The 72,089-nt window shown below is 33.5% G+C and overlaps 4 protein-coding genes across 6 annotated transcripts; 2 read left to right on the forward strand and 2 right to left on the reverse strand.

Annotated features, from left to right (window-relative positions):
- Positions 1-20,842: 20,842 nt before the first annotated feature.
- Positions 20,843-28,181, reverse strand: LOC130628551 (sodium-dependent phosphate transport protein 2B-like). 3 transcript variants are annotated; one of them, XM_057441493.1, is made up of 6 exons: positions 27,469-28,180; positions 27,182-27,221; positions 25,288-25,436; positions 24,830-24,970; positions 23,899-24,030; positions 20,845-23,533 (listed from the first exon to the last, which is right to left on the reverse strand). In XM_057441493.1, the coding sequence occupies exons 2-6, from the start codon at positions 27,208-27,210 to the stop codon at positions 22,203-22,205; spliced, it is 1,782 nt and encodes a 593-aa protein (XP_057297476.1). In that variant the 5' UTR covers positions 27,211-27,221; positions 27,469-28,180; the 3' UTR covers positions 20,845-22,202. The 3 variants fall into 3 exon arrangements, with proteins under 3 accessions (XP_057297478.1, XP_057297476.1, XP_057297477.1); XM_057441495.1 differs by lacking the exon at positions 24,830-24,970 and having other exon boundaries at positions 20,843-23,533; positions 27,469-28,181; XM_057441494.1 differs by lacking the exon at positions 27,182-27,221 and having other exon boundaries at positions 27,469-28,179.
- A 2,136-nt stretch (positions 28,182-30,317) lies between these two features.
- Positions 30,318-32,117, forward strand: LOC130628553 (galactosylceramide sulfotransferase-like). Its single transcript, XM_057441496.1, has 2 exons — positions 30,318-30,950; positions 31,347-32,117. Exons 1-2 carry the CDS (start codon positions 30,554-30,556, stop codon positions 31,961-31,963), a joined length of 1,014 nt encoding a protein of 337 aa, XP_057297479.1. The 5' UTR covers positions 30,318-30,553; the 3' UTR covers positions 31,964-32,117.
- A 562-nt stretch (positions 32,118-32,679) lies between these two features.
- LOC130628554 (retinaldehyde-binding protein 1-like) lies at positions 32,680-36,683 on the reverse strand. The gene is made up of 2 exons (XM_057441497.1): positions 35,696-36,683; positions 32,680-33,887 (listed from the first exon to the last, which is right to left on the reverse strand). The coding sequence occupies exons 1-2, from the start codon at positions 36,308-36,310 to the stop codon at positions 33,558-33,560; spliced, it is 945 nt and encodes a 314-aa protein (XP_057297480.1). The 5' UTR covers positions 36,311-36,683; the 3' UTR covers positions 32,680-33,557.
- A 1,560-nt stretch (positions 36,684-38,243) lies between these two features.
- Positions 38,244-53,779, forward strand: LOC130628887 (E3 ubiquitin-protein ligase TRIM9-like). Its single transcript, XM_057441928.1, has 17 exons — positions 38,244-39,583; positions 39,973-40,289; positions 40,582-40,677; positions 41,126-41,359; positions 43,558-43,580; positions 44,074-44,216; positions 44,521-44,772; positions 45,191-45,448; positions 45,682-45,993; positions 46,930-47,202; positions 47,769-47,948; positions 48,127-48,304; positions 48,793-48,971; positions 49,252-49,551; positions 49,671-49,859; positions 51,430-51,639; positions 53,092-53,779. The coding sequence occupies exons 1-17, from the start codon at positions 39,289-39,291 to the stop codon at positions 53,220-53,222; spliced, it is 3,570 nt and encodes a 1,189-aa protein (XP_057297911.1). The 5' UTR covers positions 38,244-39,288; the 3' UTR covers positions 53,223-53,779.
- Positions 53,780-72,089: the final 18,310 nt, after the last annotated feature.

The following is a 72,089-nucleotide window of genomic DNA, read 5'->3' on the forward strand; positions in this document are numbered from 1 at the left end:
TCAAAGCATCATGACTATTATTAGATTAAAACCACCAAATTCAAATCACCAAAATTAGCTTAAATAGTTAGCTAAGTATAAAATAAGGTGTTTTTAGACGCCCAATTGTTAAGAATAGGTTTAATATTATATAAAAAATTATTCAACTTGTTTAGGAACCGTTAGGCCGTACATCTATGGCTACTATGCCTTCTTGGCAACTTTCCCAGTTGAACTATGGCAAAAGCCTTCCCAGAAGCAACATCTAATGAGTTTAAACAGCTATATAATGTGCTTTAGCATGACAAATTCATTATGAAGGAACACAATCCTAAGGGTTAAGGTATGGTTTAGATTTCCAGACTGTGTTGGTGAAGTAAATTACAGTAAATTACAGGTGGTAAAAAACAGCCACCAAGAAAACTTGTGATTAGAAAAAGGCTTAGCAATCAATGTCCGAACAAAGAGGTTAGAGATTGTTCGAATTGTTTATCACTTAAATGTTTTGTAAATTGTATAGCTGGTTACATAATTCTTTTCTTTAAGTTGTACATTTTCAGGATCTTTTACAAAATAAATCTTGTTGATAATTTCATTTTAACTATAAATCTATTCTGTGGTGTTTTTAGACTCCTTTTTTTCGAATTGTGACATGTTATCCAGCTAGCTTAAATGTGACTCCGTTGGCTAAATGTAATGAATAAGTGCGATGTGTCTGCTAGCTCTACATACAGACCAATAAAATTTTGAGCTTGTTGTTAAGTAGGGATGTCTGACTAAACCTACACTTAAGAGCACTTGTTCCTCTAAGTAGAAATGTGAATAAAAAATAAGATTTATTTTTATTAAGTAATAGCTTATTACGCCTGCCAATATACATATTAACATTATAGCTAGCTAGCTACATATTTTTCCCCACCCACCTAAATTGTCCAAAGTCATGGCATATATGCTTTTATCTTCATTTAAAATGTCAACAATGAAAATCTGCCAAAATAATATCTGTTACAAAAATATTTACTGTTTGGCTCATCATTTTTTTGATCAATTTTTGATTCTTTCATGGTTCAATGTTCTTGTAACAATTTTCTCCATCTTTTTAACAAATCATTGTAGCGATCTCGGATGTAAACCAATCGCATTAGAAAAGTCACCAGACTGTACGAGGGATTCTCTTCGCCGGCGGCCTCAATGTTAAAAAGGCAAGAACCCCTAGGGACAAGGTTGAGAAGCGGATGAAAGAAATCATTTTTTGAAAAGTTTTTTAAAAACTAATGGTATAAGTTTCTTAATTTTTTAAAGCTAAAAAAGTTCAGCACTAAATGTTTCTAAATTATTTGATGCTTCAGCACCAAATAAATATTATATTCCTGTATTAAAAATACGCGGAGTGTACAAATTTTAATTTCATGCAGAAATTATAATACCTTAAAATAAGAAAGTTTCGATCCTGAAATAATGTGAAATAAAAATTCTTATGCCAAATAATTATTTCACGTTAGTTTACTGTCCACGACCTTCGAACTAAAAGTACATATACTTTTAGGGACGGTAAAAATTCTGTCATTCGGAACTCCTTTATGTTATTGTTATTATGTAAATAATGGGATTTCACATAGCTGATTTGAAATTGATGTTAGTCATAACAGAACAAACTGTCTGCAACAACATCAGTGACGCATCAAATTAAAGAAAGATTTGTTAATAATAAACATAAATAATTTCTTTTACTTCTACAGTGATAATTAATTTCTGTTAACATCTGATAATCTCAGTAGATATTCTGATAAAATTAAACAGCAAATTTGCAACAATTTTTTTTTTGAGTGGTCAAAGAATTGGGGCTGACGGTCGGGGGAAGAAGTTTCGATCATTTAACTCTCCAGACTTTAACAAGCAACATGTTTTGCACACATCTCTCCTATATTAACCATAATCGAAACAATCATACCTTGTTTTGTTAAGTCGTATCAACCCTGCCAAAATTAAAAGGTCTTTTTTATGACGTACGACATCATGACATTTTGACGTCGTTATAATGTTATAATACGTTCTTTTTTTAACGTCATATGTAACGTTCAATTGTTTTTTTTTGTTTGTTCTAAATATAAAAGGAATTTGCCAATAGCCATAGCAATATATAGCAAGCTTTATTTTATTGAGGCATTATATATTTTTGGGCCACGAGCATAGTATTTGTCAAGAAGGAATATACTCTAAACAATATGTCAGAATATCTCTAAGCAAATATCTAAGCTTGATTGTTTGTTTTAATATAAAAATGTGTATGATGCACAAAGTTAATTAGAAATTTACTTTTTTATTGCGTATATATCTAACAAACTGAATTTTTTCTGTCCAAAGCAATGGGCTGTTACTTGTAAAAGAATTTGCCATTAGCTAGAACAACTTATAGCACGCTTTGTTTTATTATTATTAGTAATAAATTTATTATTAAAATACTAGTCGATAAAGCCCGTGGAAAAATCCACTTAGACAGGATAACAGTAAAAATGAACCGTTATTTAAATTTTGATGACGTCAGCTAGGATCTGTCAGGAGATAAAATATTTTTTCTTGGAAATTTGTTTACTTGTTGCCTCTATTGTGTGGAGCTTGATTAGCTGATTAAAATAATGTATAAAATCATTTTTTAGGACAAACATCTAAGGATATATACGGGTTTAAAAATGTTGCTGACGACAGCAAAAACGAACAAATATGCAAAAAAAATTATTTAAAGAAATTTGTATAGTCGTTGCCTTCATTGTATAGATCTCAAAACGCTGATCAAGATAATGTATAGGATCATGTGTCCTTGACAAACGGTTGCGGAGATATTGAGGTTTGAAGATTTTCGGATGACGTCATCAACCCGTCCCTTCCGAAACGGATTGGGGGACCCAGGTTTGGGGAACTTACCCAAATTGGTCCTACGTGGTCCCTAGTTTACCCACGCGGTAAGAAATCATTGACGTCACCACCTCGTTTCCAAGTTATTTGGCCTTAAAGTTTTAGGTGCACTGTAATGGCTTCACTAATTTAATATAAGATTTTGACGTTAAAGTAGTGTTATTTTCGTCGCGCCCTAACGTCAAAAAATTTAACATATTAGACATAACTTTTTCGGCAACATCAAAGGAAAATGAAGACATCTACTTTGCCTGTTACAAACAGACACAGTCTCTGTATTATTATAAGAGACTAGTCGATAAGGCCCGTGGAAAAATCCACTTAGGCAGAAGGACAATGGAAAAATAGGTTGTTTTAGATTTTTTGCTGACGTCAGCAGTGCAATTACAAAATTTTTGGCGAAATTTAGTTTATTCGTTGCCTGTACTGTGCAGAGGTTAAAACGCTGACCAAGAAAATGTATAGGATCGCGTGCTTTTGACAAACGGTTGCAGAGATATTAGGGTTTGAAGGTTTTTTGGTGACGTCATCAACCCGTCCATTCCGAAACGGATTCGGGGACCCAGGTTTGGGGAACTTACCCAAATTGGTCCCAGGTGGTTCCTAGTAACCTACGCAGGAGATGACGTTGGTTATTTCTACCCGTTTCCAAGTTATTTAACCTTAAATTTAAAAGTGCAATGCAATGGCTTCACTAATCTCAATATACTTTCCTTTGACGTCAATATTGCTTTAACGTCAAAGTTTGGTAATTTACAGAACAAATTTATAGACGATGTTTTATGGACTTTATAAAAGAAATTTTATCCACTTTGCAAAAGTCACAAACAGACAGACAGACAGACAGAACTGGCGTATTATTATATAGACTAGTCGATAAGGCCCGTGGAAAAATCCACTTAGGCAGGATAACAGAGAAAAACAACCATCATTTAAATTTTGCAGACATCAGCAGAGACCTGTGAAAACCCCCAAAAAAATTTTCAGAAATATGTATACCTGTTGCCTTCATCGTATAGATCTTGAAATGCTGATCAAGAAAATGTATATGATCATGTATCTTTGACAAACGGTTGCAGAGATATCAAGGTTTAAAGGTTTTTTGATGACGTCATCAAACCGTCCATTCCGAAACGGATTTGGGGACCCAGGTTTGAAAAACTTACCCAAATTGGTCCCAGGTTGTTCCTAGTTACCCACGCGGTGAAAAAGCATTGACGTCACCACCTCGTTTCCAAGTTATTTGGCCTCAAAGTTTTAAGTGCATTGTAATGGCTTCACTAATCTTATTAACTTTCCTTTGATGTCAATACTATTTTATCGGTAAAGTTTGGTAAATTACAGAACAATTTTATAGGCGATGTTTTATAGAATTTGTTAAAGAAAATTTTGAAGAATGTAATCCACTTTGCAAAAGTGACAGACAGACACACGGAATTAGCGTATTATTATAGAGACTAGTCGATAAGGCCCGTGGAAAAATCCACTTAGGCAGGATAACAGAGAAAAACAACCGTCATTAAAATTTTGATGACGTCAGCAGAGACATGTCAGAACACAAAAATTTTTTTTCAGAAATGTGTATGCCTGTTGCCTTCATCGTATAGATCTTGAAACGCTGAGCAAGAAAATGTATAGGATCATGTACTTTTGACAAACGGTTGCAGAGATATTAGGGTTTAAAGGTTTTTTAATGACGTCATCAACCCGTCCATTCCGAAACGGATTCGGGGATCCGGGTTTGGGAAAATTACCCAAATTGATCCTAGGTGGTCCCTAGTTACCCACGCGGTGAAAAAACATTGACGTCACCACCTCGTTTCCAAGTTATTTGGCCTCAAAGTTTTAAGTGCATTGTAATGGCTTCACTAATCTTAATTAACTTTCCTTTGACGTCAATACTATTTTATCGGTAAAGTTTGGTAAATTACAGAACAATTTTATAGGCGATGTTTTATAGAATTTGTTAAAGAAAATTTTGAAGAATGTAATCCACTTTGCAAAAGTGACAGACAGACACACTTAGCGTATTATTATAAGAGATATTAGGAACAATAAGAATAGTATTTTTCAAGAAAGTTAAGAACATTAAGGCTGAAACGGAATAACACAATTCTTATAAAATACAAGGTGTATATCCAGATAAGAATTTTAAAAACTATAAAAATAATTTTTTCTTGTTACGGTTTTTAACACTAAGACGTGGGCTATGTCGTTATAATAAACCTTAATGTAAACAAACTTAAATCAATGTTTACATCTGTTACGTTACCATTTAAAATATTATTCGATTCTTAAATTCGAAAACACTGCATTGTTATCATGCACGGCACGTTTGCACATTGGAAGGGTTGATGTATGCAATAGACTAAATAGCTAATTTGGTATGACTGTATGATGCATTAGAAACAGTATTTTGTGGAATATTTGCAATAAACGTTTTTGTGTGACTTAACAATTTTTTCTAATGTCTGGTATACCATTTTCTCTGGTGTACTTCTGGCATGGCAAAGCAAGTATATAGTTTTAGCAGATTTACATTTTTACATGACCGTTGTTAGCCACCTCCAATTTTGTTAGACCTTTTGCATTTTTATTTGTTGTTGCACCTGCCTATATTTTTAAACTGTTTCAGCGGGTATAAATATAACGCAGGTTGTGAGCAACTTCAATCCCAGGGCTTTTTTTCTCTCTTTTTTTTTTAATTACTGCACATGCTTTTTTTGGACGTTTTGTTCAGCGGTTATAAACATAGAATAATGCAAATTGTGACTTTTAAAAATTCAAATTCCTGAGTTCTATGTTTTTATTTGGCACCCTCAAAAGGACTCAATGAGAGATTTAGCGGATTCTTAGTTCGGCTAGTTTTAAATTATTGAAGTCAGTACAGTTAAACATTTAAAACGTCACAAGCGAGTTGTGACGTCAGTCATTTTGTACTAATTGGTAACTAAAAAAAACCTGGGTCCAAACCTGCGTGTCTGAATCCGTTCCGGAATGAATGGGTTTTTGACGTCATCGAAAAAACTTTGAACCTGAAAATTTCTTCAACCGATTGTCAAAAGTACATGATTTTATAAATTTTCGTGATGATCAGCATTTCATGATCTATACGATAAAGGTAACGCGTTAACGAATTTTTAAAAATCATGTTCTTATTTTTTGCTGCATTTTTAAACCTTCATATCTTCTTACATATCCGTGCAAAGCACATGATCATATATATTTTCTTGGTTAGCGTTGAAGCTCTACATAATAAAGGCAACGTTAAAACAAAATTTGGTACACGGAAAGGTCATTGCTGATGTCATCAAAATTTAAAAGACGTTTGTGCTACATTGTTATGCCTGAGTGGTTTTTCTACAAGCTTCATCGACTAGTGTCAAATATCAGCATATCAAAAGTCTATTTTCATGAGGTAACATAGACAAGACAAGGAGCTGTATTTGTTAGGGAACTTTTCCGTCTTTCTTCAGTTATAATTGGAAGCCCAATGAACTTTTTAAGATGATGTTGTTTTTGTCCTTATTGATCATAACCCTTTCCACTGCCATTAGCTCGATTTTCGTGTAGGTCACTAAAATTGAGAACCAAAAGCCATTTTTAGCTCCTTTAATCGTGTAGTTATGAAAATTGTAAAATGGAGAATTGATCAACTAGCTCAGAATAATTGAGAGTCAATATTATAAACCTAACAGCCAACAGTTTAAACTGGGCAAGGTTGACAAAATTAAATTCTCCAGTAATAAAAAATGTTTTAGTTTTTTTATGCTAAGGATGCGATTAGCTAATTTTAAAAGAATCTTATTTCCCTGTCATTCTCTTACAGAACTTCTATACCATGCTAGCTACTGGCACATATGACTATGCTAGCTTAATTCCTGAATCACTTGTGATTATTCCATGAAAAAGGTCTACAATATCTTATGGAAATCGTTTAGCCATAACCAAAACCAATATCCAAAATTTTAAAGCACATAACTGAAAAATTTGGAGACTTGCACAACTATAGCTAGCCAGAAAAAATTAAGAAAGTTTGGAGATTTAAATCTACCCGTGGTATATTAGCTCAAAATAACTTGTTTTTAGCACTAAAGCAACTTTAAAAGGCCGTTCAAAGAAACTAGAAAATTAACGGTCCATAACCAATCCCAAATTCAATTTAAATATGAAACAGGAGGTACTGTTTTGCTGCGAGCGCCTGTTTGTTTACAAATTGTTTAACACATGCTTCGTTTTAAAAAGAACGGCCCCGTTTTAGCTATTTACAGCAAAATGGATATGAAATTAGCTGTATAAAGATAACATAATTTGTTTGTGTTCCGTTAATAATTTTTTTTCTTCGTTTATGAGCTGTTGGATCATTTTTTATTTGCGTAAGATTTAATTAAAAGTAAATGTCAATAAGGTCGTTTGCAGAAACAATAGCTAGAACACTGGGAAATTCCCACACGATATTTTTCGACTGACGTAATGTCACACGCCACAAGCAAATAATTCCAATAGAAGCACATTGTTATATACTTCTTTTGTCATTATTAATTTTTGGACCGTCCAAGTTGTTTAGGCTTAAATGTCTATCACCATGGTAACTGAGAAGGAAATGCTTGTACCACATACTATTAAGTATACCCTTTTACCACAGACAATGATGTTTATGGTTGCCGTCTTTACTACCAAGTATATTGGGTGCCTAGCGGTACCAGTCTGGATTAAGGACAGAAATTCTTGAGTTATGGAGTTTTGTAGAAGGGCGTTATTGTGTTAACTATGGCTTTTTTGTATCCATATCTAAAAGCTACTAAAATAATAAAAATATCTTTATAACATATTATTTAACTTTTTTTGCTTTTTTGTTTAAGTATTTTGTGTGTATTGACCGTGACCATCACAAAAAAGACAAAATATCTTATTGTTTTTTGTGTTTTTTTTTACTAAATTTAGTCACCCTTCTGACACAGGTGTAAAAATACCCATTTATAAAAATTCAGCACTCACAAGGATGTAAACAAGCCTAGTACTTTCAACAGACTGTTTAATATTCTGGGTCTCCAGTGTGTTATAGTTCTGTAAAAGTTTTAGGTTAAAATTTATCGTTTTTTGTGTGTAAAAAACATCACTTTTTTAAAACTTTCAATGTAATTTTTTAATATCGAAGCATTAGACTTTGTTCAGGATTTTCTTTTTCTTGTCATTTCGTAAAATGTAAAGTTGATTTATAGTAAGGACCTTTTTTCGGAACAGACCAGGGCAGTAGATCTAACCTTAAAAATCCAATACGTTACCACGAACTTTATTTAGCAGGCATGCATCACCGCAGTTCGCCTCTCCTTTGATTATCGTTGATTTAGCTTAAATACTGGATTTAAATTTGCATCAGACAAAGGCCGTGTTGTTAGTAGTTTATCTAGTCACATGTTCAATAAAGATGTTGCAGCAAAAATACCTGAAATTTTACAGATGCACACCTGTGTTGGGCTTATAGGACGATTAGATAAGCTATGTTGTGCCGAGCTACACCCTTAAAATTTTCATCGCGGCATGATTCAGTTTGGTTCGGCTGCTGTTTCATAGCAACTGAGTAGGGCCGAACCCTATCAAAATTTTGGAAGATGGTCGTAAATATGCTATTTTGAAACGCGCATGCTTTATCACAGTTCAACTCGATGTTTGCCAGACGCGCCAAACCATGCCAAGGCGTACGGCTGGATTAACACGGATAGATTGTGGTTTTATAAGAAGATTTAAGCCGAATTCAGTTTATAGTTTATGAGTTCGGCTTGGTAGAATGCACTGAATTAAATATTTCTGTAAGCGATTGCCAGAAGAAAACGATCCTATATAGCCTCTTCAGCGTTTCAAGCTCTACACATTAAAACAACAGGTAAATATGTTTCTAAAACAAAGTTATCTATCACGGCTTACTCAAATTCCTTTAAACAACATATATTCCTCTGTTCTTCCTTCCTAAGTGAAATTTTTTATGGGTCGTCTGACTATTTGCATCTCTTTATTAATAGCCTTATTCTGTCTGTTTCTGCGCATAATGGTACCTCGAGTAACGAGACACGCGAAATGCGGTATATAAAGGACGAGCGAACCCGTAGATTTATTTAATGGCCACAGACTAGTTTTATAATAATAGCCGTCGTCTGTCTGTATTTCTGTCTGTTACGAAAACACAAAATGCGATATATAAAGGACCAGCGACCCTAGGGATCTTTCTACAAGTTGACGACTAGTATTAGCGTAACAGTTTGTAAAGGCAGACAGAAACTGGCTCATTCAGACATTAAGACAAAGACACATAAGATAAATTTTGTTAAACGACAACTTGACCTCCTTTTCCTAGTCTTTCTGTGGGAAAAAAGGTCACGAAGAATTTAGAAATGTTATAAATAAGCATTATCTAATGTCAAAAATTATTTCACATCCAAGGCGTCATCTGGAGCACTAACAGCACAGATATACTAACCAACTAAATCTGTGTTTTTCTAAAGTTTGTGAGTGAACGCAGCCATACCATTTGTTGTAGCATTATTTACACACTCGCCTGTTGTATCCTTTATTAGGAACGGTACACAATGTTGATGGTGAATGTATAACAGCAAGCATGGGTTCGTAACTTCATGTTGCAACTCAGCTCAGAATAACCAGATTATGAAATTTTAAATATCTGGCGTTATTATTCCTGTGACGTGATATACAAACACGTCATGACTGCCGACGTATTTCGTCGTATTGCAGTTGGGGATAGAAAACCACGTGTATTAGAATTGAAAGCTGGTTGTCTAGGTAGTGCGTACATTTTTTGCTTTTCTGACATTAATTTGTGATTCACTGTGTCGCAACCTTTACCAAACAATATATCCTGCTGCCCAAATGTAATAATTTGTTCCATGAAATATTTCTCTGCTTAGTCAAAAAAGAACTTTATCGTGTGTTGTTTCGCTGAATGGTGAATCACCAAATTTTCGCTCTTATTGGTCAGCGCCGTAAGGTAGCTGATCTTTCATTTCAGTTTGCCTTTTTGTGTTCGTGTGTTATTCTGTCCGTCCCTAGTCAGCTTCCCGACCACCTTATTACCGCCTACTTAATCCAAAGGCCGTTTCCACTCATCAGCCAATCAGGATGCAGGAATCATGAGTTTCCAGAACCAAACGACATTTTAAAAGAAAGAAACTGATCTGATCAGATCTGAAATACAGCTACAATATAAATAAAACAAAATATATTTCCGGTTTTGGCTGTCCGACTGGTATTTACGTCTCCGTACACTGAAGATCTCACTGGTTTTGTTGTTCGTTGGCCATTTTCAAGGCAAGTTATTGTACTTTTCTATTTATTGTTTTATAGCTAGCTAGCTATTAAATAGCTACCGTTAATGCATTTAAGTATTCCCAAACCTCAACAGGTTTCAAATTTTTGCCAGTCGCACTGCATATAGTAAGCTAGTTAGCTAGCTAGCTATATATTAATCATGATGACGGAAGTACATTCTGACCAAATGTAGTTTGTTTGATGTTACATGGAAGGTCCCTCTCTCTTCCGCTCGTAAACAGACAAGATCCGGGCACTGTAAAATACGATTGTTTTATCAAATATATCTCTCCTGTATCGATTCGACGTTAGGAGGGTGGGGGTTGATCTTTTCGACGTTAATATCCATGGCAAAAAAAAAATATCGCTTTGGGCCCAGAGACAGGAGAGATACATATGATAAAACGATCGTATTTTACAGTTAAAATTGAAGTCGTCTGGCCAATTTCGCACCCTGATATTTGTGTAGCATGTTTTGCATTTGTGATTATTTATTTTATTTATGAAACGGCTTTCAAAGCTCGTAGTAGTGCACACAACTCTCTCCGTCATCTTGAATGAATACATTTTGATTCAGTAGACACTAATTCTCATGCCTTCGTGCCCCTGTTGCCATAGATGTAAAAGTTGCATAATATTGCACAATATATATATATATTTACGCTGAAATAACTGGGCATGTTTCCTGCAATTACCGCAGGAATAAATTGTGGCGGATTTTGCAACTTTAGAATCTAAAAGTGACCGATCCGCAAAAATTAATTTCTGTCAAAAATTTGAAAATTGGCCTTTGGCGAAAGTAATTCCATTTTTAAGATTTTAAATATCATTTGCCAATTTCGAGTTTTTGTCCCAATTTACAAAAAGACTTTCAAAGATGGTGGATATTTCAAAAACACAGTTTTTCATAGCCGATTTAAAATTTTGGTACAAGACTGTAGAATTTATCGGTAAAAATACATTATCAGCCATCAGACTTTTCGTCTGTCATATTCAAAATAATGAAGTTCTTGGTGAAAATCTGCTTCGCTCCCATTGCAATGTATAATGTGTGTAAGTCATATTGAAGAAGAACTACTTTGTTCATCACTAACATACTGCCAAGCAGTGCTGGGAGCCGCTTGGCAGTATGTTAGTGATGAACAAAGTAGTTCTTCTTCAATATGACTATTTTTTCTCTTTAATACGGTCTTGATATATTTAGTAGCATTATCCTCATAATTTACTTTATGGGGCATTAATTTGGATTGTGAAATCGAAAATGGAGCGTTTGATGGTCCCTAATTTTCTCAAATTTTCCTTCTTCAAAAGTTTCTTCCCTATGTTTACAAAATATTGTGTAATTTTTTTTCTTCTTTTCTTATAGGTCAAGCGAAAGAACAACGGTTTACTTGGTTACTTGTTTACACACGTTTACTTAGTTGTTATTTAATCTCTTGTCAGACTTGGACACTACCTTAATCTTACAATATACTTTTACATATATATAACTTGTAGAATAGATTTTTTTTACAATAAAAAATAATATATATAAAAAATATATATAGCTAGCTATATAATTTTACTGTTCTACTTTGTTGCATTTTTATGATCTAGGCATATCGCATTGCTATTGGAACTTTCGGTTTAACCACTCAGTTCAGTTCAGACCTACTGTTTCTGAAGAAATTTTCTCGCTCTTATTAAGGCCAGCTCCATTCTGTTCAATTTTTGTGTAAATATTACTTTGGCTTTTCTAATGGCTAGTGACGTTTAGTGTAACCCCGGGCCTGTCAACCCAGATAAAATAGTAATGGGCTCATTTCATCAAGGTCATTCTAGATTTGGAGAATCAGCGGGTAGCCAATGCGGTGCAATGCTTTGTGGGCCATCTGTTACCCTTCTATTGCGTCTGTGCGTTACTGGACTTGATCGTATTTTGACACTAGGGAATGATCTTTACGTCAGCCTTTAGGTTACACCAGTCAATATCTTGCTTTAGACGAACTGCCCAATTCAATTGCAACTGAAAACGGGAATGTTCAAATTGAAAAGTCAGATACCTATTTATTTGAACTTTCGAGAAATAGTACTTCCTTTCTCCGTGCCCAGTAATATGCCAATGATCTCACGCTATCTCGCAGTGGAAACCAAGCATAAGAAGTGAGACGATATTTGAACTAATATCGTTATTCAGAGGAAAGTGGGTAAATTTTACTATCTTGAAGCGGAAGAAAATTTTCTGTTTTACTTTCGTGGATAAACAATTCTCACTCACACATTTAAAGTTCTCAGTCGCGCTGACCTCAAGGCTTAAGGGCCTCTAGTTTAGATTCAGATTGCTTAGATACTCCACCGCCTTGAGTCGACAAAAACAAAAACGGATTTAATTTTTTTATGATTTAAATTTTTTTCCAATGTTTTCCCTAATTCGTAAACCTGGCATCGATTTCATCATCCGTTGGTGGTCTTTTCTTTGAGATTACACTCTTGTCTCGATGAACCTTCTCAAAGTATGGAATAAAGCCAGTCATTAAAATCATCTGATTCTTGTTTTTCTGGTTTTTCATCCTTTCGACATCAACGCATTGACCATAAGCTATTCTTGATTTGTTTCGTTCATTTGACGTCAAATTCGAAAAATAATAGAAATATTCAAATTTATTGTTCGGCAACTCTATCACTATGGTATTGAACCTAGAATCAGCTTTTGTTTCTGATGTATTATACAGCAAAATTTGATCACCTCTTTTCCAATGAGCCATTGCATTGCTTTTAACGGTTGGCTAAGTTTATTTCGAACCATCAATACCAAAAATGAAATTCCCACAAGCAAAACAACAAGCAACGGAATCAACTTTTTTATAGCCATTTACACAAAGTTCTTCTGTTTATGTTATTAGTTTTTTTTCTCTTTACTACTGAAAAGAGAGGTTAATGTATTTTTATGGTCACTAATAATAATTGCTCACAGGACAAACTTGGCATAGCAATTATCAAGAGACATGTAAGAATTCAGGGAGTTAGGCAACCAAGATTAACAAGCATCCTGCTGAGTTGTTCCTCAATTAAATTGTTTCTGCGGCTTTTTTTACTTAGCATGACTTTTGCTCGGCATGTAATTAGGTGATAAGACTTGTATTGTTTCACAACATCTACTAAGGTTGCTACAAAAAAAATTTTTTGAAAAGCTCTTGTACTTTGCAGAGGAGGGAGTATTGCACTTGTCGGAAGGATGACATGCGTGTGAGGGTGTTGTATTGGTTACACATTTATTTAATACATGTATGTTCGTTACCAGGTGGTTGCTAACGTGTTTTTATGAAGATATATTAGTCATAGGGATAAAATACAGACCAGATTTGAAGAAATTATCGATTCAGCGAAATGATGTCATTTCTGATCCTAATGACATAGTTATATTATTTTCTTTACTTAGAACATGCATATATCATAACAACACGGTCACTCAAAAAATATAATAATAATCATTAAATCGTATTTCATAAAAGTACAATGATTATCATTTAACTTTGAAGCCGCGTAAAATGACGACACAACAAAATAAAAATAATGGTAGCGTAGTTCTTGAACCGAGCAGTAAACTTTAAATGAATTCTCTTGTCTACGGCTTCAGATTCTATTAATGCTCTTGCAAAATTACTTAAACCAAAACCCAAATCAAAGTCAAAATTTGTGGAATATGGTAGGTCCAGCGCTGGTAGCAGGGTTTACAAACCTAGAGTAATACCACAAAGACGTTATAATAAGAAAAGAACATTGGGCTCTGCTAAAGGTGAAGGAAAAACACAACAAGAAGAGGAAGAGTCAGTATGTACATACTCGGAGGAATCAGGTGATATAACTAGCTTAAAACCTTTTGATTTCTGATATTAGTGTAGTACCTATAGTCGCTTTTAAGCTACCCAAAAGCCACATTAAAGCCTCTTTAGACTGACACTCTGAAACTAGGAGTACAATATATAGCTAGCTAGCTAGAGAGATTTTTAGAGAGAACCTACCTTAAAGCTATAGATAAACGATGCATCACAATATTAGCAATACATACCTATTGATTTTTTTGTCTACGAAAATATCACTAGGGTGCAAACCTACTAGTATATATCTTGTTCTAATTCTTTAACTAAAATCAGTCAATGAATTTGTAGGTACTTTGTCGATACAATGTGAGACTGAGAATGTATCTTTAGTAGATGAATTACCAAATCAGACATTATCCTCTGGTTGTAGTAAGTGTAAACTTGTAAATATATTTTGTATGTATTATTTATTACTCCTCAATATTGTTGCTGATGTTGTATTTTTTAATTTAGATTATGATGAAGTTATAAAGTAGTCTGTACAGCTACTATCTTCTTTTGTGAAAACAAGGAAGAAAAAATACAGCCGTAAAGGATGGCACGAAAGGATTGTAGTTAGCCATGAACAATGGACAAGCAATAGAAATATAATTTGGGACACATTAATAAGTGAAGTGACTTAACTTTAATGATTATCATTGTACTTACGGAAAACTAGGTTTAATCATTATCATTTTATTTTTTCGGGTGCATCTGCTGTAAGATAAACACACAGCAATGTGAATTTTACAGTCTGCCTTATTCGATGATTATGGCATAAATATGAGAATTAAGAAATAACAACTCAAAACTGTTCTAAAATTGAGTTTAACAACTGGAGTATATGTGCCAATAAAAAGCTAAATTACTTGTTCTGACAATGTAAAAAGTAAACAAGAAAATAAAGTTCACCAAAACATTTAAAAATTACATCCACCCCAAAAATTTAAATCACTAAAAATGTTATTTTATATGTTCCATTCGGTCTGGCACAAAAAACGTTGCATCACTAATTCCTCCAAAACATACAGTTTGTACCATACTAAACAAAAATCTCTATATATAGCATAATATAAATAACTTGTATATTCACCTTGCCAAAGGTTGACATCAATTTAAAAAAAGTTTACAACATGTAACACATTGCATAGATTCCCTGACAAAAAAATATCCTATTGTCAAGTATATTGCAAACGACCCTCTCCGTTAAACTTTGCAAAAAATGTCAAAACAGAACCGTTTGTGAGAAGTAAATCCTAAACTAAGCATGTTATCATAGAAGGTGTAAAATCTACTTGTGCAAAATACTTTTTTATAGTATAACATATGATGACACATTTTATTTTTGCCACTTTTGTACAAAATAATTATCGTAAAACCATTGTAAAATGAATCAACTAAATTCCCCTATTATAGTCTATTACAAAAACTTTGTTTGCCAAAAATGTGTAAAGAAAAAACAGTTAATAAAAAAATTAAAATTTGCAAAAAAATTCAATTTTTTTCACATAATGCAGATAGTTCTCTAGTAAAAAAAATATTCCAAAATGTTACGAGAAATATTTCTAAAATAACAATGCCAGGTATTTCGATATTATTACATACTGTCAAACAAAAGTCTGTTATTTCACCAATCTGCATCGTACACAAACACTCAATCTCTGTCTCTGAGCTCCACAGGTACAAAGTTTAAACAATGACCAATCTATCTGCAATTCAATTCATGTCACGTTCCACAAAACGTTTCCTATAAATATTTTATTGTTTTGGTAACATTGTGGTATTAATGCTATATCAACTAAAGTACAACCAACAATGAGCATTCTTATTTTGGCAAACATATTTCGATTGTAAATTCTAGTTTTATTTGTATTTTAGACCTGAAAATGATCAAAATATATTCTTGATATGAGAGATGACGTCGAAAAATACCCTGGTATAGTTGACCAGATATTGAAATATTATTGGCTTTTATATTTTCGCATAATTAGTACGACTTTTTCCTTAGTCAGCACTTTTTCAGGTCAAGATTAAAATTCGAACAGCCCGTTTGCAACACACACACACACACATATTAGAAATGGACAAATGTTAAATAAAAATAATTTTGTCATATTGCATGTTCTGATTATCCTTAAAATACCAGTAAATATCAGTAAATTATTATAGCTACTGGCTGTGACGCTTCCTTTATAAAACATGTCATGGCTTGTAAAATTGCAATTTATGCTTAAAAGTGTAATTCAAATAATTTAGAGCCATATTTCTAGCAAAGACTACTAAGGCTAGTTAGATACAAACTGAAGGAATAAAAATATAACTCACAGGTTAGCTGGGTGCTGGGAGATAAAGTGGAAATTTATCTTTCCACGAAATGCCTATGGCTAGCTATATCAATTTAGAAAAAAGGTTCTACTATTGGCTAGCTACTATTGGCTGGTTTTATGCTAGCTAGAAAATATACCTAGGTTCATCGAAACTGGGAAGCATCAAAGAGCTTTATACACACTAAGCTGCTCTTCTCCAAATGTTCTTGTAAAAATTTATTTGGAAGGAATGAAGTAAGGAAAAATGCATTTGCCGTTTTTTTACTTTGCCAAAATGAATTTCCTTTTTTCCTTCTTCTCTTGCTTTAAAGAGGCTACGACACGGCTGTTGGTCTTCGTCTTTAGTGAGTTGCACGGAAGTCGAGCAAATGGCGGTCGAAAGATCACTGAGGACAAAAACAACAACTTAAATCATCTTAAATATAATATTGGGCATCCAAATATCACTGAAAATGGCAGAAAAGCTCCCTATATTTATTGGATATCCAAATAATTTATTCGATATAAGTGCTTGCCTTGCTTCAAACCTTTTGAACTAGCTAGCTAGCTATATCCTTCGAAACTTCACATAGAAACATATTAGTTTAGCTATTGTACATAAAGTCAGTCTGACAACAACAACAATGACTTTAAAATCTTTTTAGACGCATTATTTACCTTCTTCGAGCTAGTAACATTGTATTAAATATATTTTAAAGACGTTAGCTTTTTTCACGGCCAAAAAGAATACGAAATAAAATTTCTTCTTTTTTCAGAAAATTAGCGAATTTCTTAGTGACGTAAAAGGATTCGCTTGCTAATCGAATGTTGTGAACTAATGAACGCGTTTAAAAAAAGATTTTTCCACGATTTTGAAGAAGTGAGCGTCAAAACTGGATTAAAAGACCCTTAATTGTTATTCCTTGGCTTTACTGGGCGCACACACACACTCAATTTAAATTAATGTATAGATTTGTGACATAAATATCATTATTCCTGGCATTCTTAAGAATTTAAATTTATTTTAAAATTAGGAAAATGACTTATTTTACCATGTGAACTCATCCAAAAATTTTGCCTCCAAAACCTGTCCTTAGTCAGGACACTTTGACACTGAAAATGATTAGGGTTAAAAGAAGGGATATTTATCTACGAACTGTTTTGTACATAATAACATAAAAGTAAAAAAAAAGAGTGCATGCTAAAGTCTTTTACATTTTAAAAACACGGCGAGTAAATGATAAACAAATATGAGGCTTAAATCAAAATTTTGACCTTGGAAACTTAAGCACAATAAAAAATGGAGAATGTGCCCATGTGGTTTAGATTTTAAATTAATTCTTGCAGTTTTAAATCAATAATTTAGAGAAAGCTTAATCGCAAAAGCTGCTTCCCTTAAAATATATTAACATACAACATTCGACGAAGTTACTTTCGCTGCAAGATATTTGAGGTTCGTCTTAAAAATCGTCTAGTGGAGATTCGCTTTTATGATTTCGTCATTTTTTTTGCCTCGTGAAAGTTTCTTTTTCTAAAGTATCGACTTCACTAAGAGCTGGGAAGTATTAGCTACGGATCAAACAGTTCATAATTTCAATAATTAACGTAAGGCTTTTTTTAAGAACGTTTTAAGAAAAGCAAATTTTTACAATATCATTAAAAAATTAAAGATTATATATGGTTCAATTATAAATCATTTAAAAATTGCAGAAAATGTTTTCAGACGGTTACATGCATACGTATTATTACTAAACTAGTCGTTCAGGTTCGCCCGTCTATTATATTTACTCGTCGCAACAAAGTGGATAAAAATATATCGCATTTGATATTCGTGTTTCCGTAACATCATATCCTAACTCAGCGGGGGTTCGCGCAGAGACAGACAGACGACTGCTATTATTATGCAGATAGTCGTTAGCCCGTGGAAAAATCCACGGGTTCGCCCGTCCTTTATATTCACCTGTCGCAACAACGTGGACAAAAGTATATCGCATTTGGTACTGGTGAGCATTATAAAAATTTCGCGATTCCGCTACGGGACGCAGCTCTCGCGGAGACACAGGCAAAATATGGCTATTATTAAAGAGATTTATTTAGGAGACTAGCTGTTAACCTGTGGAAAAATCTACGGAGTCGTATCTCGCATTTTTGTATCAAAAAAACAAACAGACGCACGAACAGACAGACAGACAAAATACGGCTATTACTAAAGAGAAGGATCCACGGCTTGGTCATGTATGCTGACGTCATAGATCACCGTAACAGCAAAAAATCTCTTTATAGATCTTCCAAGCAATTTTAGAGATTTCACCTTACACCAGTTGAAATCAAAAATATCATAACAGGGAAATTATATGCCATATTGCACTGAGCCTCTGTTGAGATAACTCAGTTATTATAATTGTGAACAATCTCATAAATTATTCCACAACGAAATACGAAACAAACGTACGTATCTTTTCAAAGTCTGCGCAAATTCTGCGCAAAAAAAGTGGTAATTAACCCGTGATGCTTTCCAATACACCTTTCCCGAGACCATGAGTCATACTTTTTTTAAACTCGTAAAAAAATATGAATACCATATTTTAATTCAGCATAGTTTGTTTAATTTATGTGTAAAAGTTTAATCTGATACGCCACCAGAAAGTGCTATTTTGAGGAGATATATATCACAGTTAAAGTTTTCTTAATGCTCAAATTACTATGTCCCGCCTCGTTTTCAAAAAGAAGTTGGACATGCCACAAATCTTTAAATTAGAATAGCAGGTTGTTTACTTGGTGCATTGTTTCGAAATTTTCTTTGTTTATGACATTTTTGATAAGGAATTCAAATCTGTTGTGCGTTTTTCATAAAACTCAACAGAAAAAGTTGCAGCACATCAAAATAATAAGTCTCGGCAAAGGTGTATTCTCTGTCTGTCACAAAAAATGGTATCGCAACTAGCAAGACACACGCAATGTGGTGTACAAAGGGCGGACGAACCTGTAGCTTCTTTCACGGGCCACCGACTAATATTTTGGAACAATTAAATTTTGTAATGACAGGCTTAAGGCTGTGTTTAAACCGTATTCCACAAAATTAAAGTTGCTGCAAGAAGAATTTGCAAAATCTTAGTGATGGTATGCTACAATCGTGGTCGCAATAGTTGAGACAAGACAACGAATTTCGAAGTTCGCCACCACAAGTACTTGCGTAGGCTCATTCTATATTAGATTCACACATCTTGAACTTGTCAATATTCAGAGTGGACTTAACCCTAACGGATCTTAGGTTATTTGGTAAATACTTAATTCTTAAAATGTGCTATTTGTTGCTGACGTCAGCAAGGCCATTAACGAATTTCGGGGCCTTCGTGGCCCCCGACGTGAATTATGTCGGTGTGCGGGCGTGCTAAAGAATGTGACTAGCAATTTTTTAAAACTCTCTCCCTGGTCTACTTGTGTGCAAAAGTAGCGATTTTGCAGCCTCTCGGCTGCAGAGTATTGACTATTTGACTCTTTTGTCCATATTTGGATAATAAGTAAAAAACTGCCTCAATATATCTGCCTCAGTCTCAATATATTTGTCCATGATTGTACTTGAAGTTCTAGCGTCAATAAAATTTCAATATTGCGGTTCAGTATGCAACGTTATTTTCTTTTTAAAGCCGCAGGGAGTAAGAGTAAGCAATCCATCATAGAAAATCCAGAAGAAAAACAGTCACATATACTGGACAGGTTCACACCATTGACAGTGCATTAACTACATTCGACTCCACGCAATTCGGCAAAAATAAAACGTCGGCAAAAATATTAGTCACTTGGACAAAGGTAAGTCATTTCTTGCAGACTAAATTTTTGAATTTAGTCACTAATAAGGAATAATTGCATAAAACTGATATAAACTGCCAAAAAGAAAGAAAAAACGGAGAAAAGGTGGTCGAAAAAAAACTTAGGTCGGAAAAAAAAATGTCGGCAAAAAATTTGGTCGGTAATAAAAAAGTCAGCAAATATTTTAGTCTGCAGAAGAGATTAGTCACCTAGACAAAATTTACTCACTCTTTGTCGACATTTTTTTGTTTACAGATGAAATTGTGTGTACCCATCATCGCCTCGCATAGGCCTCACAAACAAAAACAATTCGTCTTATACTTGGTGCTACAAATATTTTAATACGAGTTGATATGTTTTTCCCATAAAAAAATAAAAAAATAAAATTAAAATCTAAAAGACAAATTACTTGAAATTTACAGCTTTCTGGGATTGTATCTAAACGTAAAATCTAAACATTTATTTCTACATTTCACTAAGCCTATCATAACTGCTTTTAACTGCTTTACCGGAGAATAATTGACCGATGTCCATAACCTACTATCAACAAGCAATTTTCAAACAGATTTTATGGAGTAATTTTAGGGGCTTGATCTAACAAAAATCACTCATCCATTCAATGCTTTATATCCTAGGAAAAAACGAGTTTGTACAAAATCTTGATTAATATATGTAAGTAAGACAGGTGGGATACTCGAATTTTTAAATTTCCATATTCAATAGCTAAAAATGTAAATATATTTCCTTTATGAAAAATTATTTTTTTATAGGAAGTACAAAAAGATAAAGTAACAAATGGGAAATAGCGCCCCCTTTAAATAAGCGCTCGCCTGATAAAAGGGAGCGCTTAATCGAAAACTACCTCTAGAAAATTTTACTTTCTTATATTACAAAGACTAACCTTCATGCTATTATATTTTTTATTCGGGTTTTTTTTTAAAAAAAAAAAAGCGCCCATGCAAAAAGCCAAAAATTAAATAAGCGCCAAGCGCTTGTTCGGATTATTACGGTATATATTGATAATATTAAAGGATTTTTAAATACATGTAAACAAAATTAATAATTTACAATAAACAGATACCGTTGTTGAAAAAAGACGGAACATTTTTTTTTGCTTTGACAGTACTTAGCAGTGTAAAACGGGCTAAAGTGATACTCTCAGCTGTGATGTAAAAAGATTTAAAATCTCAAAAATACTTTTTGCAGATTTAGCGCCCTAATGAGACAGTGGAAACAGATTTGGAAACGTTAAAGATTTAACGCAGCTTAAATGATCATTAACAATACTGACTGAAATGGTTAAATAAAATTATTTAAGCAACATAATTATTTTTAAACTAGTCATTAAATCCTGAATTATCCGCTGTGCTTATGATACGTCCTGTCTCTCATTGTGAGTGCAGTTTACAAAGGAAATACTAGTTTGAGATGGTTGTACAACAGTCACAAAGGTGTAAAGCAACCCCTCAATAAAATTTGGTTGTACATCTTTCAGCACTAAAAATACTTATATTCATGAAAATTTTAGCGAATCGCACTTGACCAAACAATCCCATAAAATTTGCGAGGATTTAAAAAACGGATATTTTGCTGATGCGCTTTCTCGTGGGTAACAAAAAAGGTGTCATTTCTGAATATACAATTCTGAAGTTATACATGAAGCTTCGGGGAAACATATCAACTTTAAAATATGATTTATGGCTAGGAGTGAGGAGTTAATTTTTTTTTTCTTTTCTTTAGCAGAAATAATTTTCCGAACTAATTACTAAGAAAACTCGCGTTAGAAATGAATTTCTTATCAAGCTAAGATCTTTTTGCATGGCAATTTAAATCTGGCATTGAAATATTCAACTTACAAATTCTATCGGAGAAATTAGCTACATAAAATTACAAATAAAACTGCTTAGGCTTCGTGTTGTTAGACATAAACACCAAACCCTCGACTCTGAAGAGAGTGATTACATGGGTGAGCTATATTTCAAGAAATATAATGGAGCATTTTCATTCCAGTCATATATGTTTGTTTTCACCACAATCACAAATCAGACTCGGAAGGTATAGACTTTCTTTTCACTTTGTACGACGCTTTATATACCTTCGAGATCACATTATCGTACGGTTTTAACGAGCGACACATAAGCGGAGCCCATTCCCAAGACCGGAATTTTCTTGGCAACCAATCCGCTTTTTTCTTTTGAAGGATGTTCACCACGCAGATACATACAACGAGAATTACAATTGGTATCATTAGAGCGATAAATATCCTCCAACCAGGCAATGTTAGCGCAAAAATAAGTGTAGGAGCGATAAAGAATACCAGTAATAAGTAAGCCAATGCAAACCATCTGTATTCTGCAGTTGTATTGCCTAGATGCTTTGCTAACCTTATTGGAACTCGTCTCATAACAGGAACCGGATACCAAACAATTATCCCGGTTATATTGAAAAATAAATGGCACAATGCTATCTGTAATGCTAAAGCTAATCGATCACCGGACGACGCGAGAGCTGCTAGTACACCTGTAGCTGTTGTTCCGATATTTGCACCCAGTGTTAATGGATAAACCTTCTTTAATGGAACGATGCCAAGACCAACTAAAGGTGTCAAGGCTGAAGTGAAAATTGAACTTGACTGTACAAGTATAGTCATGCCTGCTCCTACCAGGATAGCAACATATCCTGTTAAGAAACCAAATGGTTTAGGAAATTTTGAGTTAAAGGTTTTTTTAATAACCAGAGCAATTTGACCTCTTAGCAAGGAATGTAATGTTTTTACAATCAGAACCAAGCAAATGCACAGAATCGCCAAAGCAACGAGTAGCATAATGACGCCGACAACTGTGTCCGACAAACCAGTGCCGTGCAACAGAAACTTGCATTGTCGTTCATGAATTGTTGTGTCCATTGTGGCGTTAAATGTTTCATTGATTTGTTTCACAACTGAAACAGTTTTTCCTTTGTCACACCAGTGTTTTATCAAACTTTTGTCGTCCGCTGATTTGTCTCCTTTAGCAATCTGTTCGATAACTTTTTTGTCAAGTTGAATAACAAGATTTGTAAACGGTTTAGTAATTTTTTTAAGCAATTCTTTTTTGTATGATTTGTCACCTGGTTCATCGGGATCGGGTAAGGACATCGCTGATATAATAGCCTTTGTTAAGTGATATAAGTACCCAGTTATTACTTCAATTGGCAACAATACAAGAACACATAATATATTAAACATATCGTGAACCGTAGCTCCAGCAAAAGCACGTCGAAATTGTTCTCTGTCGGCAATTTGTCCAATAGCAACAATCGTATTTGTAACACTTGTTCCGATATTTGCACCCATTACAATCGGGATTGCAGGACGTACATTTAAAACTAAAGCATTAACAGATATACAGTTAAAATCATCTCAGAATTTACAAAGAATACTTCCAGGGGGTAATCCTTTTAGACAGCAAAAACTGTCCACAAAGCACAGCCGCACGAAATAGAAAAGTGCGCGAACAATCACGCGAAGTAAAATTGAGCGTGAACAACTGCGCGATTTAAAATTGAACGGGAACAAATGCGCGATGTAAAATTGAGCGCGAACAATCGCGCGAAGTAAAATTGAGCGCGAACAACTGCCCGAAGTAAAAGTGAATTCTTATAAGAGAATACGCTGGTAGGGTTTCTGTTATGTGAAACTTGTTATTATGTCGCAATAAGGTGAAAATAAAATATATTTTCTAAGAACTTACTTCCCGACGCTACCATAGCAACAACAATGGATGTCGTCGTCGACGAACTTTGCAATAACACTGTTGCTAACACGCCAATCATAAGGCCGGCAACTGGATTGCTCACTAATGAATCCGACGCGAAAACTTGCCCTAAAATATGACGTAATGCAATACACCAACTAGAGAAATAATGTTGAGATATGAGCAAATTATGAGCAAAGTGTAAAATAATCAATATTCTGCAGGTGGTTAAGTAATAAGGTTTTTTTTGCTATTCTCCATGGTGATGATAATTACTGAATTTTCATATATATTTATTAGGCACCTGCATGTCAAATATTTAGGTCCAGTACCACCCAGGGCCTTTGATATTGGCTATTACTTAGCGTTTCTTCAAGCGTATTATGTAAAACCCAGAAATTATGTTAAATATCTTTTATTTGGCTGTCAGGAATTTGCTCAAGAACGCAAGCAATTAAATTAAAGCAGATAGTGGATATATTCACACAAATTTCCAACATCCGATAACGTCACAGAAAAGCGTTGACATAAGCAAAAAAATGCTGCTATTTTGATCCTTTCATGAACTACTATAACTGTCAAGTTTGATTCAATTTGCACAAATCTATTTAAGTTATAGAAGAGCGGGACTAGATTTGACAACGTCTAGAGAAACTCTTTATTGGTACTACAGCCACTGGTAGTTAACAAGTTTAATTTGTTTTCCAAACCTTATCACTAAGAGAGGGTGCCTTAGCAAACACACTTTATCTGAAAAAAAAAATGATAAAAATTAATTAAATTTTGGACCAGTAATTCATTTTCAAATTTTCATCTATCAACCATTACAAGTATTTTTACCAATTATTTTTTAATATCTTTATTTTTTTACCACAAAATGTAATAATAGAAGACAGCCATTTTTTGTTTAATAACAAAATTAATGTACCTGCAGTTTTTCCTCCGAGTAGACGAAACGCGGAACTCAAAAAACTAAGCGAACAAATAAACAAATACAACATGACCAGTAAAGCAATGACTTTAAGCAGGGTAATCAAGACACGCATAAATTTGTCTTTGTTATCCAATTCTAAAAAAAGTAATTTAAAGACAGACGGAAAACAAAAAGAACCTTCTCTTCCTCCAAAAAATAATTATACAATAATAATAATAATAATAATAATAATAATAATAATAATAATAATAATAATAATAATAATAATAATAAAAAATAGAAAAAAATAATTGGATTCTCTAGAAGAGGTGAGGGCTCTGTTAAAGTTGCTGTTCCCCTGTTAAGTGGTTTGAGAAAATTAAAATATGTTTTACTCAAAGATTTCGGCAGAACAGATTACCAGCAACGTTACGACGGTATTAACACAGTTATATGGAAAGACTTATATTTACCATTCCAAGGAGGTCCACTTGGTCTAAAGTCTTGCACAACTTCAAATGGATCGGATTTTTGTTCTTCATCTTCTCTTTGTTTTTCTTCTTCTTCTTCTTCTTTTTCAACTCCTCTCAGCATATGTTCTTCTAGATCTAACCTTTCCATTCTGTAGAAAAACAAAATAATACAGTAAGTTGTATTTTTTGTAACTACTTAGATTTGTGTGTATGTGTGTGTGCGTGTTAATGAGCAAAGTGTATGTGTGTTGATGAAGAAAACGAAACAAGAAAAAATGCTCGTGATTTCATCCATGGAAACGCTATTCTACATTGTGCGTCCATAGCTACATTAGAAACAGGAACATGATACAAAGATTATTTTTATTATCTCTATTGGATTCACTGTGGTGCAGAACTTGTGGAGAAAAGAAAGTTTTTATTTTTTCCGTAAATACAGAAATAACTTACACACTTCATGAGAATCTATTGATAAGAATCGTCAAGGCTTAATTTTTCTCGGGATAAGACATTAATTTTTGTGTGTGTGTGTGTGTGAAATTCGATTAATAATAAAACATGTCATCATATTTTTGAAAAGTTTTGAACTTGTCTATATTTTCAGCAATTAGTAAGAATTTATTTTAAGAAATATTTTATGCGTGTTCTCCTCTTAACCTATCAGATTTAAGAATTATTTGAGCCTCAAAATGTTGTTGAGAATCACGAGGCTTCAATTAAAAAGTATAATTTTGATAAAAAACCCGATACCGATGAATACTTTTAGGATTGGAAGAAATCAAGGATACCAAGGTTAGGGCTTTTATAGTGTAGTGGAGAGAAAAAACAACTTTTTCAAAAAATTATTGTTTTCTGTAGTTTTAAACTCGCATTAATTTCTTCCTGTGATCTACAAAGAAATTCAAGGCTGAGTACGTTTTTAATTTTTGGCAAAATCTCAACCTCAACGTTCTTATAAACTAGGCTACGAAACACAAACTAGTTTAGGCAGAGGAAATTGCTGAAAAGAAGCGAATAGGGAATATATAGAAGACAGACCAGTTTTATGAGATTAAACACTGTGAAGTTTGAAAGATTTTATGATTATTAGAACAGAAATTTTAGAATTTTCCGTTTTAAAGAGTTAGTATGTTGGTTTTTGAGTGATCCTTAATATCTTGTAGTTTCATTACCAGGCAGAGTCAAAATTATTAGAAAAACTGCAAATCGTAAAAATAATAATAGTCATAAAATCTCATATAGCAATTAAGCAAATAATTCTGACGATATTTTTGTATCGAAAAAAGACGAATATTTAGGGAAATATTATTATGTTAAAATTATTTACCCAAAATAACCTCTTTATTTCCTAGTGGTACTGCTGTCATAAAAGGTCGTACGACAGGGGTCCTAGCATGTTTAAAACTCTCATTTGAGATACAAAAGTCGTGCAAGCACAGCATTTGCTCAACTAGACCCTAAATAATTATTTACATTCTTAAGCAGACGCTAAGCAAAAGGGTTTGATTCACACATTTATAGTCTCTGGCACGACCCGGTCGGGTTTTAAACGACAAACTTCGGCACTACAAGCAAGCGCTCTACCATAAGGCTGCCAGTCGGCGAGAAAGAGAAATTTGTAGTGAATATCACTGAGCTAATCCATGCATCTTGTTTGATATATCTATATACTTCTTAGATATATTTAATTTGACAAAACATATTAATAAAAACACATGCTTTAAAGAGAAAATTATTTTCTCAATCTGCGTTGTAGCTATGCAAAACAACATGTATATGAAATTGGATAATGTTTTGATCAAAAAGACTTTAATAGCTGTTTGTTAATTGTAGGACTAGCTTAAATGGAAATTTGACTTTCAACTGCTTAACATCGAAGTCAGTGTCCTTTTACCTGATTTTTTCTTTTCTTTCCTGTAACATCAGCTTGGAAACTAGGTAGAAAAATTTAAAACCCAGTGTGGGATTTTCTGGTAAACAGAATAATATTATAGCTGGGTAAAACCTAAGCATCTGATTACCAAGTTAAATATTTCGGGCGTATTTAGGCGTGAATGGAGTCTTTCCTCCTCTCTCTTTGAATATTTAATTCTTAGTAAAAAATTGCATGAATTGTAAAACAGTGATGAACGTGTAAAAAATGACACAATGTCTTACTAATGTTTTTAAACACCAACTTACCGTAAAATATTTCACCACTTTTCTTTTCGCTTGAGCAATGATCCAACAAGCTAAGATGTGATAAATACTCCTTTTGTATTGTTTCTGTAGGCCATGCTTTTCATGCGTGTTTTCCTATCAACCTATCAGATTAACCACATATGAAGGATAAACCAATCACAATTCCAAATAGTTAAATATCGACCAATTAGGATGTGGATTATAAATTTTTTATCGTCACGATTACGCGGCATGAATAAACAACAAACTGTTCTCCATCTTCGATCCTTAAAACTTGACACTCACCAACATATGTTGTTTTCATAAGTCAAACGTCAAAGCTGAGGGTTCTACAGCTTTCATGGAGTACATTTTTAACTTGAAACGAATCAATTAAACGCCCCATTTCTTGGTAAAAATGGAGCTAATTCAAAGTTCGCAGCAATAAAAGTTTTCATATAAGCATATGGTTATCCACTTTTACTTGTTGGAAGAAATTTTTTTCAAAGAGAACATTTTTAAGACATATTCAAAACATATGTTTCATAAAAAAATTGTATTCATGTTTGTTTTGTGTTGGCTTGTCTTTAGTCACGTGATTTGCACGCTTTAGAAGTCATGGTAACACGTGTGTCTGAATAAGTAAAATCTTTCAATCACAATTGATTTTAAAACGCATTTTTCAATTTCTTTGTCCATATTTTTTTTTCTTTTTTTGTTCTTTATTTTTTTTTATTTTATTTTATTTTATTTTATTTTATTTTATTTTATTTTATTTTATTTTATTTTATTTTATTTTATTTTATTTTATTTTATTTTATCTTATTTTATTTTATTTTATTTTATTTTATTTTATTTTATTTTATTTTATTTTATTTTATTTTATTTTATTTTATTTTATTTTATTTTATTTTATTTTATTTTATTTTATTTTATTTTATTTTATTTTATTTTATTTTATTTTATTTTATTTTTTTATGTTTATTCTTTTATTGATTTTTAATATTGGACACGAGGTTAGCTTAACTGTCCCTGATGAACTGGAAGAAACAACCAGTTTCTGCAAATATCTTTCGATCACATTTATATATGGCAAATGACAGGCCAATAAAGACACCATTCCTTTGCACTTAAAAAATCAATATACATTTCAAAAAATGAACAGGGCTCAAGGTCGGAGACCTCATGTTACAAGCACAACACATAACAGCATGACAACGCCCATAACCATCATTTTAGAGAATTTTCCTGCTTCTTGGTTTATTTAAACCTTTTATCATGCCCCTTTTTTCATTTATTAGTTAATTCGACATCATTTAGACTTTTAGTACTAAGTGAATGACAGGTCAGGACGCCACTGTATCTTTGATAAATTCACAGGCCACGAGTTTTAAAAAAGTCTTTTAACACATTTTTCGTCGACTAACTTCTGAAATAACGCCAAACAGGAAGGCTCAGAATCAAAGCCCTATAACTTACAAATTCTTCTGTCATTGCTGGCCTTCGTACAATCTAAAATCGTGCGTAACAGATTTTTTTGCGTTTGAGTTTTGCTTTAGATTTGTATCGCCAAGAACAGCTACATTTACCCTGTTTTCGCCTCGTTTTTCATCTAGAAAGCATCAGTTCCCTGAAAGATAAATCGATTGTAAAAAAATGCGTTTCGCTTGATTCACAGACGCGTCCTTAAGGACGACACGTGGCTGATAGCGCGTTTGAAGCTACACACGGCTTCTTTACTATCGCCCACTATGATATGTTTATCAAATAATGCAATAAGGCAGTCGCTTGTAATATAGATTTTTTATTCCCTGAAGTAGAAACATATTGAAAGAAAAAGAAATTGACACAATCTATAGAACGAAACGTTTTATTTTAATAATTACAGTGAAGTACTAAACACGACACATATTTCGGTAAGGCAGCAAATAACTGTTTCAGGAGAATTTTTTTTTCGCCAATGTTATAAGAATTTTTTTGCGGAGATTTAATTTTGCAGACGAGATGTCAATTAGTGAGAATCTGACATTTATTCTGTCTTTGATGGTGAAAACATGTTTGACATGTAAAGAAAATGTTTTCCTCAAGCAACATGTAGCTAAATGTACAATCGTTTTACAAACTTGATCTTAAAAGCTGATCAGCTCATTTGAGGAGGCTAATGATGCTGTGACCGCAAATAGCTGTGAAATTATAGAATTAGCTAGTTTGGGAGAATATGTTGTCTGTTGTAAATGAGTGTTTGTGTTCATTGGCCTCTACAAACAACATTTGGATAAGTGTTTATTTTTTCTGCTAATACACTATTGTTCATTCTCAAGTAAGTAATCAAGTACGTTATCAAGAACTTTAATGCATCAAAACTGAGACTTCAATTTTGGTTAAGTTTCTTTTTTCTCGTTTACTATCTACTTGGAAACTTTAATTCACGTTCCTGCTTATTGATAGAAAATTTGCTTAGCGGTTCCTTTGCAAAATGTCGCAGAATTTTAAAGATAACCATAAATTTTTGCTAAAGATTATACGTACCGATACGAAATTGTTCGGTTTGAAGTGAAGCCCAGAGAAAATTGTTTTTCGATTTAGAAAATGGAAAATTAAGAACGATTATTATGTAGGCAACACCTAAAAAAAAAAATGTTCGTTATTCCAAAAATAACTAGATTTTTACACCCAATATTACTTGGACTAAAGCAAATTTTAGTACAGTTGCTTATAAGATGGTTGCTTATGTAAACAAAACACGTGTACCTTCTTTCAATTAGCAACAACGACGAAATTCAGTTTCATAGCAGCAAATTTAACCCAGTGTTGCTATGGAACGCAACATATGAAAAGAAAATATGGAAACATGTTCGTCAAAAAGTGTGCGTTGATTTTTCTTTTAATCGTATTTCGCAGAAAAAAAAGAAATTATAGAACTGATTATTTTCAAATATTGTGTCCAGGATTATGAAGTAAGAAGGCAAAAAAAAGTCCAACAAGCCTGTCAAGCATATTACCATAGAAGTAACAATAAATATTTCAAGCTATAGCAAAAAGCTCAAAGAAAACATAGTGGACTTTACTCTAGCGGGAATAAAACGTGGAAAAAGAACACTTAATAATGGATCATTCCGTTTTAACATATTTGTATATGTTTGTTTTATTTTCCTTGATATGCCTAAACATTCAGCTGCTAGATAAAGCAAGTAGCATATCTCATTTGTTTTTAAATATTCAGCAGAATATGCAATGGTTTAAACAAGACACAACGATATTTTCAAATACGGAAAATGAAAATGAAAAAACGTCAGGAGTGTGCTCGGTAACTTCAACACCAAAAAAATCAGTTATGTATATTAGTAATCAAAATGCTGAGTCATCAGTTTTGCCAAATTTAGTGCTGAGATATTCGAATGAATATAACCTAACATTGTGCAAAAGTTACGATATGGTATACAAAGATGGCAGAGCATGTTGTGATGTGATCATGGTCAAAGAAGTGGAAGGAATTGAGAAAAGTAAGTAGCTTAAATGTTAGCAAAGTTCATTATTAACATTCCTGATTTAATGTAATATGATAGTGATAAGTCCATGGGGAAGTTTCTTGCACCCTGAACATAATAGCAACTTACTCTGCAGTGGATTACCAATTTTTACACACACAATACAGCTATTAATGTGAAGCCCATATGTATGATCAATTTTCTACATACATACACACATCTTAAATAGACTCAGAGAAGGGGATGGGGTCATACACCAGGCCTTGTTTTATTTGTCTTAGTTAGTATGACCAATCATCTTCTCGTTATGAGAAACTTGAAACGCTCTGAACTTACCCACAAGCTTGCCTTGCACCATGTTAATTTGAATTAAATAATTCTGTACGCTAAATATATTTTATATCTTTTCAGTGAAGCAATCTCTTCCAAAGGATATGTTTGTTATGACGTCAGTTGAACATCCAATCCGCCATTTTCTACAAACATATAAACATGCAGGGATACATGAAGTAATGACTAGTTTGTTTGGTAATAAACTCAGTAAGTGGAATGCGATGAGAAAGTTTCTTCAGATTGACCAACACATCAATGAAGCACATGCAATCGACAATAAAGACAGTATATCGGTACTTCATTCTCTACCACGTAACTTGCAGTTAACAAATCTGGGTATTCGTGACTTCGATCCGTACGATTTAAACCGCAAAATTGCAACTTTTGATTTTATTGTTGTGAGAGAAATGTTTGATGAATCACTTGTTATTCTAAGAGACCGACTTTGCTGTTCCATACAAGATGTGCTATATGACAAAGCACAACAAGAGTTGACAGAAATAACAATACCGAAGGATATTGAGGACGCCATATTAAGATATAATAAGGACGATATGATACTTTACAGAACGGCTTTAAAGAGGTTAAAGAGAAGTATATTAGAACATTCAGACTTTGAGCAAGTTCACGGTATTTACCAATACGAACAAAGGAGACATTCTAAATTAAAAACTAAGATGGTGCCGCGAACGTGAAAAGCGGTGATTTCATTTCCTGTAGCAGCCTTCTCTAAAATAGTTTATCTTTTTACGCTGAAAACATACTCAGTTCTTCTGTTTTGTTTTTCAGTTTTCTAGAATTTCCTTTGTAATGCGACAAAATATTTGTGGCTTTATAGCTTTATACGAACGAGCGCTTTTCTTTAGATAACTGTGTCAGCAAAAAAACTTGTTTGCAGGTCGTATGGTTGGTCACTCACTACTTCTTATCATAAGCTGAAAGTCCCGTGTTAAAGCCAGTCGAAATTCTTAGTAAATTATATCTAGTATGCGTCCACCTCTGTGTTAGCTCGACAACATTGGCTTCCCTATCTTTCATGATTTTCCTTATTGACAATTCAATTTTGTATGTAGTGAGGGGGAAGTTAAGAAACATGCGATCTGAAGTGTTCTTAAACTGATTTGGTATTTCCCAGTGCGTTTTCTCTTAAAGTAGCTACCCTGCCTGCATTCCTTTAAGCATCAAAAATTGAATTTTCTTGGGTTAGGTTAAAATAGGTTAGTTAGCAAGCAACAGATTTAGTTGAAAGCATTATTTAAATTTGACTTGGTTACGTTCACGCTCACATTCACGTTTTAGGGATAGTTGCAAAGGTCTTACTTTCTTCCCCATTGCTTCATTGCCGAGACAAACCAAATTTTTTTGCATAACTAATGTATAGTTAGTTAGCCTGTGGTAATAGGAGGAGAAATAATTTCTATTGAAAGCTCCAGGCTACAGTATAACTCGGATGGCATATCCTAAATCTGGAAGCTATTGCTAAACACGGGTAACACAAAAAAATTTTACTTAAAGGGACTGCTAGCAGAAAGATCCCGTCAGTATATACGAAATTGTTATGACCCTTTGTTGTTACGCAACTGGGTCAGACGTTTCCTAATCATGCAATGACTATATAGTAAAGCTATATAGTATAGCTATATAGTAAAATAAGTTCGATTTAAACGTACAACAACATAGCAATTAAAAAATAGAAATCAATCCAGTTGCATCTGCATTACACAAAATGTACGTCTAGCTGAGTCGACCTTACAACAACAGAAACCTTTTTGCGATTGGTTGGTTGATGATTAGAAATAAACACTAAAGGAAAATTGAAATTTTACCGTGTGTAAACTCAAAGTGAATCGCTAATTTCCGCTTATTATTTCGCTCTGCCAAACACTAAGCCGCTTGCCATGAATTTTAAACTATATTACATACTGAGAAATGTTTGTAGTTTTGCACATTATTTTGAGTTACGCCTGACTGACTTTAATTCACCTAATCTCAGCATTAAGACACGGTGGCGTTTATCTGCTATTCCTAGGTAATCTTGTTATGAAAAAAGCTAGCTTTCCATATTGACACAAAAGCTAATAGGCAAAATTCAACAACTAAAACGGCAATTCTTGAAATCCTCCTTTCTTCTAAGTATCGAATTACGTCAATTTGCCTTCTGAAAATTTGAGGTTAGGTCAGAAGCCTTGAGATTGAATTTGACTACATAAAGGTAAGGAAATGTTTTGCAAACTGAGTAAACTTTAAAAACGTAAAGAAGTCAATAAAAAAAATTAATGAATTTAACTATCAAAAATTAAAGGGACTTGACTGTTTGTTGCTTAGATACTGAATATGTGCTGACGTCTGCAATTGTGCGTCCTGCTCGGCTTGTTCAGGTTCTAAAAGTTCTTCAATCCAAAGTTTGTTTTCATACTCAACAACTCCTCCAAGATCCGTGGAAAGATATTTACGCGGGAACTCTTCATAAAACTTCGACAGATCGCCTTCGTGGATGTGTATGCGTTCGAAGAGTTTCGGTTTGAGTAAACTTGGTGCACTACTCATTTTCCATAATAGTTTGAAATGCCAACTTGGATTAAGTAAATGAATACCGCTGATTCGATATGGGAAGTTGTCCTACAATGTGAATAGGAATAGTATGAACCAAATAAAGGATGTATTTATATTTGAAGTAGTGGTAAGAGAATTATAGCATTACTATTCGGTGGCCGGTGGATAAATTCACAGGTTCGCCCGTCCTTTATTTACCTTTTTTCATGCTTCTCGCTACTTGAGGTCCCATTGTGGGCAGAGGCAGGAATACGGCTATTATTATAGAGACGTTAGAAAACCTTGTACACATGTTTAGCCTGTTTTGGGGGTTTTCTTCGTGGTGAAAATTTTTCGAATGTTTACTTTTTTTCCATACATTCTATTGAATACGTCTATAATTTTCCGAATAATCCAGATTTACGGTCAACAAGTAAACATCAACCCTTAGACGATGGTTTACGTAGATCTACGGAGCACCATAACACCTGATGGCTGGATTGTTATGAACAGTCTGCCCATGTTTTAAAAAGGGGATGAGTTGGGTTACCCACCGGTAAAAAACACGAACCATTTACCTTTGGAAGAATAAAAATTCGCGAACAGAAACTGCATAAATATTCGCGTAAATTTATGTTCGCTAAAACTACTGACGGGGATCATTCGCGAAAGTTTATGTAACCAAAAAACAATAACTCATATTACGTTAATATGCTGTATTTATGATTTTACTCATTTTAAAAGATGTTTTAACTTGCCAACGATTGACCAGTTTCCATTTCACCATTATTGTGATACGTATGATATGCCTTTGAAAGTTTCTAAGAAAATTTCACGTAATTTAGAAAAATTGATTCTTACGAAAATGTTGAAAATTATTGTTCGTGAAAGTTTATGTTTGCGAAATACAAAAAATTGCGCGAATTTTACTAGTCGCGAAAGTTTCTGTTGGCGAAAGTTTCTTTCCCTAAAATAGATGTTTCCCTTGGGCACCAATTGCAATACTGAAAAGCTAATTGTTTTCTTCGCTAAAAAAGAATCTTTTCATTTTATTCCTGAACATAAAGAAAAACGGTTGCAAATTTTTTAGATGTTTAAAATTATTTAATAGAACATTAAATCGACTAACTAATAATGACGTTAAAAAGACGGTGTTTTCCTGTCCACCTGTTTACCGATGACTCCCCATAACAATAGACATGACATCATACAAAAGAGGATTGACTATCCTAAAGCTTACTAAAAATGATGATGCTTCAGAAGTTATTACAAAAAACTTGGGCGGTCATTATCTGGTGAGAAACCCAATTATAAAGTTTTAAGAATCACGTTGTTTATTCTCTGACTAATGCACAAAAACTCAGGATACGGGTTCTTAATGTAACACGACATGTCCAAGTCAAAAAGATTTGAATTTCCAGGAATTATAGAGTTTCCCTTTATAGCTAAAAGAAATGAGTAATACTTTTAAACAATTCAACTGTAAAGCTGTAGCAACTTATGGACCTACATAGCTACAAGAAGGAAATTTCATCAAGTTATAAGGAGTGCAATGGAAAAACCCTCTTAAGCATAGGTTTTCATAGAAGAATCAAGATTCTATGTACTCTGATTTTAATCATGATCGTTCGTACTACTGTTCCTACCAACTGAGAATTTCATATAGAGGTGGATTTGCCAAATGGTGACAAAAGAGCATTAAAAACGAGGTAGCTTGGTCAGAAATTCTGTTTCTAGGGTCTCGTTTTCTTTTTCGCAAACACGAAAAAAGAAATTTAAGAATGGAATAGCTAGTTCTGTCGACCGGAAACTTTAAAATAAAGAGCAACAACCACAAAGGGTTTTCGTTTACTTTAGGGGAAATTCTAATATGGCGGTCAAAATGTTAAGCCTACCTGAAACACACGTATCGCTTTTGCTATCATCGACGAGCGTAAACTTTTCGTCTGCAAAACACTGAGTTGGTACAAGTTACAAATGATTACAATTCCGTTGATTTGCGTCTCTTCACTTTCGTATACTTTTTCCAAAGTGTAAACCCACACACGCAAAAGCTTTTCAAAATGAAACGGTATACTCATGTCCCATCCACTGAAATTAAAAAGAACTATCACACGTCCATATCTATCACGTTGCGGTAAAACACCCACAATACCTTGCTCTAATGTTTTCTTGACATTTTTTCGAGTTAAGTTCCGAAATACTTCGGGAGTCTTTTCCCTGTTTGTGTAATAACTGACCAGAAGTTTATACGCATCATCCACGTCAAATTTCCGATGCCGTAAAAATTTCAACAGAAAAGCGTCAGAATGTTCGTCGAAGTTATTTTCTTCTTGATTTTCTTCTATAAGTTGCCGAAACGACCTAATCGTTACGACCTTCGTTTGCGGCGTTTCGTCAAGTTCGTAATACGCTTTTCGAATAGTTTGTGCAGGCAGATACCCTTTCCCGCCTAATATTGGACCATTGGGTTCGAACGATTCTTCATCGTGTATGGCCGCTGTCTCCATGCTTTAAATTATGTGTATTATTCCTACCTAGAAGTAACAAGTGTAAACATGGATATCAGTGTAAGCAGCTTAAAAATACTAAGTCATGATCATCTGTATTTATCTTTTGCAGAACCACGATCCTCAACATGTCACATGTCATAGATCATATTCTCTCGCATTCTCTTACTTAGAACTTGTTTCACACACACAAGGTCATACTAAACAAATTAAAATATAGAACATCCTGACATGTTTCATGCCATAACATTTAGCCTTAAGCAAGGATCCAACAAATATAAACTTCTCTGGTTCAACAGATGCACGAAACTATCTATACTTTGACAACATTAAAAACAAGCTGCGTGACAAGAAAAATATTGCTCTGCCAAGAAACAATCGCTATAACCATCTTTATCTTACATTGTTTCCACAACTTTTCATCCATCCTTTTTCCCTTGCGTTTTTATTTTGTTTTTTACTGCAATAGTCGCTCTTCTGTGAGGATAGCTTTATAATAGACACTCTCCGCCGCGGAGTTTTATTCACTTCGTTTTATGTGACTCATCTAATAAAAAGTGGCAAACCACCTGGTCAAGCGAGTTTTTAAAGAAACGAATCAGTTTTGAGTGAAAGTATTATTCAGGAGCAGATGGCGTTCGATGTTATGTTTATTACGTTTTGGACACCTAACATGTCCAAAAAAGTCATAAGATGCTGACGTTGGCATAGTAACTGACAATTCTGTTTCTTTTATGTTTCTTCACAAACCTTGTTCGTCGTAATGAAATTTCATAGATCATATTTGTTGTGCTGAAATTAAATAAGCATATACAAGATGTCATACCCAGATACCAAGATATCATAATTATTTCATACCCAGTGCATATGCACTGGGTATGAAGTACGATATGTAAAAGTGCTGGAAAGAGGAAAAAGCAAGACAAGGGAACTGGGTACGAAAGTACTACTACTTCCTTTGTCCCAAATCCGTGTTAATATGGGGATTAAATTTTTTTTTGAGTTTTGCAACATTAAAGTGGCGTTTAGGCTTTTCAGTGTACATAATTTACCTCATTTTTTTTAAAATAACGCAAAGGTTTTTTTTTGCAAACAGTTAGGTTGCTTTTTCGTTATGTTCATTCCCATTATATTAAAGATGGTAGTTTTTTCTAAGTTTTTGTTAGTTGCCTGTCTGTAAAGCTTAGATGTAAAATGTTGACTCGTTTTAACATCTTAGTCCGAAGAAAGTTTTAGTGCGCATGACCAGATACTAAATGCTGGGAGGTGCGTCTAAGAAGAAAAAGGCTTTTTACCAATCTCGTTCCCGGGGGCTTGTGGCCCCTGAGCTGTTATTACGGAGTAGCTGTTTCGCCGTTATCAACTTCATCAACAAGGCAAAATGCCCTGGAAACTAGGTTGGCTTTTTACCATCGACCTTTAAATTCAGTTGCTAACAAGTAGGCTTAATTTTAATGGAAAAGTTGTTTGATGGTTGCTTAGCGCAAAAAGAAAAACTCCAGTCAACATTTATCAGTTCCTACCCATATATAGTTGTTTGATTTAGCATCAATTCTTACTATACTCAAACCAAATAATTATTTGGGCCCAAATCAGAAAAAAAGAAGACTGTTCCCTGAATGAGCATATCAATATCAGTGTCAAGCTAAACACGTATTGGCTCACAGCTGCAATCAGATAATAACCTTTTGTTCGTATTTTCCCTGTGTCTAACACTGACCATCCTCGCCCCAGGGTCTTGTGTCCCCTGAGCCGTTATTAAAATCCCTGGGAACGAGGTTGCAACACTGACCTGACCCTTTTCCCATTCTCCTCTAAGTATAGCTGCGTCCCGAGTTTTAAAAGCAAGTGTAAAATTAAGAGAGACCTAGCAACGAAGTTGTTTTTATTTGTATTTGTTCTTTAAGTAAACTAAACAAACAAAAAACAGATGTGAATTTGATGTAAATAAACATCAGGTCCAAATAGGAGCAATGTGGAGGAGAGTCATTATATGGCAGGTGCGCCAAGTTGGTCTTAAATTATTTAGTTCTATTTTTTTCCTTGTAGTTTATAAATAATTCTTTTCAATTCTCGTTTTCTTTTTTTTCTTTCTTATTTTTTTTTTGTTAAAAACGATTTAAGGCAGTAAACATGATTTTTGAAAAGTAATTGTAAAGGATTGTATGAAAAAAAAGAAAATGACGTTAATTCCATTCCATCCATATTTATTAGTTTCTTTAAACTCATTTTAAGACAAAGACATATATTAACTTACTCAATGGAGCTCGTCTCCATGCTTTTTTTGAGAGACTGTGCGTAAAGAAATTGATTTTTGTATTTCGGGAAGAAAAAAATTAGATTAACAGCAAGCATGTCAAAATGCCAAAGCCATTGCGCCTTACGCGAAAACAATCTACATATCCTATTTTTTGTTTAAGTGTAAAAAAAGTCACAGAACGAGGTTGGGCGCATGTTTTTAACTTTAAGTCTTGCAACTGTTTTTGAATTTTTGGGACCTATTATATCCCGATAGCTGGATTGATATTAACGGGTTTAAAGCACTGCTTACTTAGCTGCTATGACAATTTTCAGCGCTCATGCCTGCATTACAGATATATATTTCCTCCCTAAAAGGGGAAGCTGATTCAACATCCTCACATTCAGACTTAATCATTGTTTTCCAGCAAAATGAATATAAAAAATATGCACACACACACACACACACACAAAGAGAGAAAATTGAAAAAAACAAGAAATAAAAAAAGAGATTTAATTTCCAATGCCTACCGTACTTTCTATTGAAAGGGTTAACAAAATGTTCCTATGAATAAATTCTTGTTGTATTGGAACCTTACTTATAAAATATTTATTGTGACCTGAGATAAAACATTGAGTTTACATAAGTTTCCGCCTCAATAATCATAGCTTTCTGATTAAAGGTTAAAATTTGCATTATTTCCTGTAGTTTGCTGATTAAATCAAAGTAAACGTTTTCCATGGATAAAGAATTATATTGCAAAATTTGCTCGAATGTGTATTCTGATGCTGTGATTCTGCCATGCAATGATTGCGCATGCGCAAGTTGTTTAGTATCAACTTTAGATATAGATGTGAATCAAACTAATAATCGCTTGATCAACCACTACAGTAAGAACGGGGTAAATGAGACAGTAACACGTGAGTGTCCAATCTGCAATCAAACTATATTATTACCTCCAAATGGTGTGCTAGGCTTACCGAGGTTTAAAATTATAGATCCGCTACTTGAAAGCATTCGTGAGAAAACCAAAAGTAAGTTGTTATGTTGCTATTGCTGTTTGTTTTGTTTTTGTTTTTGTTTTTGTTTTTGCGTTCATTCTTTTAAAAAATTGGCTGATATTCACGTTGTGGCTATTAATAATAACACCATGTCATCAATTATCATCCCGTGTTATTCAATTTTATCCTATATAAACCCATGCCATGCCGTGGTCAATCCATGCATTCGAAGCATTCCATCTATATTGACGCATTCTAACCTATGTCTACCTATGCAATCCTATATCGATGTTCTATGTTATACTATGTCACCCCATGTCGTTCCATGTCATCCCATGTCATTCCATGTCATCCTAGATCTTTGGCCGCTTTGATCCATTAATTGCATTTGTCTTTTTATAACTTATTTTCTTTACATATAGCTAAGGTGCTCTGTGATTTTTGTGAAGATTTCGAGAGAGCCGAAGCAACACTAAAGTGTGTAGAATGCAGCTTTAACTACTGCAGACCATGTTTCGACTCTGTACATGTAAAACGCGGACCACTAGCTGGTCATCAAATTATACACCCATATCATATCCGCGACTATGGCTATGACTTCTGCACAACGCATCATCCAGAAAGAAAGAAATTGTTTTGTATTGATTGCCAACTATGTGTCTGTTTCATATGCAAAGAGATCGGCGCACACGAGAAGCATAAAACTGAGTTGGCAACTGCACTTTTCGATCAAGAAAAGGTAAAGAAAGAGAATTTAACTTATGTTAGAAGACAAAGTTATACGTGCTTTAAATTTTTTTACGTTTCGTTGTGTATTTGTAACTGGAAAAATATGTTAACCTTGTTAGATTGTGGTTCTAAAAAAGAAAAAATTCAGGGGACCTTGTAGAGGGCTTTCTATAGAAAAGTTAATGTTATGCAAAAAATACAGACCAGATGTTTCAAAGTAAAAACAAAAAGATTTCTTACTTTGCTAAGAGGTAAAATAGAGTCAAAGAAAAATCCTAAGAATTGTTTGATTTTCTTTCTAGATGAAAATGAGCGAGACAAGCAATGATTTGGAAGATCAAGACAAAAAGCTTTTGGAAGCTATTCAAAGAAGTGAAGACTTCGCTATATATGTTAAGGTATTACAGCCAGCAACTTCTGGTTTTTTTTGCTAATTATATTTTGCTAATTATATATATGCTATTTAAGGAAAAAAATTGTCAGTTATCAATTTAATCTTAACTAAGTATTAAACAGACTAGAGTTGCTAACGGTCACTATAAATATAAATCTCGTCCCCAGGGCTTCTTTTTCGCTTTCTGATATGTGGCTACAAAAAGGGAAAAAGAAGACCTGAGGACGAGATTGAATAGAATGTATTAAATCGCAGGGCTTCATTCACGAGGCAAAACACATTTTCAATATCCCAACCTCGTTTGCATGGCATTATGTCCTTACATTTGAGGAATCGCCTCATAATGACGGCTCTAGGCAAGGGGCCTTGGGAGAGAGGATAGGGGAATCCGTGCACCAACTTCTAAAATTGTGCTTGTTGCGTTTAATGAATGAAAGTTCACATTGGTTCAGACAATAGGCACCGAGACAGAAAATCATGTGATAAGCGAATGTGATCGTTTGATTGGTGCAATTCAACGAAAAAAAGAAAAATTTCTTGCTCAAATTTCAAGCGAATACAATCGTTTGCAAGAGCGAATCTCCACTGTGGTAAATGAGTTAAACGAAGATCATAGAATCTTGGGAGGTCTGGATGAAATTATCACATCAGCTATAAATAGCGATGACGTTATTGGTGTTCTAGAGGTTAGTATTATTTTACTGATGTAATTATTTGTTTCTGGCTTATTTATTTGCCAAATTTACTGACCCATGGTAGAATTGACACACAGAATTTACCAAGGCCTTTCTGAAAGGCCTTGGTAAACCTGGAGTCCAAACACCAAAAGGAATTGACACACAGGAAGGACTTGGTAAGGTTAATTCCTTTTGTTTCTTGTCTAATTTTTAAACAATTATCTAATACAGTTGCGATGTGAAGCACTTGACGTATGTTTTTCCATTCCATATTATTTCGTTATTACAGTTTATAAAATTAGTAAGTGCCTCTTTTAATTAATGCAAGATTATCACGAACAGGAGCTACAGTGGTATCAGCGGCAAGCATTCTTTCGACAAATATTGCTTATATGTTAATGCATCGATGACACATGTTTTTAAATGCGATTGAGATATGTCGAAGTAGACATCAACATCTCTAAATATCCACTATGTAATCTGAGACGCATTTACGTTTTTCATATCATTTTTATCATCTTCATACCGCTTTTTTAGAAATCCATGTTTTATTACGGAGTTTCATACCGCGAAAGGTCTGGGCACTACCGAAGCGCTTGTAGGGACAAATTTTTATATCCCTCGCAGAGCGTAAGGCATTTGCTAAGAAAAACATGCAGTACGCAGAGAATTATTCACTTTTTCCTTTGTATTTTTACTTTTTAAACTGGTGCGATATATTGATTTTACAATACAGTAGTTACTCTACTAGTAGCTATATACAAGCTCATTAAACCGATACCTAGGTTTGTGTTTGCTAGAAACTTTATTTAACTAACCAGGGCGCAGCTACCTACTTTTTTTATAAACCAAATTAAAAATTGTCAAAAAGCTGGATGTATCGGTCTCGTATTTTTTGTTAGTTAGGGGTCACACTGGGTCACTCATATATATCGTAGCCTTATTCATACAGTAATCAGATATACAGGTGGGCAAGTGCCCAGATGCTAAAAATAGGATCATAAAAACTCATTTCTAATATCACTCAACTTCAAAAAACATCAAACAGTGAACACCAACTTAGCCTTAAAAATTGCTACGCCTCAATTTTGCATTGGAATAATTTTACTGTAAAGTACAAAGTTTCGACCGCTACGAAATATAAAATAAAATAATATAATGTGGTTAAAATAAACAAATTTAATGGAAAATAACTTTTTAAACAAATTTAGTGACTTTAACTGTTTTCGTCAAATATTTTCGGTTGCCAAATTTCTCTTATGTCTATGTATCAAAATTACTATACCTATCACAAAATTGTAAAAGTTCACCTTGCCTAAATTTATTCTTGCATTTTACCAAAATTAAGAACACAATACAATGTAACATGCTATTATACATATCCCTTCCTAGCTAGTTATGTAACATTATATACAATAATTTCTAACGAAAAGTCAAAGCCAGTCATTATGTCGTCATTAAAGTATGTATTTTATTTTCAATCGATTTCATCTGGGCTCTTTTTTTATATAACTAGTTAGCTATACTTTGCAAATAAATCCTTCATTAAATGCTCTTCCATGTTAATCCATGTCAAACTTGCAGATCCTATATAGATCATATATGTCAAACTTGCAGATCCTATATAGATCAGCTATAGCTTACTGTTAGAAAAACTTCCTTCAAGTCTTTCTATAGCTAGCTGTAATTTTTATTTCTTCTTGCCAAAGTGCACTGATAATGATAGAATAGTGTTTCTTTTTAACCATTACTTTATTCCTCACAACATAAAATGTTTGGTATATGTAGCTTGCAACAGGAAGCTAACACCTAAAACCAACATCAACAATATGTCTTCTCTTGCCTCTCTATAAGTCAGTAATTTAAGTTTTCTTCGATTCCAACATCTTACTCATGTCAATATACCACAAAGAGGGTTAGCAACACCATTTAAACGTGTTATTAAAAAGCAAAACGTCAGTTAAAGTAAAAAATTAGTTGATAAACATCAGGCAAGATTTTGCATTTCTGCCTCTTTTCGCAGCACTAACCAGAATAGTTGTGAAAAACTGACCATAAAAATTATTTGAGCCATTGAGACAAATGAAAACAAGCCAAAAATGTGTCCCTACAAAGCGCTTCGCTAGCGCCCAGACCTGCGCGGTATGAAACCCGTAATACCGTTTCATTTCTCGTTAAGTTTATACTGTTTCTCTTTTCTTATTTAGTCGACAGCACTGATGAATACAAAGTAAGTCCTTGCATATAAGTTTTATATACTTCATACACTTGTTCATTCCTACCGTAACTAAGAACTTCCCTAGTTATCGCCCTCCTTGACAGTCTGCTATTGCTAAATTTGTCCAACAGCTTTGGATTAGTTTAACAGAAAAATATTTCTGTGCTTAACAGCTTCATTTTGTTTAACGTGGCTGCGGAAACGCTACTTTGTTGCAGTTTTGCAGATGCACGTAATAGGCAGATGCACGTAATAGCAAAAATGGGTAACGCCCAGTCTATATTTTATAATGTTCTCATTTTGTGTGTGGACGAGACGTAGAGAATGCTGCGAACACGAGAAGTAGCAAAAATTGTATTTTTTGTTCATTTTTTTTGCGACAATGAATCCTTTTTTGACAGTTTAAGTGTCAGCTCAATGGACGACGCGTTCATTAAACTTTCTTCTATGCTTTTTTACCGTTTTTTGAAGCATTGAGTTGACTTCGGTTGTGCGTTTTGTTTAGAATAAAAATTGCTCGAAGTACATGCCACGAACATATTTCAAATGCAAAAAAGAACTGCAAGATAACACCATTCAGTGGATTGGTTCTAGATGTTGTACAACTAAGAAAGGAAATAAACGCACTTTCATGGCTTAGGCAACCAGGTATCGTAAGGAGTTTGACCTTTTTTTAATTTTCGGCGCTTCACGCTTCAACAGTCAAGAGATAAATGGATAATAACACTTAAAGATTTGCATTTTTTAACATACCGTTAACGCTGTACTTAGTTGGCTTTGCTTATCCGAAATTAATATAATCAAATAACTAACAATCAGCATGCCAATCTGTCATTAATATTGTCTGGCTGTACTTAATTTTCAGTGGGCCCAAATATTGGACCAATAACGTTTTAAGAAATCACGCGCAGTACTGTTTCAAATCTAAATTAATTCATTTAAATAATTCTAGAACCACCAATGTTTGAAGAACGAGATTGTTGCGCCAGAAATAACCAAATATTTTTATCATGGCAACCACAAAAAGGTCTCGCTGATTCGTACTACTTATTAATGAATGGAAATCTGGTATATCAAGGTAAACAAAATAAGCACGTATGTGTGGATGTCGATTATAATGCAACCTACTCATTTCGCATCTTCGCTGAAAATGCTGCAGGAAAAGGGAAGACTGGCGACGAGCTGCTGATTAGTACTCCTACAGGTATGATTAATCTCGTTTTGAACTTCTCCAGGCATGAATTATCTTGCTTTGAACGTAAAGAGACAATCCCTTTGTTGATCTAACATAAATGCAGGAGTGCGTTTCACCTGCCTCATCATAGCCTCCTTAATAAACATTTATACGAATAACAGTTTTTACAACGTTTCAAAGGCAAAGGTGCCAAGGTAAAATGGTATACCTACAAACAACAGTGAAGAATACGCAATTGCAGGCGTGGTAGAGAGTGAGACAATCAAATTTTGAACGCCTGGCCTGCGCGTGTGAAGATGTATGTGATTCCGCATAGTATTAGCCAATTTACGCTTTTGTCAATTTTTGAAAAAATTACGAAAAACTGGCTTTACTTCAGTAATTTTATCCACAATATTAGCCCTGAGTTCTTCAACACCATTTATAGGTTTCACTTTTGAAGTTGATGTTAACAAAACACACGAAGAAATAAAAGTATCACGTGATCTTTTATCCGTACGATGCAACGCAACAGAAGAACTGCAAACAGTATTTGCTGACACCATATTGTCACGTGGTGTTCATTATTGGAAAACACGTGTTGAAAATGTTTCTAATAAAAATTCATCTAAAAGTTGCATAGCAATTGGAATAACACAGGCCAAGGATGATGGAGATACTATTGATAATAATGGAGATAAAAGAGGTACCCTAAGTTTCCTTCTTCTGATTTTACTCCCAGATGTTTTACCTCGCTTCTACAGTTTTATTTTAAAAGAGGAAAAGACTGAAATATAAAACAGGGGACCAGATTACATTTTTATACCCCTATTTTGTTCAAAATGGATGCCGAGTAGCTATTTCATGTTAAAGATGCACAAAAACTTGTTGTTTGTGACTGACTTTTTATTTAAAATTATTTAACAATTTTATTTTTAGATCGCGCAAGTATTGAATATGCCATTTTAATTATGCTTCATTCTCGTACGAAAAAGAGGGTCGATGCCAACATGGTTCAAATTCACCGATCACCAAATGAAATCGTTCAACAAGACATAACGCTTAGGCTGGATACAAATCAAAAGTTCTTTGATGTTTATGTTAATGGAGTTTTAGTTAAGCGAGACGCATACTGTGATCACACCTTTGAAGATATAACGTTGTGTTCTTTTACGCCGTTTGTACAGTTTAAACATGTGACCATGCAAGTGCGTTTTATTAATAACTTATCTATGCCAAACGCTCGACCAGGTAATTATACAATCTTAGTGGTCACACTAAAATAAGTTTTAGAAGTCAGCCCGCACATGATTTTCATTCGAAACTGTTCTATAAAGAACTTAGTACATGACTAATGCAAAAAAACTTCAGAGACCTGGACAAAGTTGAAAATTTTGTTGCGCAGAACTACTGTAATTTATAGCAGCTATCATTCTCACAACAAACACATGTCTATTTTACTCAGGTATATCCATAAGTTTTCTAAGAAGTCCATTAACCCTATTTCGTATGAACTTTTTCCGGCCTTGAATGTGTAAAGGGACAAAAAGTGCTCGCTGTCCATAACTTCTGACGAGTTATAGTTGAGATAAAACTTACCACAATTGACACAAAAGAAATAAAATAGCATAATTATTTTCTTGATGACGTAAGCATTTTTTGTGTAACATCACCTTAAGCTTTAAATCAAGGAAAATGCGTTAGCTATCAAAGTCGCGTTTAAGAACGTTCTGAACAATATTTTGTCATTACTTTTTTGTTTAAATGATTTGAATATATATATTATCGGATTAGATCCGTGAAAAACAGAAAAAGTGGACTCAACAGGTTCCAAAACTTAAGTAAAATGCAAAACAGAACTTTGTGAAATTTTCACGATCATGTGATTGTTATAAATAAAAATATTAAAAATATTAATGGTCACTAAGTTTAAAAACAATTGAGAAATTAATTTAGAAGGTATTACTTTACTTGGTTAATTTTTCACGGACACCTAACCCACCCCTCCATGACCCACCTATCTCCTTGAATAAAAACCTTCTGTCTGTTATTACAATCATATTCGTAGCACCAGTTTATTTCCATTTATATTATTGTTCTAAAAATTGTGAGTAAACTATTAGGTAAGAAACGTATGATCATAAACTTTACTACATTTAGTACTTATCCAATTTTTTATTATTTCAGACAAACCGTGCCTCGATTCATCCAACTGTTTTGCAATAAACACTGAGATCATGTTTCACTGGATTGACAAATCCACAGCAGTTGATGCTTACATACTGGAAGTATTTCTGGACCTTGAAACTGATAAAGGTCGCGTAGTGTATCAGGGAAACAAATCAAATTTCCCATATGACGCTGAGGAATACAATACAACTATATTTGCTCGATTGTATGCTATTAATATAGTCGGAGTGAGCGAGTTTAGTGATATATTATGCGTTAAAACAGCCAAAGGTAAGGGAATTTCTAGCGTTCTTCTCTTTATTTTTAAGAGTGTGCAAATAAAAAATTCGTAACGTTACACGTGACTTCTCTTAGAAAGTTAAAACGTTTTTGCTTTAGTTGATATGTATGATTATCAGCAAAATTGATGAGTAAAAAGTTGAGTCATGCAATCACTTCTATGATTCGGGATATTCCGTGTGATGTAAGGTTTTGGCTTTGCGTTGGAAAAGTATCACATGCGCGCGCATTCTTAAATGCAGAATTGCAAAATTAAACATCCGTAATCAAGGAGATCCAATGAAACACAGAAACTTACACTAAAGTTCTTGCAACTTGTCGTAACGAGAAGAAAATAGCTGAGAAAATTAACTTCAGTGGCTTTTGTTTTTTGCATTACTAAGAAACCCACAAATTAATGTAGTTATCCATGTTTTCGTATGGACCCTTTTTAAATGCCACACGCATGCGCGTTGTTACGAAATTTGGAGATGCTTTTAGCTATATTGTAGTCAAAACTATACTGTAGTCAACAAAAAAGAGAAAGGTAAAATAAGATTTACAACTTAATCTTCTAGGTTTAAATTTCTCCTTTGACGACGTTAACTATTCGGCTTTGCAATTATGGTCTTCAAACCGTTCGGTAAAATATTCATCTCCAGAGCCCATCGTTTTATTCGGTGACTTTAAGTTTGAGCAAGGAATCCATTTCTGGAAGTTGGCTATTGAACAATATGACGGGAGAGACACGAAACTTGGTAAGATTACAGCAGGCATGAAAACTGTTGAGCTTTCAAACTGTTTGTGGAGAACTCTTCCTCGTCTTGAACTCGCAAGAATCAATGAATTAGTTATAATAAAGAAAAAGTGCGACCGAGATGGAGAGTGTAAAGAGAGTTGTAAGTTAAGAATTCATAAATCACTTTTTGTTCTTAGGAATTGGCATCGCGGCAAAAAACACAAGCGTCGATTTGTTTGGAGTCCAGGACTCTTATATTATCAATATAACATCGAGCAAACCAAGCGAGACACCCATGTTTACAATAGATGTTGTTAAGAAGAAAAAAGTTATCTTGCAGACTGAGTTTGCGTTTTTGGTTGATCAAGGCAAAAGGTTAGAGTGTAGATTCAAACTCAAAGTAAGGAAGAAGCATCTTTCTTATATTTTTGTCTCTATAGTAATACTGGAACTTTGCTTGTGTGTTCGAAATGGCCGTTACGAAGCTTTATTTCGGACCATAGAGAGTAGAGTAACTTAACCGATAACCGCTACAGTATCGCATCGCATTTACTATATTGGTTTTATGAAATTTTTAATCAAACGCATGATTTTCCAAGTTTTTTGAAATTTTTGTTCTTAATCAATAAAGTTAGTGTTTTGTACAGAAAAATGCCTAGTTTTAGAATATTGCCATTGTATTCTTTCAAGGATAATGCGAATTAAACTCCTGGAAATTTAAGGAATCAACTTTTACAAATATTTTTGCATTTTGGAAATTTGCTTTTCTCGTGAAAAGACCCCAAATTTGCGAAATTCGCAAAAATTTGTGTTCCTGTATTAGTCAGATATACCAACTTGTTACGATTGCTTGTTATATTTAGACGGCTTTATTGCTATGCCAACGGAATGTTGATTACACCGACCACTGATGACGTGTTAAACATTCCCAGAAGTCTTTGGACATTCTCCAGCTTAAAGCCCAATCTTTACCCGGCCGTCAAAGTTGAAGGGAACATAAAGTTTTCAATGCTATGTAATCAACCAATGATACAAAGGCCTAGTATGTTGTTTTTATTGTTATTGTTGTTGCCGTCGCTGTTGTTTTTGTAGTTGTCGATATTATTTTTATTGTACTTCTTGCTTCTGTTGTCGTTGTTTTTGTTTTTGTAGTTGTCGATATTATCGTATTGTACTTTTCCTTGCCTTTTTTTTGTTGTGTTTGCTACTGCTTTTGTTGTTGTTGTTGTTGTTATTGTTTTTTCTTTCTTGGTGGTAGCTATGGTGGTGGTGATGGTGTTATTTCTATTTTTATAATTTCAATGATCGCATTTATGCACTAGGTCCTCCCACCTTTGGAAAATGTTACTGCGACAATATAACCTGCAATTACACGTGGTTTCCATCTGATGAGAGCAATTCTTATACGAATTATTGCATCTTAAACGTGTCCGTAATCACAGGAGGAAATAAGAACAACAGCAAGAAGGATGAAGTGTTCAAAGAAGTATTTCGAGGCCCCTCTACCACATTTTGTTTAAAGCAACTACCTTATAACAGTAAAATAACAGCATTTTTGACCGCCATGAACACCGTGGGTGAGAGTGATGAATCTGAGCGAATTGTGTTGTTTACAGCTAAAGGTAAAAAACCAATCAAAGGTCATTATGTAAGTTCAGCCTGGATCTATTTTTTCAAAACGGGCTCATTTGGATAATTTTTCAGCAAAAAGTTGTGAATTTCTATGTGCCTAATCTTTTAGGGTTTTTCTTCGAATTCGACGAAAGATTTAAATCACCTTCACTTGTCTTGTCTAACCAGAATCAAACAGTGCAGCTCACCAGTCCAGTACATTCGTACGTGTTGGGCAATAAAGTCATGAAAAAAGGTTTCCATTCATGGAAAATTGTTATCAATGAATTTTCTGAACAAAACCAAATGAGTGTGGTTGGTAAGTGACCATATTGTATTCTAGACCTTTTTAAATGTTTAAATGTTCCCCGCGATACAGCTTTTTTTTCAAATTACAGGTACAGTAGCTTGCTGAACCGAGGTCTCTTTTTTAAGTCCATTTCTTAATGGCATTCCTGATGTTAAACTAACATGGAGTGTGGGTGGATATTTATTGATACATACGAACAATATTTACTGTAATATTCCGACTTTTGGGCATGACTTCAATAATCCTGCCTCTTCAATAATACCGCATTGGCATTGCTGTTTATTTGAGCATTCACACTAAGCGATAAGGTATTTAAAATGATAGTCAGCACTATTAACGCCAGTTAGACGTCTCGTGGGAACTGACCATAGTACCAAACTTTTGGTTGCACTTTTTTATCGGCCACAATACTGGACAACTAAGGTGTTGAGATGGGTATCCTATTCAAAATAATAGTTTTGAATATAAATTAGTTAATTGAAATAATATATCCTTCTTCTTGGCATGGATTGAAAATATTTTCGTTTTTCCAATTATACTACATGTAGAATTGCTGTATGTTCGTACCAAGTTTCTATCGTTTCTCCACTAATTATGACGCATAGCTGTTTGAGTAAGATGTTACAACAATATTCCAATACGTACGTGTTAGAATTCAAATTAAAAGTTGTCAAAGTTAAGTATTTCATTGCATAGAACAGATATGTGCTAAACCTATTTGCGTTTTTACGCATCATCATGATTTTTTACGCATCAAAATTCTTCGACCTTTAAAAACCTTGCTGAATTTATTTCTCTTAAAAATAATCCTACCTCCTAAAAAATTCTGCTCCTCTACTGGTTTTACTAGAGAGGCAGCCTTCACTTCTCAGATTGCGATGCTAACCCAGCGGCGGGAGAAAATACAGTATGGGTTTAAATTCCTTATTGATTAATTTTGGCGATAAAATAGACTTGCAAAAGACTTTTTACATCTTGCTTCCGCATTATATGACCGTCCACGCAATTGCTAAGTCTTACCGTGACAAGTGTATGAATTAAAAAAGGGTCTCTAAAGTTATTTAAAAACTAAATTATTTTGTCAATCTAAGTGATATTTGCATGGGAGATGTGCTAAAACACGCGGGGACTCAATTGCTCGGCTATAACATGGCACAAATTACAACAGAAACTACACACCAAAAAAAAAACAATATCAAATTATAACCTTCGTTTCTGGTCGTTTTTGGAGAATCTGTTGGAAATTTCCAGGAAAGTTAGTTTTGGCTGATAGCAGTGATTTAATTTCTAAGGTTTTCGAGAAAACAAACTTTGGTTTTAACCTGGTCAAATGTTTTCTGGAACTTGACAGATTAATTGCGGCATTTAGTAAGGGAATTTGATATTCCGTAATTCAGGCTCTAACAAAAAAATTGCGATCAATTCTTTGCAATTTTTTAACTGGAAGTTTTGTAAAGCTTTTCACAACATAAAAATAATAAATAATTTAACAGTTTTTATTACAGTAAAAACAAGATCAAGAGCAGTGAAAGGGCTATTAAACAATTCTTAGCACACAAAAATAATATTTTTCATATAGGCATTGGTATTTCACAGTCTAAGTTAAATGATCCTATCTTGGGAGAAGATCAAACTTCGTATGCCGTACAAATTATTGAACATCCGAAAGTGAACATACGACAAACAAAGCACCGTCATCAACTGCAAATGACGTCGCAAAAAGCCGTTAAAACAGTAGTCGTTGTCGAGTTGAACTTGGATGACAATTGGATGAACATTTTTGTAAATGGTAAGTGTATTTAATCTATATCTTTTGTTTGGTCTGTAATTAAAAGAAAATTCAGTTCACACTACAATTAGGGACAAAATTAATGAAACAAAGGCAACTTGTCACTTTTTAAATGCGGACAAAAGCGGCAGGCTGGAAAGTCTGCTACTATCGTGCACACATAGGCCAGATAGAAAGCGTGTGAAATTCGCAAGAAGCATTTATTCGTTCACCTTCACAACGATCGTATAACCTCACGACGATCGTGCACCCTGACAACAATCGTGCACCCTGACAACAATCGTGCACCCTCAACGTTTGTGCACCCTCACAATGTTCGTGCACCCTCACAACGATCTAATCCACATCGCGTTCCAAAAGGTCGCAAAATGTGAGATCAGCAACAATAGGCATGTGTCCAGAGTATTGGTTTAGTCAAATTTAAACTGAAATCTTAAGTCCGTTGTAGAGTTGAAAATGCGCAATTCTAATATAGAAACAAAGAATATGATCGCTTGTGGCGGCTAAATTCGAAATTAACCGTGCCGTTTCTTTATATTTTGTTGACATAATAAGAGGGAAATCCGAGACTCTTGGACAAAGTCATGGAAACAAGTCGAACATAAACATCAAATAAGAAACAATAACTGCAGCCTGAGAGAATTTTTAAAACTTTCTACCATTTTAATGTTGAGTTGCCTGAAAAGTCAACTAGTGAAGCGCATAGCTCCGGTGTTTATTTTGCGGCGAAACCAACGGAGGAAACTGGTATTTCACAAAATACAACTCAATTCATATGTCTTACATAAAATGCCAATACAGATAAATAATACTTATATAGGAAAACGTACATGACTATCATAGAAAATAGAGAACGGAAAATAAAAAATAAACGAAATTATTAACAGATAAAACTTATAAAGCACCCATAAATAATAATAATTTGAAATCTGTTAAATATGGAACTTTTGTATCGCCGTTTTTGCATTGAACTTTTGACTTTGCCTTTTAGTTAAAATGTTTGTCTTTAACGTTTTAGCTTATACATTCAGTCTAAACTTTCACTGAAATTTTTCCTTAGACTTTTCGGCTTAAAAGTTTTGCTAAAACTTTTACCTTGAATCTTTGGAATAAAATTTTAGCTTTCAGAATTCACTAATACGATTTTATTAAAGTTTTGATTATCAAATTGGTATTCTTTGATAGAATCAACTGGATACTTTGAAACACTGAGAAATTGGGCACTATGATTTGTCCACTATCTAAATATACACTTTTCCAGGCATAAGGTTGAAAGTTATTGTTGGTCACAGCTGTTGTCAATAGCCATTTCTTATAAAGTCAAAGTTGCGCGTTTTTTGCAATAAGAATTAAATATATGATATTATCTTACTAAAAACAGTTAGAAATTCTTTTTACTATTTTCAAAGATATGTTCAAATATATTTTCAAGTAGACGTTCTTTCTATTTAGGTAGCCAATTACGTCATAATCTACAAGCAGTTGGCCAGCCTACGTTTGATAATGTTTGCGGAGAATACTTTCCAGCGGTCAGTCTGTACGGTAGCCGAATTAGATTGTCGATTGGTAGCATAAATGATTGATAGCTGTCAACTTGCATGTCAAAACTTTCATCGTAAATACTTCAATTGCAATATAACAAAATTTCACACATTTTTTCCAGTGAAGAAAAGGGCGAAACATCCATAACAAACCTTGGCAATGTGCGCGATTTTTTTTATTGACTGATTTCTTTATTTTACTGATTAACATGCTTGATAACTATGTCATGAAATATCTCAACTAATTCCTATACATCCTCGTCCCACGTATCTCCCAATTAATTTTAAAAAAGATTAATTTTATTGCACGCGTGCACGTTACTAATATGCAAAATTAACATTCCATCTTTCTATAAATTAATTATAAATATATTGTATATTATTTAGTATATTAATTTGGAAATCGAACTTAATTAAGCAGTATTGACATTCCATAGTTTCTCTTTGTCACGTAATGCTTATTAATCAAAAAAATTTAGGTTACCTTCAGTGTAACGTGTCCTAGTGGTTATGTAGTTGGCTTCGTAGTCACAAAGGGCGTTGTTCGGTCCACAGGGCGCTTATGTTTAGCAAGTACTTTCACTACAGCTACCAGTCAACCCATGTCATGTTAAAAGATTGGGTAGGCGATGCCGACTTAATGTATAAATTCAGAACAAAGGTCCGACATTGATCAGTGTTTCTAACACTGAAGTGAATATCCTGAAAAGTATGCGAAATAATAATAACAAATAATAAACACCTTCTCAACTGAAGTATGTCATTGATTTCCAATGATATTAGGAAATTGGTTAGATGTCTACCGTCCTGTTTTAAATATTGCACGAAGTGGTAGATCTTTTCGTATTAGACATTTTGAACTGGTTAAAGTTTAAAATATCGATATCTATTTATTTAAATTCGAACATATGAGCTTAGCTCTTTTCCGGCAATTCGACACTTTGTGAGAACTGACATGGTTTATTTAATATTTCCGGCATGTTAGAAGGTGCGATTGTGCTGTATTTGCAACCTGATGATATTTATAGAATTTAAATAATGCTTAATAAACTGCCATAGTGCCAATTTCCGTCTATTTTGACAGATTGTAGTAAGATTGTAGCTATCTGCTACAGTATACGGAATAAGATTGTAATAGACATTAGTCGATCATGACTTGGTATACAAACTAACCACGACATTGGCTATGAGAAGGAGGAAATTAACACTTTAAAGTTTGAGTTTGTAAAAAAAAGGTTTAGGTCTGCAAAGGAAATATGCGTTTAAGTACGTAAACGAAACATTTTTATATGCGGAAGGATATTTGAAAACTGGTCAATTTAAAAAAGGGAATGTTAACTTTCAACTATTCTTTGTTTGTATTCCTTTTGATAACTTGACCGCATATTTCAACGTTTGGTGAGTGCTCTGTTTTAAAACTTTATTTCTCTTCTTAAGATCATCAAAAACCATTTTTATAAATCATTAAAGACGAGAATTGATACCATTTTAGTAGTTCATAAAACTGAAATAATTTTTTTTTAATTTTAGGGGCAATATTGCATGCCAAATTACTTAACCCTATTCGGTCCGGGGGGGGGGGGCGGATTCCGCCCCCCCCTGACGGTTTTTTTTTAATAACTCCTGATTGCTTTCTTATATGGCTATGATACTTACTGAGTTTCAACATTTATCTATTAGACACCTGCATGCTAAATGTTTAGGTCCCATACCTTTCAGAGGCTTTGATATTGGTCATTACTCGAAACTACCCCTAAAATCTCTATGAAATCCTTATAATGGGGAAAATATAATAACTCCTGTTAGGATTATCCTTAGAACTTGAAACTTGCAACACAACTTTGTTTCATCAAGAAGAATCATTTTGAAAATTTTTGACACGTGACTAATCCGATTTCCCGATTTTGTCGGATTTTACCCGAAAATCGGAAAAAAACAGATTTTCGGGCAATTTTTGGCAATTTTTTATTCGATCCATGTGAAAACCGGAAGATATGTTAAAAAAATTTTATTTAGCTTTCAGAAACTTCAATCAGAATGTAAAAATTCGCTCTAGAACAAAAGTAATTATATTTTAAGCAGATAGTGGCATTTCTAACAATTTTTAAGCTTCTGATGACGTCACAGAAAATGTGCTGACGCAAGCAAAAATTTATTGCCGCCATTTTGTTCCTTTTATGACGTACTATAAGTGTGCCAAGTTTGATTCAATTTAAACAATCCTATGAAAAGTTATTGAGGGGGGGCGGAATCCGCCCCCCCCCCCCCGGTCATAGTATGTTCGAAAAACCCCGGACCGAATAGGGTTAAGGCCACTACCCTTATAATCGGGGAAATATAATAACTTACATTAAGCTTATCTATAGGACTTGAAATTTATAAAACATCTTTATTGATAACGGAGAATCCATAAGCATTTTTAGACAATAACCCTTTCTTTCTAATTTTAAACCGAGTAATTTTCTAGTTTGGGTACTAAGTAAAAATTTGACATTAAATCGAACAATTTTGGATAAACACTGATAATTCTGGTTAGGGTAACTTTTGATTAGATAGTTCTAAAAATTTATTTAAGGCAATTCTGAAGCACCTCAAGTACTGAGTCAAATGTTACGTTGCTGTGAATGTAATTACAGTGTAAGAAGCGTGCTGCATTCTTTATGTAGACAAGACTACATTTCTCCAATGACAACAGTACTAATGGTCCATCCATTAAAATTTCATCGCATATCATTACGGGAAATTTACGGTAATTAGAACCTTCCCTGCGTCACTTAAGGATATTGGAATGTCTCCCTGCAATTATTTCTTTGCAGAAATAGCTATGTAAGGTGCAAAATATCATTACTAAATATTTATGACTGCAACAGATGAAGTAATGGCTGTAAAAATTAGGTAATTGAAGTAAAGTGATGTGTTTTTTACTGGCTTGACAGTGATTAAGATCTAATATATAGGTCTGATAAAAAGTACTTAGATTTTTTGAGCAATATCAAGAAAAAATGGTAGGTAATTTGAATTTTATGAAACTTTTAATTTATATGATAGAGGGATAAATAGTGGATGGCCAAGAATGTAATCAGGGGCTGATTATTAGCTATATTCTATTGCTCTTTCTGTTAATTTTGTAGTTGTTGTTTTTATTCATGATGGCAGCCGTTCTTACCACGAAAACAAAATAAACGTTACTTTATATTAATTAAAAAAACTTGATTATTTTCAGTTTTCCATCAAACCAAAGTAGTGCAAGGAATTCGTTCGTCAAAATTGTTGCCTATTTATGTAATAAGCAAATGTTGTTAGAAAGACTTGCTTAAGGATTCCAGATGGTTTTGTCCACTTAATATGCCTCAGTCCTCTAACTTCTGAACAACTTTTCTATTTAATCAGTTTTTTTGAATGAATTGCATCTCCTTTTGACACTAGGCCTCTTCCAAACGTAAAAAAGTTTCAACATGCCCAGGAAACGAGGTTGTATGTTAAGATATCATCAGCAGTTCAAAATGCTAAAAGTTTTTACCCTTATAACCCCTAAAGATTTGTGAAAATAATTTTCTGCTGACTGCCTAATGACATCACAAACAATGATTTCCAGATAGAAATTTGTGAAACTAAATATATCTAAAGAAGCAAAAAATAAAAGAAATTTCAAAAAAATTTGAAGTAATTTTCATATTATATTATAACATACTAGTTGTTAGCCCGTGGAAAAATCCACGGGTTCGCCCGTCGCAGCTAAGCTACCATTTTGCGTGACAGACGGACAGACGTATACGGGTATTATAATATAGATAATATCATTTTTAGTGTAAGACCTTACTACTGACCTTTACCCATTTGAAGCAGAAAAGTGGTGCTGTTTTAAAAAAAGTAGCTTGTTCCGCTGCGCTGTCTCGCACCGCGGGGCATGAATTTTGAGCCGCACGTGAATTGGCTAAAATTTTACTTTCAGAATTTTATTTTTACTATTTAATTTCAGAAAGATTTTCCTGAGATTAATCTTTTCCGAAGTATGTGCGCTTGTATAAATATTATATCGTAAAAACAATCAACAAAATGGGCGTATTTTCCAACTTTATAGTGCAATAAGTGACTTTAGCGTGAAAAGAACCAAGTAGGAAGCAAGGTAGAGAAGAAAAAATAAAAATATCACTTACTAGTAACACTTCCTTAAATATCCCTAACAGCTTTAAGATTATCAAAGATGCTATAGAGCATTTACAGAGCATTCAGAAATGTTTACACCGCCCCACCCCCTTCCTCCTCTCGTCTTTTATTCATTCCTCCTTTATTTTTATCTCTGATACAGCGGGTTGTAAGTTCAACGCAGTATGTTACCATGGGTGCCACACGCTGTACACTGGATTTAGCTACCATGAGTACACATCCTTTGTGGTAATTAATAATCACGCCTTTTTTTTATTAACGTCATTGGACAACTTTTAAAAAAAGATGTGTTTGCGCTGAGCCCTGGTTAGATTTTTAATTCACCCATAAAAAGTCCCATATTGCAAGATAAAACTGAACAAGTACCAGAATAAAATGTCGTAAATCTTTGTATACGTAAACACAAGACAACATTTTCTCGATTTAATAAGCCACCAATTAAAATTTACTTAAGATTCTTATATTTACGTCGGGAAGCGGGCCATTATGAATCGAATAACGGTCATTACACCTAGGTAATGATCATTTATGGTTATTCCATACAGCAACGACTAATCTACCGCTCAATGTGTAAAATTCATATGAGAAATTTTTCTATGCTGTTAACATTCCGAAAATTACACCGCTTTTTCATATTTCACATAACCGGACTATTAACGTCATGTGTTATTTTAAGGTTGTTGGATGAAACCCGATGATAAAATAACTTCTCAATAGCGCAATGCAATTCACTGTTTAATTAATGACTTTACATTTTAACTGATGCATATTACATTGTCATGGCAAATGAGATAGTAAATGATGAGATATTTAAGGTAGCACGTTGCTAATATCTTCAATGCGGCTAGGTGAAGAGCGTGTGCCACAGACAAAGCTTACTGCTGTTGAACAAAGTGAAGAAAACACCTTATCAATATTTCTTCAGGCCAGTTGATATGTAAGTAAATGGTGTATAAATATTTGAATTATTTTTTTTATTTTGTTGGGTGTTTCTGGGTGTTGTGAGAACATTTTTATTCAATTTTGCTTGAACCAACTGAATACATAAATATAATTCTTCTTACCTACGTATTTGGCAAAATATGTCACAAAATAATTTTAGCTATATACGTCTTTGCAAGAATGGCTCAGTGTTTCTAGATGAGCTTTCTGCGTAGGAAAGCAGGCTAAAATTTGTTTTATTACGCCAAATCTTTATAAATATAGAAAGCTATCAAATTGAGCTATTCTCCAGCGTTTCATTTTATGAACCAGAACAAAGCGGTGAAAAAAAAGCTTATATTTGTATTTGATTCACGAGATAACAGCGTAACACACTTTTACTTTCGTAAAGTAGTCGTAAAAGCGTAAAAAAAACAATGTCCAGCATGTTTCAACGTGTTTTTTCTTAATTTGTGGTGAAACATTAACCTGACTGTTTTTATAAACAGCGTTTTAATATAAAATATAAGTATTTTCTTGATCATTGTCCTTAATCGAACTCAAATGGTTTCTGCATATGTATACAACAAAGTTGGTATGTTGTAACAACATAACTGTTAAATGCCGTATGGTATTGTTTTTTGTTGTGATTGTAAAATACGTATAAAATATAATATCCGTGATGCAGTCTCTCTCATAAAGCAGATTAACTCTCTAATTTCTCTATCTCTAATTTCTTTCGTTCTGACAACTTCCGTATAAAAAGTTTTCAATGTATGCAAGAGGAATTGATTTTGTAAGAACTTCCGCATGTAGCGATAAGTAATAAAAAATATTAACTACTTCGAACCTTACCGACGAAAAAAAGAAAAAAAACATATCTTAAAGTGGGTTGTCCGTGTTATGACTGAAGTGACCGTTATACCTAGGGATATAATCAAATAAGCCAATCAAATTATTCCTGATTGGGTTGTTCGTGTTATAACTGAAGTGACTGTTATACCGAGGGATATATTCAAATGAGCCAATCAAATTATTCCTGATTACAACAGGCTACATCAACATCTTTGTTTAGTTTAGGTGATTGGGATTTAACGAGCAACTAATCAACAAATGTCGAGAAATCTTTTTACCTCGTAGTTTTAGTTACCAATCTCACCACCTGCGTTTCCGTGACTCCCTTCTTTCTTTTCAACGCCACCTCGAAACAAAATTTCGGCATTCTCATATGCTCAGAATAATTTGTTGAGTTTTTGAATTTGATATAAAAAATCAATTCGTGAAATCTGCTTTTTGAATATAATGACCCATCTTAATCAAGAAGATAACAAGTTAGCTATTCCAATGTAGCAAGTACATAATCGAACTTATCTATTGTTGGTACACGTTGTGTATTGTTGGTTAAGTCAATATAACGCAAGGTACTTTTCGTATTATCAAACCAAGCAAGCACGTTCTGTGATTGTAAATCATTCAATATTTTATTGTATAAAAAAATCCTACATAGCTAATTAACGCAAGGCGCTAGCTATTAATATATTTAACGAGCGCAGCTATTATCTTAGAATTTAACTTACTTATTGTGACGCGATTTGTACGTCACTTCCCATATAAGCTTGCTACTGTCATATTCCAATAAACCGGAACCGAGTAGAGAAAGAAGGAGGGGAAGAGGATGGTAGTTTAAATAATATCTTAATATAGAGAGAGCAATAGAAAGAAAAATTAGTTCAGTGTTTAGCAAGTGACGAGAGAGGCAGGTTGGTTGAAGTTTTCTTGATGCTTTACTTTTTTTTTGTAAGAATTATATTTTTAAGAATTCAGTTTGCATGGTTTTAACGTATGAAATAGTTTTTCTAATAAGATATAGAAGTACGAAACACATCTCTAAGTAAAAATAAGATTCATTGATTCCTATTTCGTAACTTAATTTTTTTTTAAGAAGAGCCGATTTAGTACACTAGTTTACTCAAATATCTATAATTGGCGCAATGAACTAAAAATGGTAGCTGCGAGTAGCAAACGCTGAATTTTCGTAGATTTTTGCACACAGGATTTCGATTAGGTTTTGCAATTTTTAGCCAGTTAAAGCAGTTGAAATTACTTTTAATCTTAGCCTCGTGTTTCTTAAAATATGTTCTTATGTTAAAAATTTGCATGTCGTTGTTTTCATGTTTTATATATGTTTTATATCTGTATAAGAATAGAGATCGAACAGGAAAAAATTGAATCTCCTTTGCCTGCGATAAAATTGACCAACCTTGAATGTATAGAGAATCGTTTGTGGAGCACAGTCTAGTCAAACAAGGTCACCGAGTTGAGTAATCCAATCTTTTAGCTCACAAAATTAAAGGGGAAATATAGTTTTTCTAAAAAAGTAAATCAGTTTGCCCATTAAGTTTTACACAGGAGAGTTTATTGTGGACCAGATGAGAAAGGCCAACACTTTCTAAATATTTCAAATGGTCTAAGCAGGAAATAATAAATTATATTAATTTTTAAAAGTTTCAGAAATGTCAAACATTGGAGCTAAAGTATCTTCAACACCTTTCCTGTCGCTTTTTGCGTCATTTTTTATCGGAACGTTTCAATAAAAAAACGACAAAAAGACTCGGTATGACGTTAAGAGATTTTTTACTTACTTGATCTCACTTTAGCGACGTTACGTGAAAAAAAAATGAATTGTCTTCTTCCTTTAATTTTAAAAGGGCAACAAACGGCTGTTGTTTTCGACTTTAGGGACTTTAGTGACAAAATTGTAGGAAATGGCGGTGGAAGAATTATGAGCATTTAAGAAAAAAAAAAAACTTTTCTTACATATTATATTAGGCATCCAAATCATTGAAATTGACAGAAAAAAGTTGGTTTTCGACTTTAGTGACTCACACGAAAGTTGAGCTAATGGCGGTGGAAAAGTTTATCATCACTGAAGACAAAAACAACAACTTAAATCATCTTAAATATCATATTGGGCATCCAAATATTACTGAAAATGACAGAAAAAATCCCTATTAAATATCCATAATTCATTTAATCTAAGCACTTGCCCTGTTGTTTTCTAATAAAATAAATAAATAAATAAACTTTAAACTTCTCAACTCGTTTGTTACATATATCCTTTGAACTTTTGCTTCAAAACATACAAGTTTATTACACATAAAGCCAGTCCAAAGCAACAACAATGACTATGAAATCTCTTTAGAGGTATTAATCACCTTCTTAAAGCTAGTGACATAGCATTTTTTAGCAAACTAGTCGTTAGCCCGTCGAAAAATCCACCTGTTGCCCGTCCTTTTTATACCGCATTGCGTGCGGCTCGCTACCTGCGCAGCTAAGCTGCCATTTTGAGTGACGGACAGACGGACGGACGGACAGACGTATACGGGTATTATAATATAGATACACTTCCCCATGTTGTCTCTGTTCCCTCGTCAAAACAAACTTTCGATTTACTGATCTTTAACATATTTTACAGACCGTAGCATATTTTACCGCTAAAAAAATACTGAAGGAGAATTTTTCTTTTTTTAAAAAAAATAAAAATGAAAAGTAGCAAATTCATCATAAGTAATTATTTATAAACAGGTTTTCTGGACTTCTATATGGTTCTCAAGCATGTATAATTTCTTGCACCTTGACCTTTCGAATGTTCTGTTTATTAAACACCATTCTTTGGAATGTGGGGGAATGGAGCTCATTGAATCCTTTTGTAGCCCTTTCAAAATAGCTTATATAACATTTATTTATATTTAATATAACACTCTCTGACGTCATTTTCTCATTTGATCAAAACGCGTCTGAAGACTTTCCGCGTCTTTAAGAAAGGAAAAACTTTACTATAAATATTTTTACAATGCGAAAGATATATAAGAAAACATTTACCACTTGAACTACCAGTCTCTTAACAATAAGGTAAACTTGTAAAAGTCGTCCTAAAGAATTCTTAAAATTTCTTACTTTGTCTACATAAAAACCAAAAAAGCCTGGGAACGAAGTCACGGAAATTAATTAAAATCAATTTGTTATAGGATAATACATTGAACTAATAGCCAGGTCAGATATGCTCAAATAAAAATAAAATCTGTACACATACTTAGGCATGATTTTCGGTCTAATTTCTGGAGATGAAAAAATGCACAAATATTTCAGGTAACCTTCTCACTTGTAACAATATCTGACATAAAAAGCATTCAGATGTAAGGGATTTTTTTACTAGCTTTATGCGATAGAATACCTTACATTTTTTAATAAAAACAGGAAAAACATTTTCTCCTCGATGTTTCGTAAACAGAAACAATTCCCTAAAACGTCTCAAAACTGTCTATATTTGTTTCGTGTTGCAGTTACATGAGACTTCTGTGGTTATCGTGGGGAGACGATAAGAATGTTAACAGTCTGTTGATAGATAATACGACATCTTAAAATGTCTTGAGGTTGCTTTGAATTCACTAAAACAGGCTTTTATATATTTGACATACACATGCAATATTTACATCACTGAATGGTTACATTCTAGCCCTGTAAAGATCAAATATAAGACATCGTCTACACTCCTTGTCTTTCTTTTTAGTGAGGTTGAATGATGAAAGCGTGACATGTGACGGTCTATCCAAGTATAGTGTCCTCTTCTATAAACCTATATTAAAATGTTAAAGATGGTAGCAGCAAGCAGCGGTGTGGGAATTCCTGTGGATTTTTCCGCGACTATATTTTATATAACGTATCAGTTATGTTATAAAAATTCACTGGTTTAAAAAATTTACAGCCACCTAAGAATATTCTAGACTCTCTCCTTTTATTTTTATCCATATAAAAATAAATTCTTATATTTACTACTACTTATATCTCTCTTATTATTAATAAGGTTTTAACATTTTAGTCCTTAAAATGGAAAAAATAAGGACTTCCCGAACGTTTGAAATCGAAACATTTGATATTATTGGTACACACCTTTGCTAAGAGCTGGGGAGTTGGTCAGAAAGTATTGACAACGTTCCGTAATATACAAATCTTGCCAGGAATAAACTGCAAAGTCGTTTATTTATTTGCTTATTTCTTATAACTTTGCTTAATTGTGTACGGTATCGCTTTCATGTATCTATCACAAATCGCGGTACAAAATAAGGACTAAATATTTGAATATTTCGCAAGCATTAATCTTTATTATTCGTGTTGACTTTTCACAATATAAATAGCTATTAATAATCACGTGAATAATTAAACAAGATCACGTGACTTTAAAATTGTTTATCTAAGTAAGCAAATGATTTTTGTTGACGGATTAACCGTGTCCAATGATATATTTGTTTTTATATTAAATCTATATATAAAAAACAAGAGGGTTTTTCGAGACGTTCTCTTTTAATGAACGCAAGTCTAGAACAATACAGGTTTCCAATGCAAAGAAGATTTCTTACGGTATGTTTTGTTGTCAATTTGTCCCGCCATATTCATACGACATTAAGATTTCACTTTGTCCCAATCGTTGAAAATCAAATCAGAGATTACGAATTTGCTTGGTGATGTGTGTGTGTATGTTTGTGGCTGTAATTTTTTGGATAACTTGCAGAAAACTATTAATGTATGTTAAAATTGTTATTGCAATGTGGCGTAAAATACATCAGTAAGTGCATGACACTGGCTTTAGTTTTCATGTCGCTGCATCGAAAGGATCAACCTTAGATGTATAGTTATATTTGAAGCGGATAAGATGAAAACTGGAAATATAGCTAACACGTGTTCTAACAAAATGACCCAACAAATCTTTGACTTGACTTTTGTCCTCTCGGCAAAAAAGCAGCTCTACTTCATTTTCATACTCGTCAATACTATTTGTTCGGTAGGCAGTTTTTGTAATAACTCTATTTTTTGGGTATATTTTTTGAAATCCATCTATTAAACACTATATAATTTTGTTCACACTACTAGCCAACTTTGTTTCTAATTATTTGCCAATTTCTGTGAAGTACTTTCATGCTATATGAAAACAAGAAGACTGGGGACGAGGCTGCTCACCAGATTACTTTGCAGAGCTTATTAAGCAGCAAAGTGAACACGTGACGTCATTACGTTTTTAAACGAGGCTACTCTAATAAGCTCAAAGTAGTTGAACCACCAAGAGAGGGGCTTAAGGCTATTTTAAAATGCACACGGTCCTCGTCTGAAGTGTCCATGTGATTTACTGCACAATACCTGTACAAAAGCAAGTATTTGTGGAATCTTAATTTTGATGACATTAAAAGATCGTTCCGCGCGTCTCATAAGACTTTCAGTCAGGATTGCACTTAATTAAATTAAAAACTTTAAAAGCGACGCTTACTCGATCTTATTAGAACGTAATTTCTACGCGTCGTGAATCGTGTTATTGTTCACAAGAATGTATATAAAAAAATGACACGCATAAAAAATCATACTAATGTTAAAAATAAACATATATATATTAAATAAATATATAAAAAATCAAATACATAAACTACATCGTTTGCTTTTTAATTGTTTTTTGAATTTTGTTTTGTACAAATTTATAGTGACCTCAAAGGAGGACGGTTACTTAGAAAGCGGCTGGTTTGTGACAATCTCACAATAAAATGAATAATTATCGCACATTCATTGTTATCACGTCTGCAAATTATCTCTTTTGCAACAAAGAAAAATATGTTTTTATTAAAAAGTTGGTGCAGTGGATAAATTATAACAAGCGAACGTCTACAAGCTGCGTGTTAACAATAGTTCTATTTTTTTACGTATGTTATTTTGCGTTATGTTTGCATGGCTGCAAAAACACATTTTAAATTGTCATTATTAATTTATGCTAATTTATGCGAGACAAGTATAAATTATAAGCGGAAAAAAATATAAGTGCATTCTTATGATTTTAGATCCAGTGTTGAGATAAGCGTTGAACGGAAAAGAAGAAGCGATCATTAATCGCAAAACAACAAAAACGAATCTTACGAGTCAACCATTTTTATCAGTGATGTTACTATGAAGTGCAACATGGTATTTTGCAGAACGTATTTTATAGTGTTTGTATATTTATTTTTAACAACTGTCGACTGTTGCACTCCCCCAGACATAAAATACGGCGAATATTCTATCAAAAAAAGTTCAGTCGTGCAACGTGCAGTGAAATCCAAAATTGCGTTCATTGGCAGTGTTGTCGAATTTTACGAGGATCGATTTCGTCACCCGTCAACAGCGAAAATAGCAGTGCATATGAAATTAAAAGGAAATGAAGATCTACCGAAGTTTATCAATGTAAGCGGATTTGGTAAAACTCATCGAGACGCGGATTGTACGGATACGCTTGTGGAGCTTTACGGCACGTATATAATATTCGTAAAGAAGAGTCGCCATGGGAAATATTATGTCGACCATGTTGGATACAAACCTGCTGCTTCGGAACTCACGTGCGTTGAGAAACACATGGTCAAACGCTCCCGAAGGATTTTGAAAAAATTCCGAAAGCTGCGGAACACTGACGTCCAATGCAATGACATCATGAAAAACAAACAAATTAAATCGAGGAAATGTTTAAAGCTTAAAGTTTTAATATCTTACTTGAATGAGTTTAAATATAACGGTATTCGAACGAGACATGTTTATTGTACATTAAAGAAAATACTTTATAATTCAACCGGTAATAAGAGGACTGGGAACGAACTAATGCGAGACGACGTCGTCTCGACGTGGAGAAAGCACCGCCAAAATAATGGACGGTATAAAGACCTGGGTAATCGAGACAATGTGAACACGAAAATAATAGTTTACTCCAACGAGAAGAACTACATTTTTCCTCAATCAAAAACTCACGAAGCTAATCTGCCAACAAAATGGCGTCTTTTTGAAAAATACACAAACAAAATAACATCTAGCGCAAAGACGATATATTTATCGACCATTCTTTCATTGACTTGTCTTTTATTTCAGTACAATCTATAACTTCTTAAAAACAGCTTGTTGCCTTCTCCCACACATGTGTACCGCTTTCAAAGCCTGTATTGAATTCGTATTGAGAAAGTGGCGTCTCTTATATACATATATATATATAAGGCGTCTGTTTTTAAAAAGTAAGTTAACATTGGGCAATGTTGCTAAGGAAACAAAAAGCTAAAGTTGCCTCAATTTACACTTATCTAAAGTGTTTAGTATTGGTGTTGTTTCTACGCATGGAAATTAACAAGCTTTTCTCATAGTAGATATTATTTATATATAAATTTAAACTTATACATAGTTGTACATTTTAGACCAAGAATGTAAATACCTCACTTGATTTCAGTAATTCTGTAAATTACAATTTATATCTCAGTAAAAAAAAAAAAACACTTTCACAAATATACACTTTCGTATGTTTTAATATTAAAAAAATTTTTATTCATGCAAGTGCAACCATGAATGGTATAAAATCATAAGTAAAAAAAGACCTTGGGGATAATTTTTAAATTCTTTTAAAAATGTTCCCTTATTTGGTTGCAGAAAATATTTTATGAGAGAAACCAAACTTTCTTTTATGTGGTTCGATAGACATAAATATTTGTCAGCCCTACTGCGTTCATGTGACCGATACATGAATATTTAATATTGTTTTGCTGGAAAAAATGATTCACTTTCCTCATTAAGAAATTGACTACATCGAAAAATGTTCAAATAAGCTTGTTTTTCCCAGGATATATCCTGGGAAAGATATATTCTCAGTTTCAGTGCAATTTTTTTAATAGGAAAGAAGATTTTTAAAGCCATGGCATTACTTACATTTTCTTAACCATTTCAAAATAGCACCACACTCTTCCCCAGTGATTTACACAGTTCTTTGATACAGTGCTACCGAAAAAATATTATTTCTACATATAGCAGTACGAAAGCAGGAAGAAACCTGATCCAGTTAATAAAAAATTTAAAAAAATCGTCTTCATCAATTCATTTTTTTAACTGCATATGGTAGCATAAGATTACAAAAGTGATGTTCTGGGCGGGTCACTTCGTTCCCAGATTCTTTTTCGTCTTCAAACGTTCAAGTGTTTTCCTTAATGCATAGAAGATAGGAAGGGCATTTGGAAAAAGGTTGCAGGCGTAAACTTTGTAAACCATAAAAAATATATTTTATACCCCTTTGAAAGGAAATTCGTATTTTTGGGTTTTTAGGCTTTACTCATCATTTTAAATGAATTTTATATAATGTGGTGTACGACTTAGTCGTTAGCACAAGGAAAAAATCATGGTGTTTCGCCCGCCACTACTCGCAGCTACCATGTTTGGATCACCGACGACGTAACACAAACTAAGCAGTGGTCCGTGGATAAATCCACAGGATCACTCGTCCGGCTATCATTACTATAGAAAAAAAAGAATTAGTTAGCCGTGAAACAAAATACGGATTCGCCTGTCAGCATAACTTTACGTTATAGTGGTGCCAAAATAAAGCTGCGCTCCGCCTCCGCAAGTTATACTAACTGTATTATTAAATAAACAAACGGAAACTTTCAATTAAAAGATTGTGTAATTTTATATATGCGGTCTTGCATACACGATTTTCAACTCGTTTGACGGGTATTCACGCTTCAAACGTTTACTGGTACCACGTGTATGGTTTCATTTGTCAAGCAATGACAATGACAACACTTTTTTAAATAAGACGCTGCGTTTAAAAAAGTCAAAAAAGTAAACGCTTTTGCTACATTACGGAGCGATTTTGTTTTCTATACTTGCGATGAATATTCGCGAAAATCGTTGTGCATTCAGTTGGCGATGTTGGGGAGAGTTTGGAAAAAAACCGGAATTTGAAAGGATGTTGCTGCGATATTGCCTCACAAGGATGCTAGTGACCTCTTGTCTTCATTGTTAGTTGTGTATTTGCACGTCACATTTCACGTTTATGGAATCGCAAAAGCGTAAATTAAACCCAGCGTGGGAAATACATGAGCCTGTTTTAAGTTATCAAATTTCGTTAAAAATACCTATTACGTCACTATATTTTTTTTGTAAGAAGGACTTCCGGGTGACGGATTAATTTTACGGATAAGTAAGACAATGGATGATGAAATGTTATGTCGCAATTGACAATAGAAATATTTTCATTTCGGAATCCCTTTAGTTTACTTGTATCAAGCAAGATGTTAGACTTAGAATGGCTGCACGCTTTTTTTTAAAAAATATGCTTTATAAGAATATCAAGTTGGGATTTCAGACTAAGCAAATAAGTCTATCGTTTAAAACATTAGAGAAACAAGAATAATGGCCAGCCTGTTAAGAATTTTGTTATTCTTATAAAGAAGCGTAAATATTCAGCACCAAGACTTACAAATCACGTTGCAAAAGAGCTTTATAATAAAAAAAACATAGGAAATGTTTTAGTGTTTCTGAACTCTTGTCAGTTTATAGTACCGAAGTTTGTTTTGTACCTAAACTGGCCTAAAGACTGGAAAAATATGTTTCATGGTGTATTGTCATGGAAAGTTTCATGTACTACTGATTTCGTTTCAATTAAAATATATATTAATTACCAGACCTGTTCACTTTCTTAGACATTTCACAACATGACTAATGCCTCCTGTTTTCAAAAATAGTATTATGCCTACCGTTTCTGCTTTTTTTTTGTTTTTTTTTCGGTTTTATTTCTTCTTTGTAAATAATCCCGAGGATTTTTAAAAGTAGTTAAGTTAGATCTTTACGTACACATATATGGAACTTCTGCAATAATCAACTTTTATAGACGACTTTCAATGAATGTTTACAAAATTTTGCAGATATCTGTAGATGCGCGCGCATTCTGATATGTAAAAAAACAGGACTATTTATAAAATATTCTTAACTGTATTCTTTTTTTATTTTTATTTTTTTTAAAAGGATTTAAAAATTTTAAGCAAATGCATTTTAAATTTATTTTAGAATGAATATTTTTATACTTATAATTATATTTATATTTTTTACCTGCCGAAATGCGTACGCATGTCTATTGTTTTCAACGCAAATTCAAAACATTGCATCGCACGGAAAGTCGTTTGTACATGACAAGAAGATAAACTTACAGAACCAGAAAGGCGCGAGTTTTTCCACTTCTAGCGTGACAATGAAAATAAACACAAATTTCACGTGACTAGCAATGCAAACACTAAACTGTATAAATTCTTAATCAATGCGAATAAACAATTTTCAAGTATTAAAGGAATGTAAACAAATAAATACATAATCCTCTCACCCAGGTGTGAATTACTTTGCATTCCCGATAAGATGAGAAAACATTCACATAATCCTTTATTCTATTATAACTCCATTTCTTTTCATATAAATTTTTAATTGTGTATACTGACTTTAAGTCCCGTGAAAAAAACCGCTTGCAAATTCTGAATATTAAACTACACTAACTAAACACACTCTAACTTCAGTGCTCTTCTCATCAAAAAGTTTCTTGTTCATTTCATTCAAGCGGGAAGAAATTTTATCAATATTGTCAATTTCATTTCAAGAGCGGGAATAAAATAGTAGAAAATAAACGCGTGCTTAAGGGAACAATAAAAGTTACTTGTCCGTGACTTTTGTATAATATGTTATTTCATGGTGGTAAACAAGTTAGGTAAAACTAGCTTTGAATATAGTTACCTTAGCTAGCTGACTTCCAGACAAACGTGAAGTCTCAAGTTGTTTATCATTTATGATACAACATTGACTTGGCTCGGCAATACTGGCAGTGTTATAAAAATATTGGTTTATTTTTTTTTAAAAAGTTTCACATTAAAATCACATTTCACACATTGGTGATTTCAAAATTAGGATACTATGTTGCATTTCTTATCGTGGTAGTGCAAGTTGGACTTTAAACCACTCGTTCTTAGTATTGGTGTACCAATGTGTAAGGCCTTTTTCGATAAATTTACAGCTGCGCTACTTCAAGTCTTTTAGGCTGGGCTTTGTAGAAAAATAAGTTCAAAATACAATTGTTGCTTGATAAAAACACAAAATGGTTCCTCGAACAGTTCTCTCTAAAAAATACAGATTGCCGCAAAGTGTAAAAAATGTTTCCAGAACGTTGAGGCTGTAATTTAGACGTTTTTATAAGAAAACACGTGCATAAGTTCATGTAGGTAACTAACATTCTAAAATTAAATATTTAACTTTAATTTTTCGTGACGTCATCAGAGAGACATTTAATAATATATAGTAAAGAATGCTCTACATTTCCTTTATTCACCTACCAAACTTTACTAATATTAAAATACTAGTCGTTAACCCGTGGACAATTTCAGGTTGAACATGTGAAAAATAAGAGCCTCTTGGTAAATCCAAATTTATTCTTTTTAAGAAAAGCATAAGACCATTAAGTCTTTTCCATATCAAGATTACATGTACGCTTATTCTTGTCGAAGCAATGAGGATGACAGGGAATAACTATTTCGTAACAAGCCACAAATTATTTGCGATTATTTCCTACATCAGAATAGTGATTTGTGCATTATAAGATCATAATATTTGCAATCCAAGCGGAGTTTTATGATGTAATTCAATCTATATGCTTATGAAGTGAGACCTGACTAAGGCTCAGCCTTGTTTCAAGGATTCGTTGTCTCTTATTGTCTTCTGAGGGCAAACTTTGAGGGTCTTGGTTAATCAGGAGGGCAAACTGCCGCTTTGCGAAAATTCACTATCATAATCTTTCGAAGCAACGTCAAGAAAAATTAAAATAACATGTTTCGACAGTTCTATTCGGATTCTATCTTAGCTTTTAAAGTCAAGAAAACTGCGCCATGTTTTTGAGTAATGCTTCTAGCAAAACAAAAAGCAATATTTGTCTTGAAAAAAGAAAGGATTATAACGCCAGTTACAAACCATTCCTATTTCTTGGCAAGGTTCGTGGTGGAGTTAATCTCAAAAGGAAACGGAGCCGAAAATGTGACATTAAATTTTGTCATTTCAAGATGTTAATCTAACATACATTTCAATTTGTCAATAAAACAAACGTCCGAAATGAAAGAAACAACACTGTAAAAAGCAAGCTAATTATTGCGACCATACACTTTTCTCATTACGTCATGGCTTAATCAAAAGTAGCGATTTTTGTTTTACTTTAAAAAATTTTCCTTATAACTGAAACAAAACAGAAACTTTCCGAAGCAAGGTAGCTAGGAGACCAACATAATATGATTGTAAAAAATGACCATAGTCTTTTGTTTGTTTCCCAAAGGTATAATGGCACTGAATCTGCGCCATTACTTAAACTTTTTGTAATCGTCTATAAAACAGTCGTCTACTAAAACGGTCCGTGAATAATGTTTCGTCGGTAATAATTAGTAGTCAGTTTATTAATTATTATTATATTATATTATATTAGTATTATATTATATTATATTATATTAGTAATTATTAGTTATGAAAACTAAATTATGCAAATATAACTTTATGGTGACTAATACTTGGAAATGTTTTCATTTGAAATTATCATAGACGATTTTTATTTAGGGTTGCTACTTTAGTGTTTGAGTAAAAAAAAACTTTAATATCTCCTGCGCACTTATACCTGAAATTTAAAATTACATGAAAAAAATATTAACAAATTTTCCTTTTGTCTAACAATTTCAACTCAAATTGTGAACTGAAAAAATCTAACCTTTGTATCCACACATTTTCACTAACAGACGGAAAAGCAAATGTCAGCAAACGTCACAAAAAAAACAGAAAGAAAAAAAAAACAGTAAAAAATAGCGAAAAACATAATAATTACCAAACCAAAATCAGGTCAATTTTTACTGATTTTTTTGTCACCGATAAGAGCAAACCGCAAAAAGAAGACCAAACACCCTATAGGACGGACAGAGCCCTGGATCAGGAATA

Source organism: Hydractinia symbiolongicarpus, chromosome 15, assembly GCF_029227915.1.
Source record: "Hydractinia symbiolongicarpus strain clone_291-10 chromosome 15, HSymV2.1, whole genome shotgun sequence".
Lineage (NCBI taxonomy): Eukaryota > Metazoa > Cnidaria > Hydrozoa > Anthoathecata > Hydractiniidae > Hydractinia > Hydractinia symbiolongicarpus.

Coding starts and splice junctions, on each gene's coding strand:
- LOC130628887 (XM_057441928.1), top strand. CDS start 39,289: ATGGATAAAGAATTATATTGCAAAATTTGCTCGAATGTGTATTCTGAT. Junction 43,581..44,073: donor ACAGCACTGATGAATACAAA/GTAAGTCCTTGC, acceptor CGTTTTGTTTAG/AATAAAAATTGCTCGAAGTA. Junction 49,860..51,429: donor AAACCAAATGAGTGTGGTTG/GTAAGTGACCAT, acceptor TTTTTCATATAG/GCATTGGTATTTCACAGTCT.
- LOC130628551 (XM_057441493.1), bottom strand. CDS start 27,210: ATGTTACAGGAAAGAAAAGAAAAAATCAG. Junction 24,971..25,287: donor AAGTGGACCTCCTTGGAATG/GTAAATATAAGT, acceptor TACTTTTTTTAG/AATTGGATAACAAAGACAAA. Junction 23,534..23,898: donor TGCTATGGTAGCGTCGGGAA/GTAAGTTCTTAG, acceptor TTAATGCTTTAG/TTTTAAATGTACGTCCTGCA.
- LOC130628553 (XM_057441496.1), top strand. CDS start 30,554: ATGGATCATTCCGTTTTAACATATTTGTATATGTTTGTTTTATTTTCC. Junction 30,951..31,346: donor AGTGGAAGGAATTGAGAAAA/GTAAGTAGCTTA, acceptor ATATCTTTTCAG/TGAAGCAATCTCTTCCAAAG.
- LOC130628554 (XM_057441497.1), bottom strand. CDS start 36,310: ATGGAGACAGCGGCCATACACGATGAAGAATCGTTCGAACCCAATGGT. Junction 33,888..35,695: donor AAGCGATACGTGTGTTTCAG/GTAGGCTTAACA, acceptor TTCACATTGTAG/GACAACTTCCCATATCGAAT.